This window comes from Phyllobates terribilis, unplaced genomic scaffold (assembly GCF_046119375.1).
Source record: "Phyllobates terribilis strain yellow unplaced genomic scaffold, ASM4611937v1 Scaffold_1__5_contigs__length_1240528914, whole genome shotgun sequence".
Taxonomy (NCBI): Eukaryota; Metazoa; Chordata; class Amphibia; order Anura; family Dendrobatidae; genus Phyllobates; species Phyllobates terribilis.
The window spans coordinates 1,069,084,643-1,069,156,731 of record NW_027362761.1 but is presented as its reverse complement, the minus strand read 5'-3'; the positions used below and the strand labels follow the sequence as shown (position 1 = coordinate 1,069,156,731).

At 40.8% G+C, this 72,089-nt stretch overlaps 1 protein-coding gene across 2 annotated transcripts; it reads right to left on the bottom strand.

Annotated features, from left to right (window-relative positions):
- Positions 1–29,013: 29,013 nt before the first annotated feature.
- KDR (kinase insert domain receptor) lies at positions 29,014–60,608 on the bottom strand. Of its 2 annotated transcripts, XM_073645481.1 has the most exons (30): positions 60,339–60,608; positions 58,847–58,919; positions 57,968–58,155; positions 56,786–56,925; positions 55,288–55,456; positions 54,764–54,903; positions 53,884–54,052; positions 52,403–52,517; positions 52,169–52,320; positions 51,919–52,075; positions 48,781–48,904; positions 48,195–48,303; positions 47,154–47,486; positions 45,881–46,027; positions 45,525–45,656; positions 43,625–43,731; positions 43,120–43,255; positions 42,884–42,988; positions 42,687–42,800; positions 42,314–42,402; positions 39,505–39,658; positions 37,778–37,872; positions 37,553–37,675; positions 37,342–37,453; positions 36,348–36,447; positions 36,141–36,246; positions 35,909–36,054; positions 33,475–33,562; positions 33,314–33,396; positions 29,014–32,447 (listed from the first exon to the last, which is right to left on the bottom strand). In XM_073645481.1, the coding sequence occupies exons 1-30, from the start codon at positions 60,583–60,585 to the stop codon at positions 32,231–32,233; spliced, it is 4,170 nt and encodes a 1,389-aa protein (XP_073501582.1). In that variant the 5' UTR covers positions 60,586–60,608; the 3' UTR covers positions 29,014–32,230. The 2 variants fall into 2 exon arrangements, with proteins under 2 accessions (XP_073501582.1, XP_073501584.1); XM_073645483.1 differs by lacking the exons at positions 29,014–32,447; positions 33,314–33,396; positions 33,475–33,562 and adding an exon at positions 35,076–35,218.
- Between the last annotated feature and the right edge of the window lie 11,481 nt (positions 60,609–72,089).

The following is a 72,089-nucleotide window of genomic DNA, read 5'->3' as shown; positions in this document are numbered from 1 at the left end:
GGGATCTCCGACCTCATCATCATCACCCTGTGCGTTATCACACCCGTCGTCCTCAGAGCCAACCTGTTCCTGCCCTGACAAAAAACTAAAGTTGTCGCTCCAATCAGGTATTTGAGTCTTATCATCGTCTTCCTCATTGTCTCCACCAACAGGAGTTACAGTTTGGGAATGAGGGTCTACATTATGGTCAGAACCTTCTGCGTCTGGTCCTGGATCCGACTCATAAAGATTCTGGGCATCAGTGCAGATCATTTCCTCGTCTGGATTCACAGAAGCGCTGGAGTCGACCTCTGATTCCCAGGCTATAGTATGAGTAAACAGCTCTGCAGACTCAACCATCTGTTCTACCTCATACTCAGACGGGCAGCTGGAGATTTGGGAGCTGTGAGGAAGCAAGTGCGATTTGGGTGACACCTTTGAGGACTGGAGTATTTGTGATGTTGAAGTTGATGTGGAGGAGAGCCCACTTAAAGGAGCACTTGATATCCGTTGAAGCACCTGCTGTTTTTGTGCCTCATCTGGAATTTGTAGCGATTGGCGTGGCCGTAAGAAAGGGATCTTATCACATTGTCCGCTAAAAGAAGTAGACATTTTAGTTTGGCTGGAAGATGGTCTTTCTTCTGCACCTACCCCACGGACACAACCTTTTTTCCCCTTCCCAACACGCCTATTCCCCTTTCCACCAGCAGCAGGCCTTTTTCCACTCATTTTGGTGGTTAACTAATTCACAACTCTGGAGTTGTTTGCACAAAAAAACAATGGATGGTAACCGAGCAGAGCTGAGTGGCCAAACTGTGGTATTAGGCCAAAACTATTGGCTGGGTTAGATGCAGAAAAAAATTATTTTTAATTTGCAACCTGATGGAGGTCAGTATAGATGGACTAATAGACCAAGTCCCACACACCGCTAGAAGCCCAAATATTTTTTCAGAGCTAGATGCAGAAAATTTTTTTATTCAATTTGCAACCTGATGGAGGTCAGTATAGATGGACTAATAGACCAAGTCCCACACACTGCTAGAAGCCCAAATATTTTTTCAGAGCTAGATGCAGAAAAAAATTATTTTTAATTTGCAACCTGATGGAGGTCAGTATAGATGGACTAATAGACCAAGTCCCACACACCGCTAGAAGCCCAAATATTTTTTCAGAGCTAGATGCAGAAAAAAATTATATTCAATTTGCAACCTGCTGGACGTCAGTATAGAAGGACTAATAGAACAAGTCCCACACACTGCTAGAAGCCCAAATATTTTTTCAGAGCTAAATGAAGAAAAAAATTATTTTTAATTTGCAACCTGATGTAGGTCAGTATAGATGGACTAATAGACCAAGTCCCACACACTGCTAGAAGCCCAAATATTTTTTCAGAGCTAGATGCAGAAAAAAATTATTTTTAATTTGCAACCTGATGGAGGTCAGTATAGATGGACTAATAGACCAAGTCCCACACACCGCTAGAAGCCCAAATATTTTTTCAGAGCTAGATGCAGAAAATTTTTTTATTCAATTTGCAACCTGATGGAGGTCAGTATAGATGGACTAATAGACCAAGTCCCACACACTGCTAGAAGCCCAAATATTTTTTCAGAGCTAGATGCAGAAAAAAATTATTTTTAATTTGCAACCTGATGGAGGTCAGTATAGATGGACTAATAGACCAAGTCCCACACACTGCTAGAAGCCCAAATATTTTTTCAGAGCTAGATGCAGAAAAAAATTATTTTTAATTTGCAACCTGATGGAGGTCAGTATAGATGGACTAATAGAACAAGTCCCACACGCTGCTAGAAGCCCAAATATTTTTTCAGAGATAAATGAAGAAAAAAATTATTTTTAATTTGCAACCTGATGGAGGTCAGTATAGATGGACTAATAGACCAAGTCCCACACACTGCTAGAAGCCCAAATATTTTTTCAGAGCTAGATGCAGAAAAAAATTATTTTTAATTTGCAACCTGATGGAGGTTCAGTATAGATGGACTAATAGACCAAGTCCCACACACCGCTAGAAGCCCAAATATTTTTTCAGAGCTAGATGCAGAAAAAAATTATATTCAATTTGCAACCTGCTGGAGGTCAGTATAGAAGGACTAATAGAACAAGTCCCACACACTGCTAGAAGCCCAAATATTTTTTCAGAGCTAAATGAAGAAAAAAATTATTTTTAATTTGCAACCTGATGGAGGTCAGTATAGATGGACTAATAGACCAAGTCCCACACACTGCTAGAAGCCCAAATATTTTTTCAGAGCTAGATGCAGAAAAAAATTATATTCAGTTTGCAACCTGATGGAGGTCAGTATAGATGGACTAATAGAATGATGCTATGCCCAAAAGATTTTACTTCACTAGGTGCAGTAAAAAAATTGGTATTCTATACACAGGTGGTATATCTTGCAACACAGATAGGCTACTCCACTGACTAACACACTCTGCAATAGGCCAAAAAGGATTAGCTTTGCTAGATTCAGCCAAATGCTGTGAAAAAAACTTGCACAGCACTGGCACAGACCTGCCTGGCAAAAACTGATAGGAACTGATGTAACCTAGTCCTGAAAAGGACTCCAATTACAATTAGTCTTTACTCCCACAATCTATCTATTTAAGAGCACAGACCTGCCTGATAAAAGTCGTAGGAAATGCTGTAACCTAGTCCTTAAAAGGACTGCAATCACAACTATTCCCTACTCCCAAGCTATCTGTATATTTGTGCGAAAATTGGCTTGAAATTAACAAGGTATAGCGCACACAGCAACAGCGGTGCCGTCTAACACGCAGCTGCAGCAGTGAGAAAATGGTGGCGACGGGGAAAATGGCTTGGTCTTATAGGGCAAGGACATGTGACATACACTGCCAATCACACATGCCCTTGCTTGTGTGAAAAAAAGCACTTCGCTCCGTGTGTGCGCTGCTGATAGGCTGACAGATTGCACCTCCCCACTGCAAATGCGGGAAAGAGAAAAAAAAATGGAGATCTTCATTGTTCCTGCAGAGATCCATCCCCTGCCCCTCCCCCCGCCCCGCTGTACACTCAAACTGCGTATTAACATTAATTTTCATCATTACTGAGAAAAAATCCAGTTATGATTTTGGTGCACGAACAGTTATCGAACATAACCTCGAACAGCCGAATTTTTCTCAAATTGTTCGTGTTCGCCGACCGGCTCGAACACCGCCCAAAACAGCTCGAATTTGAGATTGGCGAACAGTTCGAGTAGAACAACGCTCATCTCTAGTGGTAGGCTTGTCTAAACAGATGTGTTTTTAAAGCACGTTTGAAGACATGGGGGCTAGATATTAGTCAGATCGTTTGGGGCAGTGCATTCCAGAAAACTGGCGTGCCACGAGAGAAGTCTTGAAGCCGGAGGTGTGAGGTTCGGATTAAGGAGAATTTCAGTCTTAGATCAGTTGCAGAACGGAGGGCACAGGGGGGGCGATAGACAGAAATGAGGGATGAGATGTAGGGCGGTGCAGAACTGTGGAGAGCTTTGTGGGTGAGAGAGATGAGTTTGTATTGTATTCTGTGGTGAATGGGTAACCAGTGCAATGACTGGCACAGGGTAGAGGCGTAGATGAAGCGGCTTGATAGAAATACGACCCTGGCTGCTGCATTCAGAATGGGTTGGAGAGGAGAGCGTTTGTTTAGAGGGAGACCGATCAGAAGAGAGTTTCAGTAGTCCAGACGAGAGTGAATAAGAGCGACAGTAAAAGTTTTAGCCATATCAAAGGTGAGAAAAGGTGGGATTCTGGAGATGTTTTTAAGGTGCAGGTGACATGAGTGAGTGAGTGATTGAATATGGGGAATAAAGGAAAATTGTGTGTCAAATATGACTCCAAGAGAGAGTTTGTTGCTTGGGAGTTATGGTGGCGCCACCCAAGGAAATTGAAAATTTAGGCATTGGTAGGTTAGTAGAGGGAAGAAAAATAAGGAGTTCAGTTTTTGAGAGATTCAGTTTCAGATAGAGGGAGGACATGATGTTAGAGACAGCGGACATACAATCACTGGTATTTTGTATTAGAGTGGGGGTGATGTCAGATGATACTGGAAACCAAATCTGAGAGGAAGAAAAGCTGGCAAAAGATACCGTGAAGGAGCGGTCAGAGAGATAGGAGGAGAACCAGGAGAGAGCTGTGTCCTTGAGGCCTATAGAGTGGAGTGTAGTGAGGAGGAGCTGGTGATCTACAGTGTCAACAGTGGCAGAGAGATCCAGGAGAAACAGCAGGGAGTAGTGACCATTAGATTTAGCTGTTAGTAGACCATTAGAGACTTTAGTGAGGGCAGTTTCAGTAGAGTGTGAGGAGCGGAAACCAGATTGTAAAGGGTCGAGAAGAGAGTTATCTGAGAGATAGCAGATTAGATGGGAGTGGATCAAGCATTCTAGGAGTTTAGAGATGAAGGGAAGATTAGAGACCAGTCTGTAGTTTTCAGTTCTCGTCCAGGGATGGACTTTTAAATAAAGGGGTTATGATGGCATGTTTGAAGAGGGAAAGATGCCCAAAGAAAGAGAGAGCCATAACCCTAACAGGCTAATTAAGGTCTGAAACATTGGTCAAAGTTATCTGAGCACACAACTTTTATATATATATACATGTATATATATATATATATATATATAGTACAGACCAAAAGTTTGGACACACCTTCTCATTTAAAGATTTTTCTGTATTTTCATGACTATGAAAATTGTACATTCACACTGAAGGCATCAAAACTATGAATTAACACATGTGGAATTATATACTTAACAAAAAAGTGTGAAACAACTGAAAATATGTCTTATATTCTAGGTTCTTCAAAGTAGCCACCTTTTGCTTTGATGACTACTTTGCACACTCTTGGCATTCTCTTGATGAGCGTCAAGAGGTAGTCACCGGAAATGGTTTTCACTTCACAGGTGTGCCCTGTCAGGTTTAATAAGTGGGATTTCTTGCCTTATAAATGGGGTTGGGACCATCAGTTGTGTTGTGCAGAAGTCAGATGGATACACAGCTGATAGTCCTACTGAATAGACTGTTAGAATTTGTGTTATGGCAAGAAAAAAGCAGCTAAGTAAAGAAAAACAAGTGGCCATCATTACTTTAAGAAATGAAGGTCAGTCAGTCCGAAAAATTGGGAAAACTTTGAAAGTGTCCCCAAGTGCAGTTGCAAAAACCATCAAGCGCTACAAAGAAACTGGCTCACATGAGGACCGCCCCAGGAAAGGAAGACCAAGAGTCACCTCTGCTTCTGAGGATAAGTTTATCCAAGTCACCAGCCTCAGAAATCGCAGGTTAACAGCAGCTCAGATTAGAGAACACATCAATGCCACACAGAGTTCTAGCAGCAGACACATCTCTTCAACAACTGTTAAGAGGAGACTTTGTGCAGCAGGCCTTCATGGTAAAATAGCTGCTAGGAAACCACTGCTAAGGACAGGCAACAAGCAGAAGAGACTTGTTTGGGCTAAAGAACACAAGGAATGGACATTAGACCAGTGGAAATCTGTGCTTTGGTCGAATGAGTCCAAATTTGAGATCTTTGGTTCCAACCACCGTGTCTTTGTGCGACGCAGAAAAGGTGAACGGATGGACTCTACATGCCTGGTTCCCACCGTGAAGCATGAAGGAGGAGGTGTGATGGTGTGGCGGTGCTTTGCTGGTGACACTGTTGGGGATTTATTCAAAATTGAAGGCATACTGAACCAGCATGGCTACCACATCATCTTGCAGCGGCATGCTATTCCATCAGGTTTGCGTTTAGTTGGACCATCATTCATTTTTCAACAGGACAATGACCCCAAACACACCTCCAGGCTGTGTAAGGGCTATTTGACCAAGAAGGAGAGTGATGGGGTGCTACGCCAGATAACCTGGCTTCCACAGTCACCGGACCTGAACCCAATCGAGATGGTTTGGGTTAGCTGGACCGCAGAGTGAAGGCAAAAGGGCCAACAACTGCTAAGCATCTCTGGGAACTCCTTCAAGATTTTTGGAAGACCATTTACGGTGACTACCTCTTGAAGCTCATCAAGAGAATGCCAAGAGTGTGCAAAGCAGTCATCAAAGCAAAAGATGGCTACTTTGAAGAACCTAGAATATAAGACATATTTTCAGTTGTTTCACACTTTTTTGTTAAGTATATAATTCCACATGTGTTAATTCATAGTTTTGATGCCTTCAGTGTGAATGTACAATTTTCATAGTCATGAAAATACAGAAAAATCTTTAAATGAGAAGGTGTGCCCAAACTTTTGGTCTGTATTGTATATATATATATATATATATATATATATATATATACACATATATATAGTCTAAAATACAAAGGAAATGTGTCTTCCTTAACTTTAGGCTTTTTAGAGATCATTTCATCTGCAACTTGCTTAGCTGTTCACAATAACAGTAATTTTGCCCAAACTTTTGCATGCCACTGTATATCTTTCACATATCTTATTGTTCATACAGACCATTTCTTATAAATTGCCTGTCATTTTTTTACTATCGCTCATCATCCTGACCTCAGCTTCAAATTTTCAAAAAACATTTAAAAAAAAGCCACGCATGTTTAGAGTAAATATAAGCTAAGCATACTCAAAAATAACAAGAACCATGCATGTTCATAAGGAAAAAAAAGCCACATATGCTCACAAGAAAGAAAAACTATGCATGTTCACAGGAAAGAAAAGTCATGTATTCTCACTCGAAAGAAAAGCCATGTAATGCTCAGAGGAAAGATAAGCCATGCTTTCTCACAAATAAGAAAAGTAATTTATGCTCACAAGTAATAAAACCATGTATACTTACAAGAAAGAAAATTCATGTATGCTCACAGGAAAGAAAAGCCATGCATGCTCACAGGAAAGAAAAGCCATGCATGCTCACAGGAAAGTAAAGCTGTGCATACTTACTAGATAGAAAAGCCATGTAGACTAAGCTCACAAAAAAGAAAAGCCATTCATAATTACAAGAAAGAAAACAATGCATGCTCTGAAACAAAGGAATGACTGCTCCATCAAGAAATTGTTCATTCCTGACTGCCAAGACCATAAACTATTTTAATCAAGGAATGATCAAATGAATCTAATACCTTCCATATACATTGGATGCACTGACGGACACAGACAGAAAAGGGCTGCTGTGCAAGAACAATATATGGGCCCTTTGTAGCCCAAGAGCTCCTAAAAAAGCAAAATTGCACCTACTTTGGAGGTAGAAATGGGCCCCCTCCCGCACAGGTTGCACCAAGGATATGTCCGCACTTGATTGGATGTGTATCAGCTGGCTATCGGACAAGTATAGGGATCTCCTGACTAAATTTTAACTGCCTGATCCTCCCGTTCTCAGGGACATAAACCATGGCCAGAGGAGTCTGGCAGTGACTTATTCTCCTAAGCCCCAGTGGCTGATTTTCATTTATTTCTGTCTTTCGTTCATCTAAGGTTTTTTAGGGTCTTATGAAGACAATTTGTCTGGATAGGATCCATTATGGCTGTTATAAAAGTAGAGGGTATCCCTTGAAGGTCTTTCATCCAGAATTCATAGTAGAGAGCAGCAGCTTGTCCTGTCCATATATTCCAAGGATGGCTATTTATGTGAGTAGACAGCATGTCATATACAATAATAGGCAATGGGTTCTGAAACTTTCAGCTGAACCCCATCAATCAGAAAAGTATTGACTTGCTAAGACAAGCACTTTATAGTTTATATTTCCTTTTAATGATCGTTTATACATTTTAAGTTCGAATGATGATTTTTTTGCAATTCTTTACACAAATAAATTTCACATGAAATATTGAGCTTCAATTTAGATTTCTGCTAGGAGTAGAAATGTTTCAATCCGTATAAAAAAAACCTTCATTACCTTCTGCATAAGCTGTATAAAAGATTTTCAAGACATTTAGAAGACAAACAAGGTAAATAATATCTGAAATGTTTCCTTCTTTTAAGAGGTGGTTACTGCGGAGAGGTATTTATTATTACATAAAATTGCTACGTCACCCAAGAGATCACTAAAAGTAGTAGCAAGTGATCCTGGTTAATGAACCAAGTCTATTACTGAGAGGTGTGCAGTGCTAGTAGTAATTGGTGTGGTGGTAGCCTATAAAACACGTTTGAAGATGACCCCAATTAACACGGAAGTTCTTATTCATTTCAGTTGCTGTATAAACTTTCTTCTATGACACCCAATGGGGAAGAACTTTACTACAAACTTCAATAAGTCTTGTGTTTATAAGTCAATAGAACAGTGCCGGAAACCATGACATGTAATGTCCTTTTGGTGTTGTGTTGTTGTTTATTTTAGCATTGGCCACATCTTATAGCCGGTCTTTATCACACATACAACCATGTTACAAACTCGGGAACAAACTCCGGGAAAAAAATAGGAAAACTGAGCTGTCACTGGCAAAGTTAATTCTTGATTCAGGATATACAGTGCCTTGCAAAAGTATTCGCACCCTGTGAACTTTTCCACATTTTTTCATGTTACACCTACAATCATAAATATATTTTATTTTTGTTTTTTGTGACATACCAACACAGAGTAGCGAGTATTTGTGAAGTGTAAAGGAAATGATACATGGTTTTCTAAATATTTTGAAAAATATAAATCTGAAAAATTGTGATGTATATTTGTACTCAGCCCCTCTGAGTCAATACTATGTAAGACCGCCTTTCATTGCAATTACTGCGACAAGTCTTTTGGGGTATGTCTCTATCAGCTTTTCACATCTACAGGCCGAAATTTTTGCCCACATAGAGTGTCTGTGAGGAGTAATGTTCAAGTTTTACCACAGATTCACAATGGGATTTAAATTTAGATTGGGACTTTGACTGGGCCATTCACACGCATGAATATGCTTTGATCTAAACCATTCCATTGTAGGTCTAGTAGTATTATTTGGGTTGTTGTCCTGCTGGAAGGTGAACCTACACCCCAGTCTCAAGTCTTTTATAGCCTTTAACAGGTTTTCCTTCAGGATTACCCTGTATTTAGCTCCATCCATGTTCTCATCAACTCTGACCAGCTTCCCTGTCCTTGCTGAAGAAAAGCATCAGACAGCATGATGCTGCCACCTCCATATTTGACGTTTGGGATGGCATTTTCAGGGTGATGTGCAGTGTTAGCTTTCCGCCACACATAGCATTTTGCATTTAGCCCAAAAAGTTCTACTTTAGTCTCATCTGACCAGAACACCTTCCTCCAAAAATGCTGGCTGTGTCCCCTATATGGCTTTTTGTAAACTACAAACAGGACTTCTTATGGCTTGCTTTCAAAAATGGCTTTCTTCTTGCCACTCCATAAAGACCAGATTTGTGAAGTATTCGACTAATAGTTGTTCTGTGGACAGATTCTCCCACCTGAGCTGTGGATCTCACCATGTCCTCTAGAATGACCATGGGTCTCTTGACTGCTTCTCTTTATAGTGCTCTCCTTGCTTGGGACGTCCATTTAGGTGGACGGCCATATCTTGGTGGGTTTGCAGTTTAGCTATACTCCTTCCATTTTTGGATGATGGATTGAACAGTGTTCCTTGAAATGTTTAGAGCTTGGGCTATTTTTTTTATAACCTAACCCTGCTTTACTCTTCTCCACAACTTTATCCCTGACCTGTCAGGTGTGTTCCTTGGTTTTCATGATGCAGTTTGATCCCTAATGTTCTCAAAAAACCTCTGAGGCCTTCACAGAACAGCTGTAGTTATTCTGAGAATAAATTACACACAGATGGACATAATTTATGTGTATATTATGAAAAAATGTGGAAAAGTTCATGGGGTATGAATACATTTTCAATGCACTCTATGCTAAAATGCTAAGCTGACCCAGCACTAAAATCATCTATACTCCAAATGAGTATGTTCTGTTATAAATGCTGCTGGCGGCAATTAAATAGGTGAGGAAAAACAGGGGTATAAAAGCCACTTAAATGTACATTTTTTTGCAGGAATGAAGACAAATCTCCTAATAAGCTGTTTTGCAAAGTTTCCTAACTTTCCATGCATGGTAACGTTATTAAAACAAATTGGATACTAGTTACTATTTGATTTCAAAGGTAGCATTTTCCAGACAAACTGATGCAACACAAGAAAAATCCTAACGCTCAGAATTATGAGATTTGGATTTATTACTATTTTATATTTTGGACAGCAAATCCATTTTTTAGATCTATTGTCTGAGCCCATAGCCCTTCTGTTTTCATCTACAAAATATTTAAAATGGAAAAATGTCATACTTGGTGGTTGGACTTCAGAAATATATTATCTGAGCATTTTAAATCTATTTTCCTTGTGATTTAAGAGATTTATTTTTATTTGAGCTAAAGAAAACCAAATTTACTAAACTTTTGATCTGATATTGACTCAAAACAATAATCAATCAGTGCATCTAAGATGTGTAATTAATGAGGCATGACTAAATATGTGACCTATATGTGATTTTCTAAGGATTACAATGGAAATCTGAGCCAAAGGGCCAAGGAAGTAACCTCTGCAGTAAGTGACATTAACAATGTTTTATAGGCCCTGGCATTTTGAGGTCATCATTGTAGAAACAGATGCAGTGATGGATGCACTGAATGTCTCACTTGCTGCGGGGACCATCATACTTAGTGAGGGGCTGTGGGATGCTTCATACTTAGCTATGGTTGTGGGGGCATCATACTAAGTGGGGGTCAGTTGGGATCAATCAAACCGAGTGAGGGGCTGTGGACGCTATCATACTAAATGAGGTGAGGGGCTGTGGGGTCATCACACTGAGTAGAGGGCATCGGGGCCTTCATACTAAGTGAGGGACTGTTGGATGTATCAGACTGAATGAGTGGCTGTGGGCGAAGCATATTAAGTGAGCGGCTTTGGGGTCTTAGAACTAAGTGGTAGGCTGTTGGGGCCATCACACTGATTTGGGGGGTGCGCTGTGGGGACATCACAATAAGAGCCATGAGGTCCTTATAGTGATTGGGTGGCTATGGTGGTTATAATACTGAGTGAGGGATTATGGAGGACTGTGGAGGCCATCATACTAAATGGGGATAGGCTGTCCTGGCATCTTACTAAATGAGGGGCTGTGGAGCATAATACTTAGTGAAGGGCTGTGGGGGCTATCATACTCATTGGGGGGGGGCTGTGGAGGCTCTCATACTGTGTGGGGTGCTGTGAAGGCATCATACTGAAGAGACATCATACTGTGTGGGAGCTATGATACTTATGTGGAGGTCTGTGAGGGTAACTGAGTAAGTGGTGACCATCATACTGTCTAGGGGAGCATCATAATGAGAAGAGTGCCATCATACTGACAAGCCATCATACTGTGTTGGTGCCATGATACTGTGTGTGTTGGAACTATGGGAACATCATACTGTAGTGGAGGCAATTTAGGGGCATCATGCTGTGGGGGGGTTATACTGTGTTGGGGGCACTGTAGAGCATCATACTGTACGTGTGGGGACTGTGGGGTAAAATTGTTGGGAGTTCACTATGAGTATATCATACTCTTTGTGTGTGGGTGGGGCCATTTTTGCTATTATCTTAAAAAAAATATAATTTTTATTTCTATAGCTCCAATATATTCCACAGCCCTTTAAAATTCAGCATAATTTTCTATAATGGCCATGAAAGGGGTATCATGGGCTTCAATAGTGGCTGTGTATTACTGCAGTTACTGTGTATGTGCCATGTCCCTCTTCATATTTATAAATGTTGGTAGATAGTAGATATGACATTGACAAATATTTTTTTGGGGGAGGGTGGGGCAAATAAATTTTTTGCTATGGGGCCTGGTGATTTCTATGGAAGCCCCTGGGTGTGGGACATTTTTGAGTTGAGTCTGGCATATGCAGCTCAAAATAAACATTTAAAGAAGTTGTCCACTACTTTTTTAATTGATGCCCTATCCATAGGAAAGGGCATCAATGTATGATCAGCCGGGGTCCCGCACCCAGCACCTCTACCTCATAAAATCACCATCTACTGACCTGGAGCTAAGCTCTACCTATGGAGAGCTGAACCAACTCTTCTGCATCACTATCAGCTCCAGAGGATCTGCACCGCAGCGGCGGCCCCATATAGCCGCATGCCACAGGTGGCGTCACGAACATTATCTCTAAGAACTTTATTCACCTTTTCCTTTAATTGACCACCCTGGGTCACTGCCACCATGACATCCCCCAGCATCGACCGGCCCGGCTACCGTTTACCCCACGGCCCAGGGGGAACGTCATTGTCCTTGGTGGGATTAGAATCCAGGACCCCAGTGCTGCAAGGCTGCAGTGCTAACCAGTGAGCCACCGTGCTGCCTAATAAAGCTTACATTTAAGGGATAAAATGGCTTTTACCTATAGGGGCATACATGTTGTTAGCTCTCATGGCTGGCAATGTGATTGACCCTCACTGGGTTAATTAGTAGTGTTGAGAGAGCATGCTCGACACTGCTCGTTACTCGCCCGAGCAACTCACTACTCGGGATGTTCGGCGAGCACCGAGCATTTCCGGGTTACTCGGGCGGGAGCTTGGGTCTCCGCCCTGCACGTTTGGCACTCTTTACAGAGCCAATGAACATGCAGGGATTGCTAGCCAGTCACTGTAATGCCGCAGCCATGTTGTTTGTGGGCATTACAGTGATTGGCTGGCCGCACAGCGTCACCTCGAGTATTTAAAACCGGGCGCCGCCATCTTGGACACAGTCGCTCCGGATCAGCCAGTGTAGGGTCAGTGCTATACTCCGAAATAGTTAGTGTAGGGTCTCTAAAGCCTGTCAAATCAAACAAACAGTCCTTCTCAGGACTAATATCCATCCCAGATATCAGGCAGGCAGGCTGTATAGGAGACGCAGTGGTTATACCAGCAAACGCTGCATTACAGTCCTGTGTGCTCCTGTTGGTCAAATTGCTAGACTTATCCCCCGGTCTCAGGGGCCAGGAAAAATCCTTTTTTATTCATCTAAATCCTTCTTTTTCCCTAAGTCAGACTGTACAAATATGCGTCTTATTAACCTTTTGGTATTTCCCCCCCCCCCCAAAAAAAATTGAGTGTGTCTGTGACTGTTCAGACACCAATATATCTGTTTAAAAGAGTCTGGTGTAGGCCAGAAAAATAGAACTGTGGTGTTGCAGTTCCACGGGTCAAATCTCTGTATTAACCTGCTTTTGGCATTTTTTGCCATAAAAAAAACTGTAATAGTGTCTCCCTGACTGGTCAGACACCAATATATCTGTTTAAAAGAGTCTGGTGTAGGCCAGAGAAATAGAACTGTGGTTTTGCAGTTCCACGGGTCAAATCTCTGTATTATCCTGCTTTTGGCATTTTTTACCGTAAAAAAAACTGCAATAGTGTCTCCCTGACTGGTCAGACACCAATATATCTCTTTAAAAGATTCTGGTGTACGCCACATAACTATAACTGTGGTTTTTCAGTTCCACAGGTCAAATCTCTGTATTATCCTGCTTTTGGCATTTTTTGCCGTAAAAAAAACAGTAATAGTGTCTCCCTGACTGGTCAGACACCAATATATCTGTTTAAAAGAGTCTGGTGTAGGCCAGAGAAATAGAACTGTGGTTTTGCAGTTCCACGGGTCAAATCTCTGTATTATCCTGCTTTTGGCATTTTTTGCCGTAAAAAAAAACTGTAGTAGTGTCTCCCTGACTGGTCAGACACCAATATATCTGTTTAAAAGAGTCTGGTGTAGGCCAGAAAATATAACTGTGGTTTTGCAGTTCCATGGGTCAAATCTCTGCATTATCCTGCTTTTGGCACTTTTTGCCGTAAAAAAAACTGTAATAGTGTCTCCCTGACTGGTCAGACACCAATATATCTGTTTAAAAGAGTCTGGTGTAGGCCAGAGAAATAGAACTGTGGTTTTGCAGTTCCACGGGTCAAATCTCTGTATTATCCTGCTTTTGGCATTTTTTGCTGTAAAAAAACTGTAATAGTGTCTCCCTGACTGGTCAGACACCAATATATCTGTTTACAAGAGTCTGGTGTAGGCCAGAGAAATAGAACAGTGATTTTGCAGTTCCATGGGTCAAATCTCTGTATTATCCTGCTTTTGGCCTGTTTTACATAAAAAAAAACAGTAATAGTGTCTCCCTGTCTGTTCAGTCACAAATATATCTGTTTAAAAGATAGAACTGTAGTTTTCCTCTTCCACGGTTCTAATCTTGTTTTTATTACCCTTTTTCCATTGATAGTACGAGTGTAAGCTATTTTACTTCATTTACAATGGGCAAGGCGCGTGGCAAGGGACCTGGAACTGGACGTTCTGGTGATGGTGCGTGTAGAGGACGGGGCCGTGGCCAAGGTGAAAATGTGCCACAACCAACAGCCACATCTTCTCACTCCCACTTCTTAACCGAATTACTAGGGAAGCACACTACAACACCAGTATTGCGAACTGATCAGTGTGAACAGGTTATTAATTGGATAGCAGATAATACTTCCAGTTACCTGGGCACCACCACCTCCGGTCTGTCTTCCACGCGGTCAAGTTTTAGTAGCTGTGAGTCTCGACCGCATAATCCTCCTCACCCTGATGCTCCTTCCTCCCACCATGCCAAGTGTCATCAGAGAGCAACTGATCCCACAGTTGGACACTCTGAAGAGCTGTTCACTGGTCCATTTCCAGATTTGTGGCCCTCGCCTGCTCCGCTTGAAGTGGTGGAAGAGGAGATCACATGTAGCGATGCCCAAATATTTGAACAGCCACGGCCACAGGAAGTAGACGCTGGCAATTTGTCACAAGAGGTGGACGATGACGAAACACAATTGCCACGAAGTGAGGAGGAGGATCGTGGTGCGCAAGTGGAAGAGGAGGAGGTGGTGGATGATCTAGTAACTGACCCAACGTGGCAGGAGGACACGCAGAGTTAGGCCAGCAGCACACAGAGGGAGGGAGGCAGAGTACCCCAACAGGCAGGAAGAAGCAGTGTGGTGGCCGCACACAGAAGGCGGGCAACGGTTCCCCGTAACACCAACATGAGGGACTTTGCCAGTACAACCTGTAGGTCTTCCAGAGTCTGGAATTTTTTTAAAGACTCTGCTGATAACTCCAAAAAGGCCATTTGTACCACCTGCCATGCCAGCATCAGCAGGGGTGACAAAACTACCAGCCTGACCACCACCAGCATGATCAGGCACATGGCAGCAAAGCACCCGACTTTGTGGGGCGAACCCCAGAGTCCACGACCAGTGTCAGCGGGTGTCACCACTGCTTCTTCCACTGTTGTGCATGTAATAGAACCCCCTGTTGTGCGTGCAAGCAAATCCCCTGTCCATACTGCATGCAAAGATGCCCCTCCTCTCAGTCTTCACTTGTTATGGCAGTTTCTCAAGAAACAGCATCAACGTCCACGTCCACGTCCCACCGCAGCGTTCAATTGTCCATATCCCAGAGCTTTGAACGAAAGCGCGAATTCGCAGCCAATGCCCCACAGGCCACAGTCCTAAATTCGCACATTTCACGACTGCTTGCGTTGGAAATGCTGCCTTTTAGGCTGGTGGAGACGGAATCCTTCCGCAACTTTATGGCGGTTGCCGTCCCTCGGTACTCGGTCCCCAGCCGACACTATTTTGCCCGGTGTGCCATCCCCGCGCTACACAAGCACGTGTCTCAAAACATCTGCCGTGCCCTCAACAACGCAGTTACTGAGAGAGTCCACCTGACAACGGACACGTGGACAAGTGCTTGTGGCCAGGGACGGTACATCTCCCTGACGGCACACTGGGTAAACATAGTGGAAGCCGGGACCCAGTCGGACCTTGGGACGGAACACATCCTCCCGACACCGAGGATTGCGGGCCCTATGTCAGTCAGAGTTGCCCCCACAATGTACAGCTCCTGCGCATCATCCTCCTCCTCCTTCTCATGTTCAGCCTCCATTTCAGATATCACCACATCAGTTACAAGCTGGAAGCACTGCAGTACTGCCTCAGCCAAGCAGCAACAGGCTGTGCTGAAACTCATAAGCTTAGATGATAAACCTCACACTGCTTGTGAGTTGTGGACAGCTGTGAAAGAGCAGGCAGATCTGTGGCTGAGACCGCTGAACCTACATCCAGGCATGGTCGTGTGTGACAATGGCCGTAATCTGGTGGCGGCTCTGAGGCGAGGCGAGATCACACACGTACCATGCCTGGCTCATGTGCTTAACCTCGTGGTTCAGCGGTTTCTTAAATCTTACCCCGAGTTGCCAGATCTGCTCGTCAAAGTACGCCGCCTGTCAGCTCATTTTCGCAAGTCGGCTACAGCTTCCGCCGCCCTTGCTGTGTTGCAGCAGCGTTTGCAGCTTCCGGCACACCGACTGGTGTGTGATGTCCCCACACGTTGGAACTCTACCCTCCACAGGTTGCAAAGGATTTGTGAGCAGAAGAGAGCAGTTGTGGAGTACCAGCTGCAACAAGGCCGTCGATATTCAGGTCAGACTCCACACATAAGACCTCAGGAGTGGACCTGGATGTCTGACATATATACCATCCTGACAAACTTTGAGGAGTCCACCAAGATGGTGAGTGGCGATGATGCCATCATTAGCGTCAGCATCCCACTTGTCTGTCTTCTGCAATGCTCTCTGCAGAGAATTAAAGAGGACTCATTGCAGCTAGAGTATGATGAGATGGATCAAGAACCCGTAATGGGCGATTACACACAGCCCAGCCTCATCTCATCCCAACGTGCATTGGGGGACAATGAGGGAGAGGAGGAGGAGGAAGAACAGGAGCTGGTATCATGCGCTGTAGACGGTAGTACCTGTACAACTGTCATACAGTCGGTTCAGTGTGGGTGGCCTGAGGACAGGGGGGAGGAGGAGGAGGAGAACATGGTCAGTCGTCATCTTGGTGAGGACACTGTAGTCTTGCCCGTTACCAGTCTGGCAAGCATGGCTGACTTTATGTTACGCTGCCTTAACCGTGACCCTCGCGTTGTCAAAATGTTGGGTGACAGTCATTACTGGCTGGTGACACTTTTAGACCCCCGCTACAAGGATAACTTTCACTCTCTTATTCCTGAGGTTGCGAGGTCTACAAAAATGGGGCAGTCCCAGAAGGCCCTTGCTGCAAAACTGTTAAAAAAATTCCCATCTGAACACGCTAGCGGCAGAGGTCACAGTTCGTTGACCAACCAAGGTGTACAGGCAAGAGAGACGCAACTCCAATCCAGCAGAGGCAGGGGAACACTGTCAACATTCTGGGACAGTTTTCTGAGACCCGCCCAGCTGACAGGCCCTGAGGCGCGGGGTACTCTCACAAGGAGTGGAAAGTTTCAAAAGATGGTGAGGGAGTAACTTGCCGACCGCACCAGCATCCTCCGTGATTCCTCTGTGCCTTTTAATTATTCGGTATCCAAGCTGAACACTTGGAATGAACTCGCTCTGTATGCCTTGGAGGTCCTGGCCTGCCCTGCCACTAGAGTGTTATCGGAGCGTGTTTTTAGTGCCGCTGGGGGAATTATAACTAATAAGCGCACTCGCCTGTCAACTGACAATGCTGATAAGCTGACCCTTATCAAAATGAACAAGGGCTGGATTGGACCAGTCTTCTCATCACCACCAAATGACAGCAGAGTAACATAAAGTCAAATCCACTGTGTTATTTCGGGAGGTGTATTCCCATGCACCGCGTCACACCCACACATGGGTATACGCCTCCTCATTTCGGCTGTATTTTGCTCTTCTCCTTATCCTCAGCCTCCACCACCGCTATACCACCAGGGTGACCGTGGTCCGTGATGCCAGCATTGCAAGTTCCTCCGTCCTAATTTTTGGCAGCTTTTGCTTGGAAGGCATAGGCAAAGACTATGGGAGACCCACTCCACAATAATGGGAATAATGTTTTTAACATGCTGTACTGCATGGCTCTTGTAAGGGGCATGAAAACCATCTTGTTAAGCTACTGCGACCTCCACCACTTTTCCAAGGGGCATTGATATTGTCTTTTTATTCCACTGCGACCTCCACGTCTCTTGGAAAAGGGCATTAAAACCGTCTTGTTAAGCTATTGCGACCTCCACGTCTCTTCCAAGGGGCATTAAAACTGTCTTGTTAAGCTACTGCGACTTCCACCACTTTTCCCAGGGGCATTGATATTGTCTTTTTATTCCACTGCGACCTCCACGTCTCTTCCAAGGGGCATTAAAACCGTCTTGTTAAGCTACAGCGACCTCCACCATTCTTCCAAGGGGCATTAAAACCGTCTTGTTAAGCTACTGCGACCTCCACCACTTTTCCCAGGGGCATTAAAACTGTCTTGTTAAGCTACTGCGACCTCCACCATTCCTCCAAGGGGCATTAAAACCGTCTTGTTAAGCTACTGCGACCTCCACCACTTTTCCCAGGGGCATTGATATTGTCTTTTTATTCCACTGCGACCTCCACGTCTCTTTCAAGGGGCATTAAAACCATCTTGATAAGCTACTGCGACCTCCACCATTCTTCCAAGGCGCATTAAAACCATCATGTTAAGCTACTGCGACCTCCATCACTTTTTCAAGGGGCATTGATATTGTCTTTTTATTCTACTGCGACCTCCACGTCTCTTCCAAGGGGCATTAAAACCGTCTTGTTAAGCTACTGCGACCTCCACGTCTCTTCCAAGCGGCATTAAAACCATCTTGTTAAGCTACAGCGACCTCCACCATTCTTCCAAGGCGCATTAAAACCATCATGTTAAGCTACTGCGACCTCCATCACTTTTTCAAGGGCCATTGATATTGTCTTTTTATTCTACTGCGACCTCCACCATTCTATCAAGGGGCATTAAAACCGTCTTGTTAAGCTACTGCGACCTACATCATTCTTCCAAAGGGCATTAAAACCGTCTTGTTAAGCTACTGCGACCTCCACCACTTTTCCCAGGGGCATTGATATTGTCTTTTTATTCCACTGCGACCCTCGCATCTCTTCCAAGGGGCATTAAAACCGTCTTGTTAAGCTACAGCGACCTCCACCATTCTTCCAAGGGGCATTAAAACCGTCTTGTTAAGCTACTGCGACCTCCACCACTTTTCCCAGGGGCATTAAAACTGTCTTGTTAAGCTACTGCGACCTCCACCATTCCTCCAAGGGGCATTAAAACCATCTTGTTAAGCTACAGCAACCTCCACCATTCTTCCAAGGGGCATAAAAACCGTCTTGTTAAGCAACTGCAACTTCCAACACTTTTTCAAGGGGCATTGATATTGTCTTTTTGTTCCACTGCGACCTCCACCATTCTTCTAAGGGGCATTAAAACCATCTTGTTAAGTTACTGCGACCTCCACCACTTTTCCCAGGGGCATTAAAACCATCTTGTTAAGCTACTGCGACCTCCACCACTTTTCCCACGGGCATTAAAACCGTCTTGTTAAGCTACTGCGACCTCCACCATTCTTCCAAGGGACATTAAAACCGTCTTGTTAAGCTACTGCGACCTCCACCACTTTTCCCAGGGGCATTGATATTGTCTTTTTATTCCACTGCGACCTCCACGTCTCTTTCAAGGGGCATTAAAACCGTCTTGATAAGCTACTGCGACCTCCACCACTTTTCCCAGGGGCATTAAAACTGTCTTGTTAAGCTACTGCGACCTCCACCATTCTTCCAAGGGGCATTGAAACCATCTTGTTAAGCTACTGCAAACTCCACCACTTTTCCTAGGGGCATTGATATTGTCTTTTTATTCCACTGCGACCTCCAGATCTCTTCCAAGGGGCATTAAAACCGTCTTGCTAAGCTACTGCAACCTCCACGTCTCTTCCAAGGGGCATTAAAGCCGCCTTGTTAAGCTACTGCGACCTCCACCACTTTTTCAAGGGGCATTGATATTGTCTTTTTATTCCACTGCGACCTCCACCATTCTTCCAAGGGGCATTAGAACCGTCTTTTTAAGCTACTGCGACCTCCACCACTTTTCCCAAAGGCATTAAAACCGTCTTGTTAAGCTACTGCGACCTCCACCACTTTTCCCAGGGGCAATGATATTGTCTTTTTATTCCACTGCGACCTCCACGTCTCTTCCAAGGGGCATTAAAACCGTCTTGTTAAGCTTCTGTGACCTCCACCACTTTTCCCAGGGGCATTAAAACCATCTTGTTAAGCTACTGCGACCTCCACCATTCTTCCAAGGGGCAGTAAAACCGTCTTGTTAAGCTACTGCGACCTCCACCACTCTTACCAGGGGCATTAAAACCGTCTTGTTAAGATACTGCGACCTCCACCACTTTTCCCAGGGGCATTGATATTGTCTTTTTATTCCATTGTGACCTCCACGTCTCTTCCAAGGGGCATTAAAACGGTCTTGTTAAGCTACTGCGACCTCTACGTCTCTTCCAAGGGGCATTAAAACCGTCTTGTTAAGCTACTGCGACCTCCACCACTTTTTCAAGGGGCATTGATATTGTCTTTTTATTCCACTGCGACCTCCACCATTCTTCCAACGTCCATTGCATTTCCCCCTAATTTTAGTCAGCTTTTGCTTTTCAATGCATAGGCGAACACTAAGGGAGACCCACTCCCCAATAATGGGTAGAAGGTTTTTAGTATGCTGTAATCCACGTCTGTTTCAAGGGCCATTGCAGTTCCTCATAATTTTTGGAAAGCCTTCCATTCACTGCTTAGGACAACAGTGCACAGGAGACCCAGTTGCTATAAATGGAAAAAACGGTTTAGTTAAGGCCCTCTGACCTCCATGTCACTTCCAAGGGGCATTGGAGTGCCTCCAAATTTTTGGTAGGCATTGCACTCACTGCATACCCTATAACTGTGTAGCCTAACCGCTCCTTTTGGTACAGAAACATATCCTACAAGACATGTGTGGTTGACTGGCCTGATATTGATGTGAATGGTCCCTGTTCCTCCTGCTCTTTCTCCTTTGCCACCACCTCATCCATCATTCATCACCTGAAGCTTTGTTTTAACTGGAGTCATAGAACTGGGATATTAGCAGGAAAACATCGAGCAATCCTCGGAGTAGGTAGGATATGCGCCAAAACGCTGACCACCTCAGGCCTAGCCGCTACTACATACATGCGCTTGCATTCCAAGAAAACAAAGCAGACGCTAACTTCAATCATCATCATCATGTTCCTCACCTTGGCACTTTCAACTCCCCTGATGGAGAAGCCAGGGCCCACCGGAGGAGTCTGGTTCTCTGGTGGGCTCGTCCAATGCTGCCCTAAAGCAGGCCGGGCTAAGAAAAGTGTGGGGGGAACTTCCAAGGAGAAATATGGGCGGCTGGGGACCGTTTATGGACACCCGGCCGCCCCCAGGCGGCTGGGGACCGTGTGTGGACACCCGGCCGCGGGGCGGCTGGGGACCGAGTATGGACACCCGGCCGCCCCCTGGCGGCTGGGGACCAAGCGTGGACACCCGGCCACTGGGCGGCTGGGGACTGAGTATGGATACCTCGCCGCCTAAGCAGCCATGAGGTAGTGGCCAGCTTCGGCCTCCTCCAAACTAAAAGGCCCCATTTCCAGTGCAAGCTAGCAGTATGGTATTGCAGCCTGGGTGTGAGTGGGTGGCAGGTTGCACACTTACGCTTGCATTCCAAGAAAACAAAGCAGATGCTAACTTTTATCATCATCATCATGCTCCTCACCTTGGCACTCTCAACTCCCCTGATGGAGAAGCCAGGGCCCACCGGAGGAGTTTGGTTCTCTGGTGGGCTCGTCCAATGCTGCCCTAAAGCAGGCCGGGCTAAGAAAAGTGTGGGGGGAACTTCCAAGGAGAAATAGGGGCGGCTGGGGACCGTTTATGGACACCCGGCCGCCCCCAGGCGGCTGGGGACCGTGTGTGGACACCCGGCCGCGGGGCGGCTGGGGACCGAGTATGGACATCCGGCCGCCTCCTGGCGGCTGGGGACCGAGCGTGGACACCTGGCCACCGGGCATCTGGGGACTGAGTATGGACACCTTGCTGCCGAAGCAGCCATGAGGTAGTGGCCAGCTTCGGCCTCCTCCAAACTAAAAGGCCCCATTTCAAGTGCAAGCTAGCAGTATGGTATTGCAGCCTGGGGGTGGGTGGGTGGCAGGCTGCATACTTGCGCTTGCATTGCAAGGAATGGGAGAGGTACAATTGAACACTGCCCTGGGACAATGACTTGCACGGGGATAGTTGCAAGTCTGCATCTTCTGATGCGGCAAGGATCACTTATGATGTGCACACTTTTAGACAGTGACCTGGGTGTCAGAGATGCTTCCAGGGGTCTTCCCCATGCTGTTCCCATGTCTTTTCAGCACTGTATGCATGTGTCACACAGCACATGGCCAGATAAGATTGTAAAATGTTAAAATGACATTTCCCGGTGAATGCATTTGTCACGGTTGAAAGCAATACAAAAGTGCAAAAACGCATAAAAAATGCTACTTGTGAACATAGCCCAAGGTGTAGAGGAGTATTTTTGTTTTTGGTTATTTATTTTACCTTATACACAAGTCTTTACCCTGGAAAGGAAGTTCCTTAACATATTTCACAGGAAAACCGTTTCAGTTTCATTTTTGAATGTTTTATTGTGAGCCTGTAAAAGTGGCTTAATACCTCTGACCACGTTGTTGACAGCAGTGATCTGGGGGTCAGAAATGCTTCCTGGGGCGATGCCCATGCTGTCCCCATGTCTTTTGAGCACTGTCACTATCGTTTTAGGCACTTTTTAGGCTTTCTACAGACTGCCGGGGGTGCCGCCGCAAAAATGCTCGGGTCTCCCATAGACTAACATTGGGCTCGTTGCTCGGGTCGAGCACCCGAGTATCACAGTGAGCTCGGCCCGAGCTTCGAGCACCCGAGCATTTTAGTGCTCGCTCAATACTAGTAATTAGTACAAGTATAACAGCGCCATTCCAGATAGTGACACTGTCACTTTACATCAGCGCTGCAATTGATATAATTCTCTTTCCTGACACAGTCCATACTTGCCTGATGAAGGTCCGAGTAGAACCGAAACATTAAAATGTAATGTTTTGTTTGATAATAAAATAATAACGTTTTTCATCACATATCCCTTTTAGTGCCGAGCTTTACTCGTACTACTTACTACGGATTGGTACCATACTTAGGCACCTCTCCTATTGTATCCCAGAGTGCCGTTTATTTTCATTTACTCACTGGGGAAATGTGTCTTACATTTAGGCCACGTTCACACAGCAGTATTTTACATCAGTATTTGTAAACCAAAACCAGGAGTGGGTGATAAATCCAGAAGTGGTGACGCGTTTCTATTATACTTTTCCTCTGATTGTTCCACTCAGGGTTTTGGCTTACAAATACTGATGTGATATACTGACCAAATACTGAACGTGTGAACATGGCCTTATAAAGTGATGCAACTAGCATTCCTAGGATATACTTTGTGCCCCAGTGGGCACAGTGGGTAATGTTGGAGAGACATTTTGTGCTGTAATATAATTATTGCATTGCTAGAGGTATTTTAGATTGCACTGAGGTATTTGTTTAGTTCTCCCAGGGGGTATTTTATCTTACATAGTAGTATATATTTAGAGCTTCTGGTGAGGAGTTCTGTGGCACTGTTGTGTTTTTGGCACAGTTGGTTAAGCATTCTGATCTGCACTTTGGTATTTGGCAGCGCTTGGAGGAGTTTTGTGCTGCCCTGGAGTATTTGCTTGGTGAACTGGACTTCAAAATGTCATGATCTATCATAATTAGAGATGAGTGGATCAGGCAATATTCAAATTCACCTATTCGCATGAATTTTCCCACAAAATTTGTTTTGCAGAGAAGTTATTCTGCTGTTATTATTATGTTCTGGGGTCTCTACAAAACCAGAGCAAAATAAATGTAAAATTTTGTAAAAAAAAACAAAAACCTGATACTCAACCTTTGCTCATCTCTCCAGCCCCCTCCCCCCACCGCCCCTCACTGTCACCCGTCTGGGCCTCATCACATCTTTTTATTACCACCGCTCATGCTGAAATCCCCAGGCCTCTCATGCCAGGCTGAGAATTCCAGCTCTGATGAGGCCCTGGAGAGTTCTGCACAAGGGGAGCAAAAGGTCATGATGTCACAACATGCGCCATGAATTTAGGCGCATGCACAGAACTGTCCCGGACCTCTCACACTAGGCCAGGGCTTCTGACTCTGATTGGGCCTGGAACAGTTCTGCACAAGCGAATGTGATAAGAAAATATGATGAGGATCGGATGAGTGACGGTGAGGAGCAGATGGGCCAGAGAGGTGAGCGGTGAGTATAAGAATTTTTTCTATTTTTAACATTGTGTGACCCTTTAAAGTTCAGAAAAATGGAGAACTATGGACGCCATTTTGCTAAATTTGCATCAGAGCAAATTAATAAATGAATAAAAAAAAATCTGCATTTTGGCGATTGCAGATTATTGTAAAATTCTAGTAGAATTCAAGTCCACCCAAATATATTCACTCATCTCTAATCATAATTATTAGGGCATTTTAAGGGTTTTCTGTGATAAGAGTCTTGCTATTTGCTTTTCAGATATGATCTTACATTATAAATACAACATTTAAGATCATGCAAATGTGTAGTATCTATAATTATTATTAATTTTAAGAGTTGTTAAACTAAATAGGAATATTTTTTTTAGAGTATTTTAAATAAATATTGCAGAAAAAAACAACTGTCATCTTTCCCAGTTATTTTAAATCCTTCCATTCCCCATATAATCTTAGGATTCTGCACTGTGCCACTCCTCTGTTATTCCTTTTTATTCCTTGTCAATGGGGCGCGTCCCTACACAGTTTGCCATTGTCTAAAACATACGAACAGTGAAATATTGTAGGTTGATAGTAACACCCAGTTCACAATTTATTTGTATAATTCCCAGGAGAGGAACAGAGGAATGGCACAATATAGAAAGAATATTACAATATTGGTATCTTAGGAGTACAAGTGTTAACTATAACAGACGTATAAGTAGAGGCATTAATGATTTATCATATTAAAATAAACACTGCTATTTTTTGCGCACAGCAAACAATCTCCGCAAAACATTAATTTCTGATATTGTTCTTGAAAAATGAAAGTTGCTCAGGGATTAGCTGCTATGGGCAACAGACAGGTTTTCTTCCAGACGGTCTTCAAAGGTCCGCCACATTGTTTTTTGTGTTGGATCACACTAAATACAGCCACTACCCTTATTTAGCACATTGCAATATCATGTCCAGAGCTGTAAGTGCTCCAGAATAAATCAATAGCGGATTGTGAGACAAATGAAAACCCTAAAACAATAGACAAAAAGGTGCTAAATTCAAAAATAGGTTGGGAGGATCTGATTTTTTATTAGACTTCCGTGTGAACCAAATACCAAGAATCTCTGTGTACATCCCAAGTGACCGATCACTTCCTATTTTGTTGCATGGAGACCAGCGTATCATAGAATGACAGAATAGGAAATATTGAAGATTAATGAGCTGCAGTCATTGTTAGTCCAGAGGCGTCCACCGAGTTCAGCTTTTCTCAGGCTCACCTAACTAAACAGTCTGTGAGATACCTTCCCCGCACTCATCCAGGCCACCAACTAACATCAGATTGTTAGAACTGGGACCATATTTGTGTAGTTGAAAGTGATAATTCTATATGTGTTACACGATATACAAGATATAAAGCAATATGATACAAGATGTATATTGTGAAAGGCGACGATAGACCGTAGAATATCCCGTTTTTACTTTTCTTCCTAAACGCTTCTGAAAAAGTGCTTTAACAAGTTCTGTATTTGGTGCTCATTGCATTTTTTTTGTTGCTATACCACCAATTTGCTGTTTATTGGAGGCCATGGACAGTAAAGAGGACCAGTCTCTTGACCAAAAAAAATTAAGTTAAATACAGTGCAATAATCTCATAACTCCCCTGATTCTGCTACTTTTTTTCTGTTTTGTGCTGCATCACTCCATTGCCCACATAATCACTTTTGCTGCCTTTGAAGCACAATATGTGAAATCTCTGCTCGTAGTTCAACTGATGTTCCTTTAGAGTCTTGTCTGGGGGCATGTGCTATCACTGTTCCCTCCCAGATGCTGCCAATCACAGCTTGGTAGCATCTGAGGGTGGTAGATTGCTAGATCAGCTGGCAAGATGTGATTGGCAGTGTCTGGAAGGGAGGAGTGAAAGCACACTTAATTTTGCTTCAGCAAAATGAATATTACAAATCCGTCAAAGCTCCTGCTCAATTCTGATGGCTCTTTCTGCTGCATCTCTCCCTCTCTCCCTTCTCTAAATCTTACAGTTATAAAGGGGAAAGAGTTATACATAGATCTTTAGTGGAGAGGAGAGAAAGTATCTCAGGGAGGGCACAGGATACAGACATGGAAGAAAGTACATGGGGATGAACATAAGGAAATAAGTAGAGTATTGGAGTTGTGCTGATAAATTAAAGCAAATGAAGTCAACACCACCCTGGATACACACACATTTCACATCCAGCCTATATTACTGTGAGAGACACTCCCACAAGAGAGAAGTCTGAAACTTAGATCTGGCTGCAAACCGCATATTAGAGTTCTGAAAATGAATGAAGGAATGTAGATTGCAGACTGAAACTGAATTTCTGAAACTGAATTAACTGAAGTTATAGGTAACCCCTAATAAATGTAACAATTATTTTCCATATAAAAGGTGTATACTGTATGGCTTTTGAACTGTCTTACATTGTAGTAGTACCTCTTGCCGCCCTGCAGATGTGTCCTTACCTTGTTCCTAATACTGTGAAGTCTGGTTGATTTCATTTGGCAGACAGTTCTCCATTTCCTCTTCCTGTAAGGGCATAGCAGAGCATTCTTCTCCACTTCCTGTACAGCCAACTACTATACATACTTAATTATTTACTCACCTGCATATTTGTGTTTTGTCACAAGTTCTAGTTTCAAGTTCCGGTGAATATTCGGAAATAGGCAAAGAAGCTCAAGGATGTTTGCTATTTATAGCTTGCCGGTAAGATTGCTGCCTGTTATATTATAGGTGAGTGTACAATTACAGTAAGATGACAATCCGTACAGCACAGGGGAAATTATAGGAAAATATCACTATAGCTGTTTTCAGTAAAGATGGGCAGATCAATTCTCAAATGATATATTGAGATTCGATTGGTAGTTCCCCCCATCGTTTTACATTGTCACGTGGGCTTGCATGGTAGTCAGTACCTGGGCCATCAGAGATCACAGGTTCCCTCTAGAGCACACTTTGTACGGCAGAGTCGTTTTCCATCTCCAGAGCCATTGGATAAGTCTTTCTCTTCTATAGAGTGTAAGCTCTTATGATCAAAGTGGTCCTCTCTCTCATCTCTAAAGTGTAAGCCCTTACAGTCTGCAAGGTTCTTTATCCTGTCCTCAATGTGCATTTTACGAGAACTTACAAGTTTTCCAGTATTGAAATCTGCGCAAATTTATACGTATGCAACTTTGAATTTCAAAAGATCCGCTCATCACTAGTTTTCAGACATAAATAAAATGGTAATAAGTAATGAATACTAAATTGACCCATGATATAGTCAACTGACAGCAAATTTTTGGCATAAAACACTTTGAAAAGTCACAAAAAATTTGTATTTTTTTCCTAAATCATCTTTATGTTCATGCAGGTCATAGAAAGTTGAATAAAATGATACCTCGGTATCTTCGATATGTGATACATTATTTCTTAATATCTAAATGAGCGGTTAAAAACTATGGGCCGGACGCAGACCTCATGTAGATCAGGAGAGCAGACTGTCAGTCATTACATGTCTCACACTGGTAATGCCCCCATTTGTTTAAAATAAGCCTTGGAGGAAGATTCTCTGGGAGATCTATGTCCAGCCCACAGATCTTAACATCTCATTTACATATTAAGAACAACATGGATTTCTCTGGAATAAGACATCGGATCACAGATATCAAGGTATCATTTTATTCAGCTTCCTATGACCTACATATAGATGGCTTAGGAGGGACGATCCTACAGACAATTTCTCTTCACTAGAACCAAGGGATCTAATCTAACCCCAGAAAAACAACCTCATGGTATCATCACTCCTCCACTAAACTTTACAGTTGGCAAATGAAGCAGGTAATGTTTTCCTAACATTTGCCAAACCCAAACTCATCCATCAGACTGATAGAGAAGTGTGATTCATGGCTCCACAGAACATGTTTTCATTGCTCCAGAGTCCAGTGGTGGCGTCTTTACACCACACCACCCAACGCTTAGCATTGTTCTTAGTTATGTAAGGCTTGCATGCAGCTACTTGGCCATGGAAACCCGTGCCATGAAGCTACCGGTAAGCAGTTTTTGTGCTGGTGTTAATACCAGAGGAGGTCTGGACTCTGCAGTTATGGAGTCAGCGGATTATTGGTACTTTGCCACTTCATGGCTGAGTTGCTGTGGTAATGAATCCTTCTAGTTTTCAATAATACCACTCTCATTTGAGGCTAGACTATATAGGAAGCAAGAAGTTTCACAAACTGGTTTGTTACACTAGTGATATAGTAGGCTCCTTAGAACGGCTCATTCTTTTGCAAATGTTTGACAAAGCAGACTGCATGGCGGGGGGCTGGATTTTATACACCTGTGGTAATAATGTGTAGATCATCTGAATAGAATACTAATGTTGCATGAACTGATATGATAAAAAAAACATGTAGTGCATGTATAATGACCATTTTTCATTTTTAAAATGTTCTCAAAATTAGTCCGTTTATTCTCATATTTTATTCCTGAATCAGTCTCTAACAAATGCCATGTGTTTATTTATTTTATTTATTTTACTCACTTATAAAGCACCATTAATGCCACAGTGCTTTAAAGACATCATTATCACTGTCCCCATTGGTGCTCACAGTCTGCATTCCCTATCAGTAGGTCTTTGGGGTGTGGGAGGAACCCGGAGAACCCAGAGGAAACCCACACAAACACGGGGAGAACATACAAACTCCTTGCAGATGTAGTAATTGGTTTGATTTGAACCCAGGACCCCAGCGCTGTAAAGCAACTGTGCTAACTACTGAGCACAGTTATGAACTGATTTTAACGTACAGTAAAACAATACAGCACACGTTATTACAAAACTTAACACTTTAATAATGCTAACAAGAATATTTTCCATTTTTCATGGTATATACAAATAAACATTTATAAATATAATATATTACATTTCTTTTATTACATTGCATTATAAATAAGTACAACATTGATATTTATTTGCTTTGACGTGTCGCTGAAATATAAACCCCACACATTTTGTCTCAGGGATAAAATCTTGTACAGACAAAGACACTTCAGGCAGGAATTATGGCATCAAGAATTTACTAAATGAATGAATTGCCAGTCTTGAAAAATTAACCCCTCATTTCTTTTTTGTTTTAATTTTTGGTGGTAACTGAAGAGCTTGCAATTCCTCTTTCCATCTCACATATCTCATATGATCACTATCGGCAATGTAAAGGCCATTTGTACTGATGCCAATCAGTAAAATGTGATTATCAGGAATCAGATAAGAGGCATGCTGTTCAGTAATCTCATTGCAAAGTGCTGTGAATAATATACAGTAGCTGACAATTTTATAGTTAATGCAAATCTGGAAGAAAGCTGCAAAATAACTTTTGATTTTCTTTATAAAGTTCCCCCCTCGTACATAAAGATTAAAGGGAAACTGTTATGATGAAAATGGTATGTGATCTGCAGGCAGAATGTTATATAGCAGGAGGAGCTGATCAGGTTAATATACATTTTTGTGGGAAAGTTTCAGAAGAACTTGCGTTTTATTCATTGAAATCCCTGGTGTTGGTGTAATGAGTCCACTGGGCGGCCCTACTCAGTGATTAACAGTCTTCCCTCTATGACAGTGCATGTAGAGATAGCTTTCAATCATTAGTAAGATCATCCACGGGATTCATATACATACAAATTCCAAGGATTTCAATTAATAAAATACAAGGTATGCTGAATCTTTTCCAACAAACCTATATAGTAATCTGCTTTATACTATGCTTTCTACAGATCGGACTGTATGACAACATGACAGGTTCCCTTTAAATATTGTATATTGTTTTCCAGTAATCCAGAACTAGTCATAAATTGAAATAACAATGTTTTTCAGGAATTTAATTAAGGCTGAATCAACTGACATTTAATAATAGTTATGCATTGAAAACTGGGGGCTATTTGGCGGGAGTTGTGAAATGTGTGTATTTTTAGAGTTATTACTTTTATGTTAAGTAAATGTTTGGGGATTTTTTGCACCTGATTATGTGTACTCTCTTTTATTACATCCCTATGAACGTCACTGAGCACTGAAATTGAGAAAATTAGATATTATAGGCATTTTTCTAGCCTGCGTATGACAGGCGCATTGTACCTGAACTCGTTAGTGAAGTCATTGTTCCTGATGGAGGGTTAAATTCAGCAGATTGTCTTGAATTAGGCCAAAATATTGGATTTGCGTCAAATTTATTCAATGTGAATTTAATGTGAATTATTATGCTCTGGGATCTTTCCAAGACCCTAAAGGATAGTAAAAGTATAAAAAATGTAAAGAAAATCGTTTCGTTACTGATACAAATAACGGTGACGGAATATAACAAGTCTACCAGGCTTGATCAGGGCTGCACAGCGGGACAGATAGGAGTAGAGTGAATATATTCTTTTATATAGTCAGCTGCCATATTGCTGGATTCACCCAAGGTTAACCACAAAAAAATTGGATTCCGGCCAATCTTAATTTTTGGTTAAATTTGAGGTGAATTCCATTTACCACAAACCATTTGTCTCATCTCTAGATTTAACATGTACATATATGCTGGGAAATGTCACCAGCCCATATAAATTTAGAGGTAATACCTATGCTAAAACATATATATGTGTAAATACATATTTTAGTCAGAGGCATAAAAGTAGCAGGTGATGAAGTAGCTGTCGCACCCTGGCCCTGATGCTATGGGAGCCCAAAGGCCTCAAACTCTCTCCCACATAAGAAGACACCAAGTCTTATAAATAAGTAAACAGAAAATGGTAGGTGGGAGCCCCTGTCACGTAAAGATTGTATAAGGTGTTGCTTTTAGATCCCTTAGAGTTTTAGAAATTGAGATGACTTACATGATTTAATACATACATGTAAACACACATCTTAAGGCGGACACGTCAACATGGCTGGTTTTATAAAACTTGAACACTTTTACCAACCCATAGACAATAATAAGGCCTGCCACATACATAGATGGTTGTTGGCTGAATGATGCTTTGGCTGATCATTGGGTCAACAGCCATCTCAGCCAACTTTACCATACACAGGAGCACTCGCTTGGTCGAGCGCTCCTGTGTTCCCTACAAGAAAGCCACTGACCAAATGTCAGCTTATATCAAGGAGAACAATGCAATTGAAATCGCACATGCGTGATCGATATTTCTCCTATAAGTCGGCCGGTGCCCCATACATATTAGACTGTCAACTGAACTCGTCAATATCACCGCATTCAGCCAAAATTAGTCTAATGTGTATGAAAGCCTCAAGGTTTTGATGATCTGGTAGCTGGAAGACTAGAATTTCTTAATTTTTACATACATTAAGTTTTGACATGCGATTCCAACTACTTCCCGGGCACATTCAATAAAGTTCACCATTAGATTATTGCTGATTCTCAATGATTAGTAATATAGTGGAATTCACTGTACCATTTCCTCTGCAGACCAGTGTGAATTCTATATTGCTTCACATATAAAAATAACACAGAGAAACATGTACCCAGTGTATGAAATATGACTCCTGTTCTTGGACCTTCAGAGGAAGTCCTATAAGGTAAGCCCATATTACAGTCCCTTTAGAGAAGCAGTTAATACAGCACTACGTCTTTATCTCTAGATGGGAAAATTCATTTATCCAAAGTCAGGTATTTAAAAAAGATAAAAAAATAAAAATAATGCATAATACAAAAAAATATATACATCACCACTATATGTGTGAGATAGCTTACTTAGTCCATAGTGTGGCCAACAGTCCAGGTTTTAAGTCTACTTTAGTCACTTCATTGATGGATTGAAGAAAAGTACAGTGATGGACCTTCCAGTTTTCAGGAAACCCCACTGACAGGCACTTGGTATCCAGACAGGAAATCTTTGCTCCCAAAAGTCCTTACCCTGTTTATTCAACAGCATGTTGAGTGTTGTTAATGTGTATAAGTCTATCTCAAACATGAAATGCAGAAACATATCCAGGAATCTTCCTCTTCAGTAGACCATGACAGTCTCTTGAAGTCATCTTCTCCAGCAGACTAGATCTCCAAAGTTTCTTCTCTATTAATGCATTGTGGCAAGTTAAAAAAAAAGTTCTGAGCTCCTAAACTTCTGTGGTCAACTGGATGACAGCTTGATGTGGAGCTTTTTCCACCACATAGAATATCTCTGATGAACTTTCCCTTTTGAGAAGCTGAGTTTTTTCATTGGTATCATTGGCAGTTTCAGTTTCATCTGAGTGGTAATCAGACTGGTAATCATTGGTTTGGTTGGAAGATCCTGATGTGACTGAATCTTTGCTTTTACTGGATTTTAAACAGCTGAAATTAGAGAAGAATCAACATTGGTAAAATAACTAGAATGAAGGGCAGCAGTATGATGATGATGATGATGATGATGATGAACAATGAGTCAATGGCCTATCAAAAGACATTTCCTGGAATAGATAAATGCAAGTCAACGTGTACATATTCTACTATTATGGCTTTGTTTGGGGGATTGTTGCACAAGTCAGTGGTTAATATATTGTAATCTTCCTACAATATAAGTAATACAGAAACTAAATGTTGGTTCCCTTTAGGTCTCTTCAGTCATCCAATTTTCTCTTACATGCTCTATCCGTGTTTTTCACACAATGAACACGTACCCATTAAGGCCTGTCTGGCTGCACACATATCCTTTTTTTTGCAAACCAATAATCCATAAAAAAAAAAAATGTGGACGAATCCTTTTTTGATCCTACTCATGGATTAAATTCACCCATGAAAGTCTATAGGTCAGTGAAATACTCGGAGAGCACGTTGACACATCCTAGTTGCACCCTACTGCTCTCTGGTTTTCACAGACTATTTCATAGAAGAAGCTTGAGAAAACTCTATCAGTTTTATAAAATACTGATGATAAAACCTGACACAATGACCAAACACTGATGAAACTCTGATCCAAAACACTGATGGAAATTGTTCAATTTTCCATGTATGCAAAAAAACACGGATATGTAAAGTCGGCCTTAATGACACATGTTGGTATTAGCATTTCAGAGACTTAAAGAAAAAAAACACGGATGTGTGAAGTTGCCCTTAAGAACACAAGTTGGTAATAGTATTTTAGCGACTTAAAGAAAGTATATATGATATTTTAATTTTCCAACTAAAGATAGAAATTTAGGAATTGTGAGATGGCCTACCTAAATAACAGAGCTTCTTGTGTATTATCCAGAGTTTTCAGTTCTTCTGATGCAAGAATCATCCCACTATCAGTTTGGTTGTCCTATGGTATGAACAAGAGTTTTAATAATTTGATATTAGTGATGAATAGTGGAAAGAGAGACAAAGACTTTTCTCCTACCTCTATAGGCACTTTCACTGAGACCTCTATAGGTATATCGTCAAATGTCTTGACACTAACAGGCCGGCTATTTCTCTTTTGGACCTGCCTGAAGACAATTAATAGAGAATTAAAGTTAGAGAAATTGAAGGCATTTTACATATCCCATTCAACTTTTCTTTTTTTAGTAAAAGGTCATTTTAAACCATATAGTTTTCCTTTCTACATAAGAAGCACTCAGGTAAAAAGTATTATCTTTGCCTCTATTTGTAAAGTACATCAAGTAGAGCAGGTAATTAATTTACTGGGTACTTTATTACAAATTATCAGGTCAATTCCTGGCTGCCGTTATATGACGTGACCAACACTGACTATCTGAATAGTATAGGGTCTTCTTCATGAACTTGGAGCCAGTCTCTCTATGCATGTCTAAACTGTAAGAAATTGCCTCTTCAGAGAGAAAGAAAACTTGAACTCTAGTGCCAGCTGCTAGCAGTAGCAATCCTAAAAGTCAATATCAGCCCTTTAATGAGCCTTGCCACATAACTTAGGATAAAAGCCAAACCAGATACTTTATTTGCAGACACAAGTTTTGGGTTGTTTGCATTTCATCAGTGCAAAGCAAGAGGTCTGATTTGACTGTATGAGAGGCTTTTGACTTGTGTCTAAGGGGTAATGTCTCTCCACAGGATTGCTACTTCCAGTAGGTTGCACTAGAGTTCAAGTCCTCTTCTTCTACTACTCGTATTTCCTCCCTCCACTAACCTACCTGTGCCCGATATTGCCATTTCCGTTTGTGGCTCAACCATTACTCCCCAGCAACAAGCCCGCTGTCTTGGGGTCATTTTTGATTCAGATCTTTCCTTCACTCCTCACATCAAATCACTCGCTCGTTCATGTCATCTACACCTCAAAAACATCTCAAGAATCAGGACATTTCTCACCTTTGACTCAGCAAAAACTCTTACTGTAGCTCTTATTCATTCTCGTCTCGACTATTGCAACTCTTTACTAATCGGTCTCCCTCTTACTAAACTCTCCCCTCTCCAATCCGTCCTTAACGCAGCAGCAAGGATCATATTCCTCGCCAACCGCCACACCGATGCTTCTTCCCTGTGCCAGTCATTGCATTGGTTACCCATCCAATACAGAGTTCAATTTAAACTTATCACGCTTACCCACAAAGTGCTTCATGTTTCAGTACCCCCCTACAGCTCCTCCCTTGTCTCAGTCTACCACCCTACACGTGCCCTCCGTTCTGCCAATGACTTAAAACTAAAATCCTCCATAATCCGAACTTCCCACTCCCGTCTCCAAGATTTCTCGCGTGCTGCGCCAATTCTTTGGAATGCATTACCCAGGACAGTTCGATTAATTCCCAATACCCACAATTTCAAGCGGACCCTAAAAACCCATTTCTTTAGACTGGCGCATCGCCTCCACACACTATCTGTCCGTCCCAGTTTTCCCCCATATTAAAATCTTCTTCAATTTCAGGTTCATACCATCCATGTACTTAATAGCCTCGGTCAGGACTGTACACATACTGGCTGGCGACCAGTCCATGTATTATTTATCCTATTTAGTATATCAAGGCTGCATTATACAATATATGTATACTTTACCTTTTGTGTCTCCCTCATTTCCTCATAGACTGTAAGCTTGCGAGCAGGGCCCTCACTCCTTTTGATTTGAGAAATGCTTATTCTGTACTGTTTGTATAAGTCCCCCCTAAAATTGTAAAGTGCTGCAGAATATGTTGGCGCTATAAAAATAAAAAATATTATTATTATTATTATTCTTCTAAGAGTCCTTTTTGGGAAACGTTAACCTTATACTCCAGCCAGAGGCTTTCATAGAGCCAAATTAGATCTCTTGCTTTGCACTGAAGAAGGGCAAAATCCCAAAATAAGTGTTTGCAAATACAGTATCTGATTTGGTTTTACCCTAAGTCATGTGGCAAGGCTCATTAAAGGGTTGATATTAACTTTTAGAATTGCCACTTCCAGTAGGTGTACCTAAAATTTAACTTATTTTCCTCTCTGAAGAGGCAATTTGCATATTTAATTTCCCAGAGGAGCATTGCATCTCCTATAAGTCTCCTCACACAAGGAAAGATGTTACCCCTTAAACCCTATAGGAATGCACTAAGAGATTGGTGTCCAGTTCACGTAGAAGATGCTGTAGGATTTGTCAGAAAAGCACCCACTCAAAAAATTACCTGCACTACCTTTTACTTAAGTACTATATAAAAGGAGGCAAAGAGGAAAAAAACTGGAGTGCTTCTTCAATTTCAATCATATGTAAAAAATATATACAATCTATTTGGCAATCCAATAAACCATGCTTAGGTAATCTTTGCATGACAGTTAGCTTTCATGACAAATACCTATTGAAATGCATTGTGTAGTAATACTGTGGTGGTAGAGGATGACGCTTATAAATAGGTCAGTACCGTATTCCAGCAGCGTTATCATAATGGAATTTTGCATCACATATTTCCTCTTCTTCCACACAGGAAACAGGTGAGGTCGGCATAGAAAGTCCAGAATCTTCTTCAACATTCAGAGTCACAGTAACTGGAATGTAATCTTTTCCATCCTTGAAAATGGGGGAAATAAACTTTATTAATGCTCTATTTTCATGAAATCCTCAGATTTATACTATTTTATCTTACTATTACTAACCAATTGGACATTAGCTTGTAAGACATTTCCAAGATGTTCGACCAGCTCAGAAAATGTGGGTCTATGCAAAGGATCTCCTTGCCAGCAGTCAATCATTGTCTGGTATCTAATATGACAAAGCCATGTCAGTAAATAGTGACACACGATGATTAAAACAATTTTTTGCCATATGAATCATACTTTCCAGCCGCTATCCTGGTGACTTACATTTCCACTGTTGCGTAATCCGGAGCTCTCATCCTTGTCCCATCTTTCAATCGCCTGCAAAAGTCTTCATCAATCTGGACCCCAGGATATGGAGATCCTCCTGTAATTAAAAAGTCCAGTTTGCTATTATTATTGTTCATTTGTTTCCTAAAGGCAAAATTAAGCATATTTAATAAAAATTAAAATTTCCAAACAATTTACTTCTGCAGAATGTCTGTAAGTCCTTTATCTAGAGCTTTAGAGACATGTTACAAATCTATCAGAACTGGTCTTAACAGCTCTCTATGCTTCTCCTTTGCTTATCTCAGTGTGAGAGATAGCAGGAGGGAGAAGGTTGTATATAGTTATTCAGAGGGCAGGGCGAAAGTATCTTGGAAGTGTAAGAAAATATTTTACTAGACAAAGAAGAAAGCATACGGAGAGGAAAGTACACTATCGGAGCTGTGTGTATACATGATAGTAAGTGAAGACAGCACCACCCTGGATAATAACAGACCTCATATCCAGCCTATATTACATGGAGAGACACTCCCACAATAGATCTGAACTTGTATCAGGCTTCAAACTGCATATAAGAGGTACAAAAAGCAGAATGTGGTGTCTGAGTTATACAATATATTGTTTCACCAGCCAAGCCTGGTAGTTTAGGCAGCATACAGCTAACTAAATCTTACATACAAATCAGATCACTCACATGCCAAAATGTTGTATAGTGTAACCGAATATGCTAGCACACAGAGGAAAAACCATACGTGATCAATCACACACCATAGTGTTGGTCACAATCACTCCCTTGTGTCTCCTGTATGTCCAGTTTATGACATGACTAAACCACAAGTAGTGAATGTCCGTACTTCCAGATATAGTGTCACATTTTAAAGATCTATCCTGTGGAATGCTACCGTTTAGATGCATGGACTCAGTGTCCCTGGAAATTATTAAAAGTTTTGGAAACTGATTCATATGATAAAGGAAATGTCCAAAACTGACTCACCTAATGAGAATATTTCCCAGAGCAGGACCCCAAAGGACCAAACATCACTTTGTGTTGTATATACTCTATCAAAGATAGTCTCTGGTGCCATCCACTTAAGAGGAAGCCGAGCCTTGGGGACGAAAAGTGATGAATAATAATAATTAAAATTGAAACCTAAAAATTAATAAAACAAAATGAACTGCTGAGTCTTGGACTCTATTTTACTTACATCTCCTTTCCGGACATAATCAGGATCTTTATACACGTCACGTGCCAAACCAAAGTCACAGATCTTAACCACATTGTTGTCACCCAGAAGTATATTACGAGCTGCCAGGTCTCGGTGAATACACTTCAAATAAAAGAACATGGGATTTAATGGTCTGCCATCATGACCTGTCCATTTCTATCATACAGGCTGAATGTCTTTCAGTAACATGTAAATCAAGCATACCCTCCGTGAAGCCATGTATTCCATGCCTCGTGCCACTTGGAAGCTGTATGAGATGAGTTCTTCCATGCAAAGCTGATTCTTGCACATTCCTTCAACTGCACATTGTAAGATTTAATCATGTTAGTTATGTGATAGCCTTTATCTTGCTACAGATTCAACAATGAAGCATAATGATCTGATCACAAAAACTATTAAAGAAGCACTCCCACTAACATTTTTATTGTTTAAATGTGTGTGTATGTGCATGTAATGTAGTGGGAGTCTGTTAATATACTCACCTACCACCGCTCTCTCCGGGATCCAGCTCATGCTCTTCTGCTCTTCTCAGTGACGTCACCGCTCTGCAGACTCTCTTGGTCACACTGCGCTCTGTGTGACCCAGAAGTGACTTTTATAATGTAAGCCTATGGAGCATCAGAATGAGGCACACAACGAGGCTCCATAGGCTTTCATTATAACAGCGACTTCTGGCTCATACAGAGAGTATAGAGTGAGCCGGCAGATCTCATTTGTAGTGACGTAACCGAAGAAGAGCAAAAGAACGGCACTGGACACCAGAGAGAGCAGTGGTAGGTGACTATATTAACACACTCACACTACATTACATGCATGTACACACCCATATAAACAATACAAATGTTAGTGGGAGTGCTTCTTTAATGATTATTATTACAGTTATGGAGCTAGAGCAATTTCTTGAGACAGATGAAGAGATATTTTGCTGGCTGTTGTAAATGGTTTAGAACTTGTTCTTTACCCATTAATTGTTATGATCTTTTGGGCTAGGGTCATTTTAATTGGCAGATGTTCTGCCAAAACAACTTTCTTTATCGGTGATTGTTCTTAAAAAACAAAGCTCAACAAGTGCAATATTTTTCACTGTGCTAACTGTAACATTGTTACTATGATAGTTCACCCTTATTCAGTTTGCTTCATTCTCGGCAGTACATTGTCTATTTACACGAGATGTGCAACAAACAAGCAATATTCTTATGCCCACATTAAAGATGTGATCTTCCAACAATTGATCATTTGCTTGGTGGTCTGCTGATCGCTGGGCATGTTAGCTTGATCAAGATCGAATGTTCCTCTGACCGTCCATTCTGTCGACCATCCATCCATGTAAAAGGCCAGCTTTAGGCAACTTTTTATCGATATACTAGAGATGAGTGGATTGATCCATTAAGGATAACATTGAAGTTGAATTTCCTGAAAGTTGCAGGTCCTCACAAATTCGAACACTTTGCAATTTGATTTGCAGGGATCACAAAAAGAAATGTTGCTATCTTGGTGAATCATAAACGACTGGTAAATGGTAAAAAAAAAAAACATACATCGTGATGTCATAACGTGTGCCGTGACCTAACAAGGTAAAATGACCCCCAAGGCCTGGTCCCAATAGTGAAGAACAGGCAGACAAGGCGGTGATGGCTGAAAGAAGAGTCCCTGGGGACCGGATGGCAAGCAGTGGGGTAGCCAGGGAGGAGAGTAATGAGTATAACTTTTTTTTTTCACATTTTATGTTTATTATGCTCTGGGGTATCTCCAGACCCAGAACATAATAATTTCTCCAGACCCAGAGACTAATAAGGAACATTCAATTTGCGGCGAATAATTTTGCTGTGAATTCAGTTTCCAGGGAAAATCTGCACAAACTGGTGAATTCGACATTCAAGCAATCAGTTCATCACTACTATCTACCTCAACATAACACATTAAAGTCTTACTTTCTTCTTCTTCAACATCACTAAGAGACTTCTCTTCAGCAAATCCCGAACTTGCTGAACTCTGACTGCTTGCAATGCTGTCTAATCGTTTCTTCAAATCCCTAGGAGTTTCAACATAATGATGCTTGGCTTGCCTGTACCGAACTGATTTGGTCTGCAAGGAAATGATCATACATTATTCTAAGTTTCAGGAGTCACAGCCATATACAGTTGTGCTCAAAAGTTTACATACCCCGGCAGAATTTTTGCTTTCTTGGCCTTGTTTCAGAGAATATGAATGATACCAAAAAAAACCTTTTCTCTACTCATGGCTATTGGTTGGGTGAAGCCATTTATTGTCAAACTACTGTGTTTTCCCTTTTTAAATCTTAATGAAAACCAAAAACATCCAAATGACCCTGATCAAAAGTTCACATTCCCCAGTTCTTAATACCATGTATTGCCCCCTCTAACATCAATGACAGCTTGAAGTCTTTTGTGGTAGTTGTGGATGAGGTTCTTTATTTTCTCAGATGGTAAAGCTGCCCATTCTTCTTGGCAAAAAGCCTCCAGTTCATGTAAATTCCTGGGCTGTCTAGCATGAACTGTGTACTTGAGATCTCACCAGAGAGGCTCAATGATATTGAGGTCAGGAGACTGAGACGGCCACTCCAGAACCTTTACTTTGTTCTGCTGTAGACAATGACAGTTGACTTGGCCTTGTTTTGGATCATTGTCATGTAGGAACGTCCAAGTACGTCCCATGCGGAGCTTCCGGGCTGATGAGTGCAAATTTGCCTCCAGTATTTGCTGATAACGTGCTGCATTCATCTTTCCTTCAACTTTTACCAAGTTTCCAGTGCCTTTCTCATCTCCAAAACATCAGCGATGCACCTCCATGATTTACTGTAGGAATGGTGTTCCTTTCAACATAGGCCTTGTTGACCTCTCTCCAAATGTAATGTTTATGGTTGTGGCCAAAAAGTTCAATTTTGGTCTCATTACTCCAAATGACCTTGTTCCAGAAGTTTTGAGGCTTGTCTCTTTGCCGTATTGTAGGCGAGATGCTTTGTGGCATTTGCGCAGTAATGGCTTTCTTCTGGCGACTCGACCATGCAGCCCATTTTTCTTCAAGTGCCTCCTTATTGTGTATCTTGAAACAGCCACACCGCCAGTTTTCAGAGAGTCCTGAATTTCAGCTGATGTTATTTGTGGGTTTTTCTTTGCATCCCAAACAATTTTCCTGGCAGTTGTGGCCGAAATTTTTGTTGGTCTACCTGACCGTGGTTTGGTTTTTACAGAGCCCCTGATTTTCCATTTGTTGATCATAGTTTGAATGCTGCTGACTGCCATTATCAATTCCTTGGATATTTTTTTGTATCCCTTTCCTGTGTTATACAGTTCAACTACCTTTTCCTGTAGATCCATTGACAATTCTTTTGCTTTCCCCATGACTCACAATCCAGAAACATCAGTGGCTGGATGAAAGATGCAAGAGTCTGTCTGGATCCCTGAAACTCACTCAGCTTTTATGCACAAACACTGATTACAAGCAAACAGGTCACAGGTGAGGATGTTACCTTTAGTAGCTATTCAAATCCATTTGTGTCAAATTCTGTGCATGTTATTAGGCCAAAATCACCAGGGTATGTGAACTTTTGATCAGGGTCATTTGGATGTTTTTGGTTGTAAAAGAGAAAACACAGTAGTTTGACAATAAATGGCTTCACCCAAGCAATAACCATGAGTGGAGAAAACGTTTTTTGTTATCATATTCTTTGAAACAACGCCAAGAAAGGAAAAATTCTGCCGGGGTATGTAAATTTTTGAGCACAACTGTATATAGAGCTTAACAATACAGACTGCTCTGAATCTGTTCCTGTTTGTGGTCAGCTAAGCATATTACCACACTTTCATAAATGCAAGCTAATATACAATAGACTATTTGCATTTTCTGTATGTTTTATAGAAATCCATTTACCAAATTGTCATATTTTGTACAATACTGGAAAACTGACCATAAGACTTTCTTACATACAATATGTGCAAGACGTGTCCTAGCATTGGATCTGCTGTGGTTTTTAACGTCACCATGCTATTTTTGTACAGTTTACAGGAAGGGAGGGTGTGGATGTGAACATTACAATGGAAAAGTGTATGAGGGATGCAAGATTTCAAGGAAGAGCGCAGCCTGAGGAGGTCTTAGTGCAACCCAAGCAACACCAGGCATGGAAAACAACATTACTCCAAGCATGCAGAGAAAATATCTACAAAGGTGCTTCCTTTTTTTCCATGACCTTGGAGGTACAGTCTTCCCCTTAGGTTCATTTGATCAAGGTTTATAAATTATATAATGTCATAAAATAACAAACGCTGACAAGTTAGAAATATATTACTGGATAATATTTAGCTAAACCAAAGAATGAAGGGCTTGGTCACTAGGACATGGTGGGTAGGACTGTGATGTAATAAGACATCCACAGAATGTACAGTGCCGAAAATACCCTGGTGTTAAAGTGAAAAAGTTTCATCATAGATGCCATGAAGTCACTGAGGAGGCAAAAAAGGTATAATATGTCCGTCAGGATGCTAGAAAGAAAGAAATACTGGCTTGCTGACTGTAATCTGTAACCTTGTCTATATACCTTACATGTTGGGTAAATCATTTCCTTTCTTACGTATCAGAAGAGACAGCAGAGACAGGAAGGCTGCACAGAGGCACTTAGATTATAATAAGGCAGGACAATGTGATTAAGGCTCTCAAGAATGTAAACAGGACTTGTAATTAGAAGATCTGATCAGACCATGGTGCAATGGTGGGTACACATACCTTGTACAGAACAAAGTCATTTCTTCTACTTCTTAAATATGTTGATAGATTTCCAAATCGACAGAATTCAACAATCACCATTAAGGGTCCTAAAACAAAGACAATGAAGATTATATCGAGATCAAATTCACAACATTAATTTTTAATTCTCCATGTAAGTTTCTGATTTATGGCTGTGAAGATAACTATAAAAAGATGAAGCTGAAGACAGAATATTACAAAGCAAATAGAAATAAACATTTTCGTAGACTAAAAGTAGAATTCCAAAAATGTGGTGACTGAAACCTGAACGCTAAGATATTTTAGTCAGAAGAATACCTAAGTCCAGAAGTCCTAAAGCCCATTGCTTAGCGTGAGAAAGATGGTTACTCACCTCCTGGCTTGGTGCAGGCTCCAAGCAAGTTCACTACGTTCAAGTGGTGACCAATATGACTAAGGATTTTTAGCTCTGACATCAATGCCCTGTATTCACTGTCAGTTGCCCCCTCTGTGGAAAAAAAATCAAAATAATATTCAATAAAACAAAGTTGTCTATTATTTTGAGTGATCTACAATATTTTATTCTCTTACCTTTTAACATTTTCACTGCCACTTTTTTGCAAGTGGAGGTTGTATCAATTCCAAAAGCATCGGCTTCTACAACTTGTCCAAAAGCTCCTCGCCCAAGAGGTTTCCCTGTGCAATGGAAGACAAACACATATGTGTATTATTTTGATCATCCGTCCATCACAATCAAGAGATGAAAGCTTAGTCTATTATCCGTTAGCTGTTGAATTGATGGAGCATGTTATGAACACAGGAGGTACCTAATTTAAGCCGTTCTCTTGGGAACTCCCATTTCATTGCGTCATAGAGGAGTCTTTCACATTGCTCATCAAGGGGAACCTCACTAGGATCCATAATGATTGACAAGTAGCCAGCCTTGAGTTCCCCTTCATTAGGCTGGAAAAAAAAAGATGACGCTCATGACACTGTTATAACAAAAAAACACTCAAATCTTCTCCAATATAAGAACGGAGGGCCAGCAGTCCCCTAGGGTTCAGATCTCTAGCCCTAAAGCTGTTCACACGGATCATAATTAATTTTCTGCAAAGAATGCCCTGGAATGTTTTCCTTTACGAGCAATTGCAATTAAAATCAAATTAATACATACTTAGTAAACCATGCAAGAGTTTTATGGCATTGAAAGGGAAAATGTGTCTGTTGACATTAGTACAATGGGAAGAGAATGAAACAAAAGGCCCCCCGTCAGTTTTCATTTGTCATGCCAGGCAAATACAAATGGGACAGTAGAGAAACTTGATTCATTACCCTCTTTACGGTCCGAAGGATGATTACGAGAAGCAACCAAAAGAACAGGGCGATCACACCGGTGCCAACCAGAATAATGAGTTCCAGATTTGTTTTCTCTTCTGAGTCTGGAGGGAAACAATTGAACATTTGACAGTTCATGTCAGCTCACAGTTTTAGGATAGCTGTAAAGTCATCAAGCACAGTCCATTAATCTCCAGCAAGTAGGATTACTGAGAGAAATTAGGCCTACTGCTTTGTTGCTTCAATAGAGCAGTTATTCTGTAGGTGAAAAAAGTCTACTGCTGTGTTAAGCCTTACTAAAAAAAGGGTTAATGGGGCCCCAGGGAAGAGAAAAAGTCCCAAGTTCATGGTACAACATCCAAAACTCTCTACATTGAAGCTTTATATACTTCCTATTGTTTGCAGTCATTATCCAGTAATTAAGAGAGGAAAAACCACAAGTGCATTTTTTGTTGTGGAAATATTATGGAGCTTAAAATCTGATACTTGGATACACATTGCATTTTCGGCAGTTTTTTTGGGTGAATACTTCTTAATTAATGACTTATTTATTTGCGACAAATTCATCAAACAATTTGAACCTCTTTTCAAGCTGTCGTTGCTGGTTTAGGTAGTTTTCTGATTTTTACGTCAATGTGTGCTTTCCAAATGTTGACAGATTCATGAAATGCAACTTTTTTAAAATGTTGCAAAATTTGGTGCAACTCTATCCAACTCCCCCACACCCACAGAGTGTTTTTATGTACGCATTTTTATGTAGCATTTTGGGGAACATACAGATATTTCCTGCTGAGAAGTCAAAAAACAGTTAAAGATAATTTTGGGCTTTGTGCATAATTCATGAATCACAGGCGCCATTTTGAAAAATTTGGTACAAAAACATCAGCAAAATGACAATTGACATAGAATAAAATGCAAATGATGAATCATGTCCATAGCGTCTATCAGAAATAAACTGGTGTATGTACCGTAGGGATTTTCCCATCTCAGTAATAGCATATTAGGGCTGATTTAGTGCTGCCATTCCTTGACAGCTTTTCTAGCTCAGCGGTATATAAGACAGCACTGCAACACTTTTATTCGCAATATCGTGGGGACTGTCAGTCTGATTCTCACCAATCAAAATTATGGCATACCCAAGTGATACTGTCACCTCTTTTTGGGGAACATGCATGGAGAAAATGCCCCTATTAACTATCAGGCTGGCTCTATCATTTACTTTACAACCCACCATAGGAAAAGAAAGACTTTTAGGGAACACTTGTTTTTAATTGCAGTTGTTTTTATAAAACTCTTCATTTGGTGCTTATTGGAAAATTTTTGCTTTTTTTGGAGCGCTTCAAGTGATGGGACCTTGAGAGGACAATGGTGAATCATTCATTAATATAATATCAAAAAATATTTTAAAGACCTAGAAGAAAGTGATGATAGGAATCCCAGCGCCACTTCATCTACCTAGACATCTTATTGTCTCTTTTAAATTAAAAAAAATAATACTCGATAGTTAAACATGTTGCCAATTAAGTAGAGAGAATACACTGGTTGAAATATCACGTATCACATATAGATGACATGTCCTAGCAATGATAAAAATAGGTGATCAATATATGAATGTAGAGGGTCTGTCACACAGCTATGACCCACACAAGAACGCAGAACAAGAATAAACTTCACTGGGTGACCAGATAGGATACCACTCCATATATTCAAAAGAATGGGGGTCCTATGTCTTCTGCGGTAGTCATACACGTGTACTACCTCTTGATTCATTGTAAGATTGAGGTTGATAGGCAAAAATAATATTTGAGTTAATAAAAGAGCTCACATATCAAATATACAGTATACGTCAGTAACAGTAATCTTTTTTTGGGGGGGGGGGGGTATTGAGTATAGTTACCATTTACTGTAAAGTACATTCCAGATTCTACACAACCCAACTCATTGCAGGCTCGACAGGAATAGAATCCTTCATCTTGCTTCCTAACGCGTTGTATGGTCAATGTTCTGTTCTGATCTTTTAAAATAATACCTGTGATGAAAAATACAATGATATGTGAGTGAACTGATGAAAAACAGTGGCATGTGATTATTTGCAATGAAAATTCCTTTGATATATAAATATATGGGCTCAAAGGACATGGAATGGAGACACATATATACAGTACTATAGAATAGATTAATGTAACAGAAATAAATGGAGATAAAGGTGGAAAATATATTTTATATTTTAAAGACAATGCAAAAGATCAATACCTGAATCTCCAACCAAAGCATCAGAATTTTTAAACCACAGAATTTGTGGCTCTGGTAATCCAGTGGCGAGACAGCGCACCTCCATAGTCTCACTGACATTGGTGGTCTGGTTCTTCAGGTCATCATGAATAATTGGATGCTTTTGGGCTGTTAAGATAATAAAATATTACTAAAAAGCAAAACTATATAACAGTATATTATTATAACTGCTTCTGAAATGTTGAATGCTGAAAAGTGAAGTGTAACAATGTGCATAGCACCATGTATCAGCATGAAAATGGTTATATGTGTTTGTATCCCACCTTCATTTATTAGCATGTTTCACTGATAAGTTGTGGCATAGGATGTTCTGACTTATGTAGTTAAATCATAATTTCTACTATAAAGTGATTTTTAAATCCTCACCATATATAAAACCTCTGCTTAATGTCAGTAAATGAAAATCGACCTGTTTGTAAACCAGTCCTGACAATGTGCACAGGTTTTCGTCTTTACACTTAGTTGTGCACATACTGTATGTGTGCAGAACATGATTAACATCGGTTTTCAACCTTTGAATGTAAAGAAGAATGCTGCAATTCACTGAAACCAGCAGAGATCTTAAAAGGTGAGAAGCTGAAAATGATTTCTTTTAGTAAGTTGTATTGCCTTGTGTTTTGGAAACCATTTTGCTTTTTGCTTTTCTTTGAACACTGGACACCTCAGTGTTGCTGCAAACTTGTGCGATCCTTCACCCCTCAGGTGCCTATGACTTTTGGAAACATGAGGTCGATGCCCCATTGGGTGCTACCCTGGCTGCTGAAGCCCTTTTAGGGGAGGTGCAGATGACCGTGTATTTTCTGATCCGAGAGAATCGGGTGAATTCCGCAAATGACACTCTGATCAAACTCTGCTCAGAGTGCGATATGATTCTCTCGAATGAGGGGAAGATGGGGAAAAAAATCTCCATTCTGTCAATCTGTGGAAATTGGACCGCACTCAGATGTGATCCCCGCGAATGCAGCAATTTTTTTCTCGGCCCCATAGACTAACATAGGTCCGAGTGCGATTCGATGTCTTGTTGGATCGCACTTGGACCAAAAATACAGCCGTGCGCACGAGGCCTTAATAGAACTAATTGTCTCCATAGTTCAACAACCACCTTCAAACATGCTGTTTTTTGTGCTTTTCTCTTTAGAAAATGTAGCAACAAGCCTAATGCAAAGAGGAAATAACATTTTTGACATTTCTAAACAAAAAAATCTGTGATCTGCTATGATTATGTTTCCCATACCATGAATAGTTAATAGAGTAGTGAAACAGCCCTTCCGAAGGGTTTTCTTCTCCTGAGCTACACAGTCATAGTGACCTTGGTCATCCAGCGAGATATCATGCAGAGTCAGCTCCAAGGTTATGTATTCTCCATTGACATCCAATGTAGATTGATTCATTTTAATGAGGTTGGTGAGATTTCCACAGGTGTGCAGTGACCAGCTCCTTGCTCCTGGAGACTTCCGCTTGCACCACGTTAAGCTTCCATAGGTGAACTTATCAGCGATACATTTTAAAGTCACATTGACATGCTCAGTGAGTCTGCCTCTAGGGTGCATGCTGACATCAAGGCCCCCTAAAATCACAATGAGGTATATTATTATGGTTTTGTCTCTTAATTTGTGCAGTAAAACATGGAATTGCCAACCACTGGTAATCTTCCATGGCCATGTGAGTGTAGAAAGCATCTAGTACCTGAGTAGTCATAAATTGTTCTTTCCAAACTTAAAGGGCTTTTCCAGTAAAAACAAGTTATTACCTATCCACGGGATTTCAATATCCATAGACTATTCATAGCATAGGTTATAACTTCTTAATTACTGGGGGTCTGACTGCTGAGACCCATACTGATCTGCTGAACGGGGGACTTTTTACACAATATAATGGAGTGGCAGTGCGCTTGTGTAACCAGCGCTTTATTCATTTCTATTGTGTTGCTGAGTGCTGCAATCAAATGTAGCAGAGGTCTGGCATTCAACCTTTGGCACCATTTTTTAACAGTGATAAAAGTTCCTTGACGGGAATTAAAGTTCTTGATCAGCCGATTGGTGAGGTTTCATCGATGGGACACTAATCGATCAGCAACAGCAAGTGATTACCAATACTTTGGATAGATGATAAAGTGTTTTTACTGGACAACCCATTTAACCACCAGGATTTTTAAAGCAGCTACTATAACTATAACTAGACTTAGATAAAAAAAAAAATACAAAATGAGCAAATTATTTAAACCCGTATCTAAGTTAAAAAAAGAAACTTCAATGTAAAAGTGTATTAAACTTACGTGTCACATGGAAAGGAATAATGTGTTCATCTCTCCCAGCCTGGTTAGTGGCGGTGCACTTGTAGACAGCAGACACATGAGCTAATGAAATAAGCAGCTTGCTTATAGTCTAAAGTAAAAAAAAACAACAAAAGAATATTTACCATGTGGTACTAAGAGGGCTTAAAGAAGCATTGCCAGAAAAAAATATTCTATTAGTAATATGTAGGTAATGTAATATAGGAAGAAGTTAACACAGCAAGGCATTGCACATTGGCACAAAGCTCCAAATATAGAGCCGTAAATAACCACATAACCTCCGAGCCATGTCTTCATAAGTATGAAGAAACATTGTCACTTTAACAATAGTTTCAAAAATCTCTCTGAGATTACCTTATGAAGAAATAGAAAGCTGTGTGTGATTTCAGTGATGAGCAGAATTTTAATTTTTGAATTTAAGTTTAAATTCAAAAATGTAAAAAATATCTGTGTGCGCCAAAATTCTGAATTTTTTTTTTACTTTTTATTAACCGAATATTGACCACATATAATTCCCTTTTAGTTAATGTTACAGTCGATTTCATGTAGATGAAAAATGTAATCTCACCTTTAGTTTTCCTTCAATGACGTCAGTACGAATATCTGGTGTCTCAATTACATTCCCTTCATACTGGTCAGTAATATCTCTCCACTTGGAACAACTATAGGGATTTTTCCCTGCATGATAAAGTCTAGAAGGAAGGAAACATAACTACATGTTAATAAAATCTATGCCAATCTCCAGAAATAAAATGACCCTTTAAACAATGGGCTGAATTCAAGTTCTATGGAGACTGAGAAGATCAATGATTGGTAAATAAATACAATTGTCCGGGTGAAAAGGTGAATTCTCTAGATCTTTTCCAAAATTAGCTCTAATATTGAGGTGGTAGGAAGCAAGGGAGGGGAATAAGAAGGAAAGAAAACATTGAGGTGGGAGGAAGCGAGGGAGGGACATAAGAAGAAAAAACAAGTTCATTCATAAATTCATAATTTCAAGTTTATGTGGATGTGAGGAAGCAGCATGGTCACAAAACCAAGGCATCGGCTTAGTGTTGTTCTATGGGATAATAGGAAGCACTAGGGCTCCAGAGGAAGAAGTCAAAGGAAGTTATCTGGACAACAACAACAGGAAAGGGGAATACTCCAGTCTCTCGTGCAGGAAGCTAAAAGCTGTGCAGAGGTCTGATAAGGGAAACCATGTGGTCCCAGCACAGGATCCCTGGCTATCACCCTGTACATCAATCAGCACATTTCCTCTTGGATGGCCTTTCACATAGATAGTCTTTAAAAAAAACTTGCTGTACACTTAATTTTTCCCAAGAACTACTGTATAGAAGACACGATAAGACATTCGACTACAGAGATCCACAGACTTACAGTGCTGCTCACCATTATTGGCACCCCTTCATTTTTTCATAGACTGTACAATATCTTCAGAAATAAATGGAAATGTACCAAAGTTATATCCTTAAGATTTTTTAATTAGTGGTCCAAAGTAATACAACAATAAAACATTGTTTTTCAACTTCCATGTTGCAATTTCAAAGAAGAAACAGAAAAAACAGCAAGTGCAGCAATAAAGGCACCCCTAATTGATACTTGACTGCACACCCTTTGCCATTGATGACAGCCTCCAAACGTTTCTTGTAGCCATCTATAAGCTTCTTGCACTTCTCAGCTGGAATTTTCTCCCACTCTTCCTTTGCAGTTTGTTCAAGCTATGGAATGTTTGCAGGGTTCTTTTTCTCAATGGCAGATTTCAGCTCACCTCAAAGATTTTCAATGGGATTGAGGTCAGGACTCATTGCTGGCCGTTTTAAAACAGTCCCTTTTTTCTTTTTCAACCATTCCTGTGTACTTTTGGATGTGTGCTTTGGGTCATTGTCTTGCTGGAGGACCCATGATCTTCGACTCAAACCAAGTTTTCTTACACTGGGTAGGACATTTCGCTCTAAAATCTTTTGATAATTCTCTGATTTCATGATTCCTGTGATATGGTCAGGGCCTCCAGTACCAGACGCAGCAAAGCAACCCCACAGTATTATGGATCCTCCACCATGCTTAACTGTTGGTAAGGTGTTCTTTTCCTTATAAGCTTCATTGCACCATCTGTAAACAAACTGTTGCTTTGCATTGCCAAAAAGCTCTATTTTTGTTTCAACTGTCCACAGAACATTTTCCAAGAAGGATTGTGGTTTGTCAAGGTACTCTTTGGCAAAGATCAGTCGTTCCTTTTTATGTCTTTTCTTCAGCAATAATTTCTTTCTTGACCTTCACCCATAAAGCTCTGCTTGGTTTAGTGTGCAGAGTATAGTACTTGTTGAAACCATGACCCTAGACTGTTCCAGGTTGGCCTTCAGGTGTTTCGATGTTTGACCATCAATCAAAAATTTTTTTCACTAATCGCACCAACCTTTGAAGACATCTCTTGTCAATTTTCCTCTTTCCCCTACGTTCAGGGAGGTTCTTGACCAAACATTGCACAATGTTGAAACTGGGATACCAAGGTTTTTGGAGATGGCCTTATACCCTTTGGAAGTCTTGTGTTTGCTAATAATAGCAGTTCTGATGTCCTCAAACAGCTCTTTTGTCTTCACTATTGTGAAAAAGGAACATGCCTTACCATGTGGTTTTTAAAACAGTGAAGTCATCATTCATTGGCTAATTCATGTCTCATGGGCACCGACAATTAATCACAGGTGAATCTATTTTGTGATTTACCACAGGCGAGTCAATATGTGTTTCCATACTAAATTAATATAAAATGTGCCAATACCAGTTACATAGCAAGATTTAGGTTTCTCTATTTTTTCATCCCACTGTTTTTGGTTTTAAATTATTATTTATCATTTGCTCTTTTGCATTTAACACGAGTGCTCTATACAAAAACACAGTTTCACTTGATTCATTTTTTTCAGGAGATATTCCACATTATGTACTTAAACTTCATGGCTGGCAATAACGATGAGCAGGACTTTAATTAAGTGCCAATACAAAGTGGTCTGCAGAGTTGGTACTAAGAGTCATCGTAGACTTAGAGAGTCTTAGATAAGAAAGAATGACACAGGAAAAAGACATCTGGTGAACCAATATACTGTGTCATCGTCTGGCCATTACAAATATAATTCCCACTAGGACTTTACTGATAGACAAGAGGCCAAACAGAAATTCACTCATTAGGTATGTTATAACGGTTTCCCAAATTAAACAATTAAGAAGGCCAACGAAAATTTCGATTTGATGAACATGTATTTTCCTTTCATTCATAGGGTGGAAAAGGAAGGCTGCCAGGAGTCTCTAGTATTAACATTCAGAAAAAAAACAAAAAAATGTAATGTACAGAGAAATTCTAACTTTTCACTCCAATTTTAGATGCCATATAAGTGACTGGCAGCTCCATAGACATCACATTATAATTAAGTATCAAATGTATACCACCAACCTTAAAGGCAATAAAATTTAAAGATATGGGTGCTTACTTCTACAAATAGTGTCACAACTGTCCATGGATGCACTGTAATTCAGTTTGATTAAATTGAATGGAGCTGAACTGTAATACCCCTTACAACCTGTGGATAGGTGTGGCACTATTTTTGTGTAAGAGGTGCAGCCTACAGAAAAAAAAAGAACATATCCCATCTAGTATATGGGGTAACAATTATATTCTCTGGAGCACAAGTCTAATTAATGTAAAAGTACTCACTGTGGTAGGTAGGTGCACTCTTCTTCCAGCTGCCATGACCACTGAATGCTCTGAGGGGTTGGTATTCCATATGCGGTACATGTGAGAGAGAAAGCTTTGCCATACTTGTATGATTCCAGGGTGGAGGACACAGCTTTTTCCCCTATTTGGGGAGGAACTGCAGAAAAGAATAGGCACAACTTCATTGTCAACTCCTTGATATGGCTAACAACATATGTACTTCAGACAATGCAAAACAACTGAAACTCACCATATACAAAGACTTGAAAGGTGTGTGTCTCAGAATCCCTTGTTTTTGGGTTAGTGAGAATAACGGTATAATTCGCAATGTCATCTTCATCACAGTGATTGATTGACAGAAAATATTGGTACCTATGACGCATCACATTTCCATTCTTTTTCCTTTAAAAAAAAATCATTCACAGTTACACCCGAAGGTTTATTAAAGAAAACACCATGAGAAACCATTTTACAATGGATTTACCATGTCACTTCAGGATCGGGATACGCCGTAAATTTTACTGGTATGGTGATGTGGTTTCCAGTCTTACAGACAAAGATTTTTTCCATTTCTTCATCCATAATTATAAATGGCTTTTCTGTGAATAGAAATAGGATACCAATTACATTTATGTTCAGATTTTCTTTCAGCATTAATATATTCACAACGCAAAACTGTAATCAGTCACTTATTTATTAATTTCTATCGCTTATGTAGCATCAACCTATTCCACCACCGTACAGGGATTATCATCCTTCTCACAGCAAAATCTCAGATACACATATACTAAAGGTACTTTATTACTAAGCATATTAACCTATATTTAATTTGGAGAATGAGAGAAAAATAGAGAACCCAGTGGAAACCTGGTAATTCGGTGGCTACTGGTGAGGGACCTGACTTAAAGAGAACCTGTCATCAGCATTTTATTCCCCAAACTAAAGACATGTATTTAAAGGGGATTTAATGCTGAGTAAATCCTTACCTTGCTTGTAGAAATCAGTTTTGCTGTTTTAGAAAAATCCATAGCTGAAATTGTATGCTAATGAGTCTCAAGTGCAGTGGGCGGGGACTGCATTTACAGCTCTCCTGCAACTCTTCCTTTTCCCCACCCACTGCCTGCCTCCTGCCTTTGAGTGAAAGGTTACTGAAACATGAGTGACCTGTCAGTCAGAGACAGGTGGCAGGTAGTGGGTGGGGACAGGGTTGGACTGGCCCACCAGAGAACCGGAGAATCCTCTTGTGGGCCCTGGCTTCTCCTTCAGGAGAGTTCATGGTGCAAACCTTGCAGCTGCTATGGGGCTCTTGAGTGGGGGATAAAGGTGGGCCCTCAGAATCAAATCCTCTGGTGGGCCCAATGTTCTTTCAGTCTGACACTGGGTGAGGAATAGGGAAGAGTTGCAGGAGAGCAGTAAGGTCAGTCCCCACCAGCTGCACTTGAGACTCATTAGCATACAATTTCAACTATGGATTTCTTTAACATAGCAAAACTAGTTTCTGCAAGCAAGGTAAGGATTTAATCAGCATTAAAGTGACTTTATATACTGTGCATGCCATTAGATTGGAGAATAAAATCCTGATGACAGATTCCCTATAAAGAGTAACTATCATTTACAAAAAAAAAAAAGTGTTATATTTTATAGAGACTGCTATATGATGCTATGTCGAAGTCTTGAGACCCCCCACGATCAGTCCAAACACTGATCGGAAGTGTGCAGCTCTAGCGTGAGCCGCATAGGCTCAATAGTAAATCTATAGGTCCTTACACCTCTCTCAGCAAAGAGTGGATTTCGAACATATAGACATACTATTAAGTATGGAGCATAATCACTGCTCTGAGCGCTCAGCTCATGCAGGATGAATGGTTTTCTGACCGATCGTGGGGGTATCAGCAGCACATAGGCCATAAAATACATATTTTTTGGGTAAATGAGAGGTACCTTTCAATACAAATCTCTACTTACCATATACAATGACCTTGGTGGTGTTAGTCTTACTCATGCCTCCAGTGTCTGCTGTGCAGCTATAATACCCTTCATCTTCCAAAGTTACCTCTTCTATAATCAGCGATCCCGTGTAGTTCAGAACACTGGTTAACTGATCTCTGGATAATTTTTCAATTGCTCTGTTATCCTAACGTCACAAAAAAAACAAATGTATTATTAGTATAAAATCTGAGTAATCACATTCACATCACATAAAGAACAGATTTCGCTCTTGGTAACTGAAACATTTGTTACCACTTCTTTCACTGTTCATGTAATTGAGATTGTAAAAATTGAAGTACAGCAATAATTATAGTGCTTTTTACTCTAATTAACATTCATATTTAATTTTACAGGGTATCTACATATTGGTAGATTGTTTTTGGATCTATCATGTCGCCAGAGTGTGCTATACACTATTCTTTTCCTGTAAGATACACTTTTATCCCTAAACCTGATCCATGCTCTGTTTATTACAGCTCAGAATCTCTGCACTCACTGCAAAGCTTATGAGGCAAGAAAGTCATCGGATCTTTCACTGAAGGGTCATCTTACACACAGAGAAGCCAGAAGAACATGTAAAGTTCGCCAAGGATCAGAACCCTCTACTAGTTTGCTAGAAGCAAAAACATGAATGTGGGTTGTCGGACAGGGTGTTCCTGAATGTGGGGGCTTCCAATTTGGGAGCCAAAATTGTTAATTAAAGAAACAGAGTATAGAAGGGTAAAACTGTGGAATAATATCTGATACAGATCACATAATTATAAATACTGCTTTTACTCCAGTACACCCAATGGGGTGAAAATTAATCTGAAATAATAGAAACTCTTTAAACATGCAACAAAAAAAGACAAATTACCCTCTTTGAAGGAAAGCCCCATTTAAATTGAACTCTGACATTGAATTGCGTGTGTGCACTGCATGATAGTGCCAGCTTCTCTCCAACAGCCAATAGGACCTGAGGGTGGGGGGTCATTGAAAGACTGAAGATTCTAAATTCTAAAAGAATGGGAAAAAACACAATAAGACACTACTTATCATTTACAAGGAAGAGTAATTCTGTGGGATTTCACCATCTAAGGCCACGTTCACACGTTCAGTATTTGGTCAGTGATTTACATCAGTATTTGTAAGCCAAAATCAGGAGTGGGTGATAAATACAGAAGTGGTGACGTGTTTCTATTATACTTTTCCTCTGATTGTTCCACTCCTGGTTTTGGCTTAGAAATACTGATGTAAAATACTGACCAAATACTCAACATGTGCACGTGGCCTTGCATGACTACACAACGATCATGATTATATACGGCTATTTCGGATCATTCATATTATATCACATTATAATAGATTATTATTACTAGAGAAGTAATATCTGACGCTTACCCACAACGACAATAATGAAGTTGGAGGATTTGTATGTTTGTCCATTCAAAATAGTTTCACAGAAGACCATATCGTAAAACCTCAGCAGTCCACTCGAAATGATGATGCCCTTTTTATAGTTCCAATGTATACTGTGCCCATTTGGAGCAAATGCGTTTTCAGCATACTTCTACAGGAAAATATGTACATTTAAATCAGTTAATTTACAAAAAGTAACTTATTTGAGAGTCGAGCAATAAGATTCGCAAGGTCCTGCAGAGACGTTGGCAGTTTGTGGCTGTTGAACCAGAGCATTGTGAACCTCCTCTTACCTGCCAGCATCTCCAGCGCCTCTTCTGATTAGTAGGAATGGTGCGACGTCATGCGAGCGTCACGCCACAACATAATACTGTCAAGGGTCTAATAATCAGAAGACATGCTGGCTGGAAGAAGTAGGTTCGCAATGCTCTGGTTCGGTAGTCATCAACTAACAATATGGATGCTGCAGCAAGGTACTGTAAATGTTTTTTTTTAACTCTAGTGACTATGTTTTCTTAAAAGAAATCTTAAAGGAAATCTCTCAGAAGGATAAACCCCCCCCTAAGCCATCTATATAAGCATTTAAGTCATAAAAAGTTGAACAAAATGATACCTTGATATCTGCTGACCAATGTCTTATTACAGAAAAATCCACATTTTCCTTAAGATGTAAATGAGCTATTAAGATCTATGGGCTGGACATAGATCTCCCTGAGAATCTGCCCCAGAACTTATTTTACATAGAAGGCATTGCCAGAGTGAGACATGTAATGACTGACAGTCTGTTCTCCTGATCTACATGTCTCACACTGGGAACACCTCCTTTCATTTAAAATAAGCTTTGGTGGTAGATTCCCAAGGAGATCTATGTCCAAACAATAGATCTTAAGAGCTCATTTATATATTAAGAAATATGTAAACTTCTCCCCTATAGACGGCGTAGGGGGGGGGTGATCATATTGAGAGATTCACTTTAAAGAAAAAAATATTAAATTCATGCAAGAATATCATGTGTGTGACCCAATTGATAAGAAGGCCATAAACAAGCAGATTATTCAACGCAATTAATAGTGAGGTGTAGGATTGGCTCTAAGTTTATACTGGCCCTTAAATGACAGATTAACAATGACTGTGTGCTTCACACATATAAATATACAGACATTATGGGTATGTTCACACCCTGCAGATGCCTTGGAAAAATTCCAGCTTGCAGATATCCACATGGAACTGCGAATTTTACAGAATGCCAGTCTTACTTGCAGATTTTATTTTTCCGTTCAGTTGAAATGGGTAAAATCTGAGACAGATGGGGTCTATTATCTGTTTGATATTCAGAGCAAATTCTAAAATCTGCGTGTTATTATAATGTGTCACGGCATCTCACATCATTAATATAATGAAGAGACAGAAAAAGAAAACTGGTACAATATTCAAAATCAAGGGTCCATGGAAAACGTTCTAAAATCGGAGAATTCCTTACTGTGCGCAAGGTTACGTTGAGATCCTCTCTGGAAGCAATGCATGGGATTACCACAGTCTGATTTCCTGCAGAATCGCCACCAGGAATACGCACAACAATAGGGGTGTCACCAGCTGATGACGCAAATGGAGAGCTCTGATCTAAAGATGAAATGAATGTTGGAAATAAAGGCATCACACTCATCAAAAGGCAGCAATATAACCCAGTGATGGTCACAGGGTTCAGTTGTAAATGCTAAATATTTATTATGTAAGCCATTACCATCATGACAGATAATTACTTCACTAAAACTTTATTAAAAGACTTTTTGAAAAGTTAATAGTCAATTTTATTCAGCAAGAACTCAGCTTGGATATATCTACTACAATCACTACTTTCAGGGGCATATATAGAGAGGATGTCATTCTTTTACAATGCCAGTTCAGGATCACCCCACCAACCCCCCCCCACGTCTCCTTTGATCCCAGGACAGGAAGTTGTCATTTTTCTGCCACCACTTTCCAACCTCTGACGGGAAAAAGCGATGTCTAAAGTTGTTTCCACTCCTTTTTTTTTCCCTATAATTGGTTATGGTTATATGATGATTGGGTGAGCATGGTGTATGGTAAAGTGCAATAATAAATCTCACTCAACTGTACATTAAATGGAGACATAGTAAGGAAGACAAACGTTTTTAAGGTTTATTCGTAGGTGGTCATTTCTAGATTGGTGGAGGTCCGACCACTGAGAACCCCGTAGAGCATCCTTGGCAGCCACTCCATTCATTCTCCATGAAACTGCTGTAAAAAGCCCAACACAGCGCTTTGGCATTCCCATGGAGAATGAATGGATTGATGGTCAAGCATGCACATTGCTTCTCCATGCTAGTGGTGATAAAAGTAGGGGTTTCAGCAGTCGGACCTCCACCAATCTAGAAATGATCACCGATCCAGAGCAGTGGAAGAGTATGTCCCTTTGGATAAGTGATAACTTCTTCTAATCTGAATACCCATTTAAAGTCCATCTACTATGACAAAAGAAGAAGTCGCCCTTCGAACTCACAATCCTTTATTCATCAAATGCTATATTTAATCACAAAGTGGAACTGTAGTGCTACTTCTCTTGCCATTTTGTGGTTCTTTGGTTCAAACCATTGGCAGCTGTGCTCTTTTTAAACTATATTAGTAACATGTATGCACTTACCAACAATGGACACGTGAACACTGGAGGCACTATTGCTGCCTTCATAGTAGCACTTGTATGTTCCTGTGTCATTTACAGTGAACTGGGGTACAACAATTGTCTGGCAATAGATACTTTCATTGCACACAAAGAGTAACAGGCGGTTATCAACAGGACCGGGTAATGACCAAACCACTGGTTGCTCCCCACTGAAAAATAAAGAAGTTATAGTTAGATAAAATCTCCTCCTTCAAATTATACAATTCCAGATATCGATAAGGACATGATGTGTAATGCTGAAATATGTAATGTCTAGCACCATGTGTATATATATTGGGGGGGGGGTTATGATGTATAACGGACTGAGTCATTTCCACTTCCACAGGGCATTGTCCAAGTACGCAGGGAAAACTAGTATAACAAATCCAATGCTTTTTGGTAAAATCTTGGATAACTATTTTCAGCAAATCTCAACTTTAAACAATGTCCTCTATTAAGACATGTTCAACTGAAAAATCCCTAGATTGGGACCCCCTAAATTAGGGAATGTTAAGAGCTCAGTACCACTCAAGGAGTCCACTGATGCCCTGTAGTTTCCCCTTCAATAACACCCGAGTGCTGGTGCTGCCAGCAGTAAGATCATCCATAATTAGCAGCTAGGCAAATATATTAGGTAAAAATCTGCTGATTTCAATCATTTCAAACATCCATTGTTCAAAAATTTCTAAAACTCAGCATTGGAATTTTTCAGCTGTAGATTAATTTATCTAAGTCTCACAAAGTAGGAATAAAAATTATCAAGCTGTAACGTCTCAGGACAGAGTGTAAAAACTAGTTTGTGTAGTAACATACAGATAAACACATCTTTTATGTCAGTTTCTTGAACAGACTGTATCATACCTGCAAGTAATATTTAGTGAATGGTTTGAAGCTATGGAGAGATTGGCATTCTTATAACTTAATATGGGGGTATCTGGAAAGAAAAAACAACAACAATGTAATGTAATATAAAATTATATAAGGTAATACACTATAAAATAATAGTACTAGTAATAAAAAAAAAAACTAATTTCATAGATCATTCTGTAGAAAATAATTTATTTGTATCTATCATAACAGGAAGACGGTGCAGATGGCCCAGAGGTAAAACGCTAGCAAATCAATTCATAACCTTGGGTGGAGTTCCTGTTTTTCTGCCAGGCCAATTCCAAGGTCTTTATAAAAGGATTTGTGACATTAAAATGCGGGAGCCCTCATCTGATGATCTCACTCCCTCACCATCAGTCCTAAAATGCTATAATAAATCTTCTGCCCACTGTTTGGAAACTTATGATGCCAAAAAACACTAATTAATCTAGTGTTAATGAGATATCACATTATGTTCTCTGTCTCCATGCATTGTTCCACTATGCACTTCCTCTGTTCCACCATAAAAAGTTACTAGTGAACAACTTGTACATTTGAAGTGCAATATCCCATAAAGTTGCCTAATATTCCGGTAAGAGGTGCGGTAATAACGGCACAATGCATGAGACATCATTAATCATCACCAAAATTACATACACAGGTAGTCCTATATATTCCTATATATTCATATAAATAACAGTGGTCTGCAAGTTGTCAAATTACAGCAATTCTGTAAGCGATAGGTAGAGTTGTAGTTATTGGATGCTGGGTGTTGTAGTTTCACAACTAGTCACATGTTGCAGACCACTGATTAAGAGTATTCTTTTCAGCGACTGTATATTTTCACCATAACTTAATGATGCAGAGTAAGAAAGTCCTATAGACAATTTAAAATTGTAACTGAAAAAATTTTAATAAATAAAATGTAGCCATAAAAGAGAGAAATTATGCAATTTTGCATTTAAAATGTCACATATACCTGCACCAGATGCATAAACACCTCCATATATCTCTTCATGATTTTAGAGGCATATAGAGGTATTACATGTAATATCAAACATGCTGAGAAAACGCTTTTTGGGACCTGTTATTTTGGACATAACATCCATAAAAGTTTTTGCATAATTTTCAAATATACAGAAGTTTTGGAACTTTTCCATACAATGAGGCTTTTTTACACACACACAGCTTCGCACCACTTTTATTAGACTATATTAAATTAAATTGTATTAAACTATAATTGAATAATTTTTGCTGTAACTTAAATAACAGATGCATGCGCCTTATCTCATAGTACACAGTCATACATTTAATTTATTACATGTATTCACATAGTGTAAAATATGACATATCTGTGTAATGAACAGACATTCTCTGACACCTCAGGAATTCCAACACAATAGCAAAAACTGATCTCAGGAGAACAACAAAGTAACAAAGTAAAGTAATAATAAACATCCCAGGACTGCAAAGTGGGATCACTTACCTGAAGCTGAAAGAACTGCCACCATGCAGCAGTTTATTAGGACAATCAGCATCACTTTACTCCTCATCTTCTCCTTCTTTGGGTCAATGATATCCCAAGTGAGAAGTTTGGAAGGAATCAGAGATCTGCTGTCAGACACATGGACAGTTCTGTAGTGCAAGATCCCACAATGGCTGGAAGGAGGTGTATAGTCTAATCCTAGGCTGCACTCAGGGCTCAGGATGCTCATATGCAGATCTAGCAGCATGCACAAAGACAGCCTCCACTCCACTGACAGCAGAGCACTGGCAGCTCCTGCGCCTCTACTCCTAAACCACGCCCCCTACTCAACCACGCCCTCTTTCATTCATAAGATTGGCAGGCTGACAAATTAGTTCTTCCCATTAGCACAGATGTGTTTTCTGCTGTTTTAACTTTTACAACAATTCCAGTAATATTCACACACAGATATATACATATGGAGAGACCGATAGACAAAGAAACAGAAAAATATTTCCATTCAGGATCCCAGGACAGCTGGGTACCAGTTCTACGGAAGAGGACAACGCAAGGATTTTATGTATTGATCAAATATTATATAATATATGTTATCATTCATATCAATTTAATTTAAATAAAATCCCTTCCTTTTTGCAATATATATTGCAAAACACAAGATCATTTTTCTTGGGTTGGTTTTTAAGTGGAATAGAGCCCATTTAGGCTAGGGTCACACCAGCGCATTTTCTCCCATCCGAGAGAATCTTGCCATGTTTGCTAATCACACTCTGATAAGAGTTTGATCATAGTGTGATCTGGTTTTCTCGCATGTGGAGAAGACGGGAAAAACAATTTTCCATCTTCTCCATTCTATCAGTCCGTGAAAATCGAACCGCACTCAGATCTTTTTGATGGACCCATTGACTTGCATGGCCGAGTGCGATCCGATTTATGGATGCAAATCGAGCATGCTGCGATTTTTTTCCTCGGACAGACTCGGACCAAGGAGAAAATCGGACATGTGCACAGCTCCATAGAATAACACTGTTCTGAGTGCGATCCCATGTTTTGTAGGATTGCACTAGTACCGAAAATACGGTCGTCTCCACGAGCCCTTGTATGAATATATGAGGGTATTTCTGTGACTGAACATTTGCTCCATACATGCGACTGGGTTTGTTTCTAAATAAACAAGTTCCAAGTAATTGCTGAGATTTCTACAACTAAATTGCCTTGTATGAACCCAAAGGGTTTGTGTGTTCTTTAGATGCCAGTGTACCTGTGTAGTTTTTGAAGCAGAAGACACTTCACAATAACGACATCAGTGTTTTCCTTGAAGCATCTTCTTTAGCGTCTTTTTCATCGTTTTTTTGGCGGTTTTGTTTCCGACATCTTTTTTTAAAGTTTTACATAACAGATAGTGTTGATTTCAAGTTGAAGCCACTTGAAAAACGGACCCGTCACTTCTTTTAGCTGCTTAATGGCTTTTGAAGACTAAAGCGGTTAAAAGCAGTGACAAAATATGGAACATACACACTGAAGGTCATTTTGATATTGCTGTTCATTTGTTCATTCTTTTTGATGCTTTTTTAGTGCTTCTTCAAGCGGGTTCCTTTGCATATACTCTTAAATTGGTTTTGTTCACATCATTTTTTTGGAAACGTTTTTTAATGCAGTTATTGTCTATGTGCGCACGACATCTTTAATCCTAAGGCGGAGCTGCTGCTGGAGTTTGCCTTACAAAGCTGCTTCAGGAAAAAGCTGGCGTCTTTTTTTCCCTCAAGTTCCACTGGAGGTTTTGCGTTCATTTTCGCGGTGGCAGAGTTGCCAGCAGTTCTTGCCTATATCTTCTTTTATCATACAGAGAAGGCGGCTCCAAACAAAGCTTCAATACATCACTTCAGTACACGACCCAGTGACGTCCAGTCCTGGTATTAAGAAGGAAAAAACTGGAAGAAGACAAAGCGAAAATAGGATCTTCAAAATAAACAAAAATGCACAAAATGTGCTCACCTGATTAGGTTGTGTGCACACAACCACTTATAGTGCTTAAGGCTGCTGCAGACCCACGTGGAGATGAATCATAAAGGAACAGATGGGTTGTTCTGCACTGCCGTGAGAGAATGGACAATCGTGGTTGTCCTGATGAAGAAGCTGTTTGCTTTGAAACGCGTTGAAGAATAAACCACTTACTACTGGATTGGCATCCTCCATTCTTTAACGGCAGTGCAGAACAACCCAACTGCTTCTTCTTTTGATGCAGGTCCTGGTATTAAAGCTCAATCACCTGAATAGGCTGAGTTGCACTTTCATGTATAGCCACATTTGCATTGATGGCTTGTGCTGCTCCAAAGACTAATTGGGGTCCCAGATAGGCTATCAATATAACATTCTGGAAAACCTCTTTAACCCCTTTACCCCCGAGGGTGGTTTACACATTAATGACCGGGCCAATTTTTACAAATCTGATCACTGTCACTTTATGAGGTAATACCTCTGGAACGCTTCAACGGATCCCACTGATTCTGAGATTGTTTTTTTGTGACATATTGTACTTCATGATAGCGGTAACATTTCTTCGTTATCATTTGCGTTTATTTGTGAAAAAATCGGAAATTTGGCGAAAATTTTGCAATTTTCTAAATTTTTATTTTTATGCCCTTAAATCAGAGAGATATGTCACACAAAATAGTTAATAAATAACGTTTCCCACATGTCTACTTTACATCAGCACAATTTTGGAAACAAATTTTTTTTTATTAGGGAGCTATAAGGGTTAAAAGTTGACCAGCGATTTCTCATTTTTACAACAAAATTTGCAAAACCATTTTTTTAGGGACCATCTCACATTTGAAGTGACTTTGAGCGGCCTTTATGACAGAAAATACCCAAAAGTGACACCCACCATTCTAAAAACTGTACCTTTCAAGGTGCTCAAAACAACATTCAAGAAGTTTATTAACCCTTCATGTGCTTCACAGGAATTTTTGGAACGGGGAAGAAAAAAATGGACATTTAACTTTTTTCACAAAAATGTTACTTTAGAACCCAATTTTTTTATTTTTTCAGTTGTAACAGGAAAAAATTGACCCCAAAATTTGTTGTGCAAATTCTCCTGAGCACACAGATACCCCATACATGGGGAAAAAACACTGTTTGGGCGCACGGCAGGGCTCAGAAGGGAAGGAGCGCCATTTGACTTTTTGAAAGTAAAATTTGCTTGAATAATTAGCTGACGCCATGTTGCGTTTAGAGAGCCCCTGATGTGCCTAGACAGTGGAAACCCTCCATAAGTGTCACCATTTTGGAAACTAGACCCCTCAGGGAACTTATCTATATGTGTGGTGAGCACCTTGAACCCCCAGGTGCTTCACAAAAGTTTAGAAAATTAAGCCGTGAAAAAAAAAATTTCACATTTTTCCCACAAAAATGTTTTTCAGCCCCCAGTTTGGCAATTTGATAAGGGTAACAGGAAAAATTGCACCATGCAACTTGTTGTGCAATCTCTCCTGAGTAAGCCGATACCCCATATGTGGGGGAAAATCACTGCTTGGGTGCACGGCAGTGTTCAGAAGGGAAGGAGCGCCATTTGACTTTTTGAATGAAAAATTTGCTTGAATAATTAGCAGATGCCATGTCTCATTTCGGGAGCCCCTGATGTGCCTAAATAGTGGAAACCCCCCACAATTGACTCTATTTTGGAAACTAGACTCCTCAAGGATTTTATCAAGGGGTATAGTGTACATTTTGAACCCAGAGGTATGACAGAATTTGATAACAGTAGGTCATCATATTGAATAAGTTGTCATTAGTCTTGAGCGTAAGTGCTCTCTACTTGAGTTTGCATCGGGTACTCGGGTATGCACCATGTACCATGGGTGATATGCTTGAGTCCCTGCCCCGCATGTTTCATGGTTGTTAGACACCCAAAAAAAAAACATGCGGGGATTGGTCATGCATTGCAGGCGATCCCAGCGATCCTAACCCTAGCCAAACCTTAACCCTAGCCCAACCCTTAACCCTAGCCCAACCCTAACCCTAGCCCAACCCTAACCCCATCCCTAACCCCATCCCTAACCCCAACTCCACCCCTAACCCCAACCCTAGCCCTAACCCTAACCCTAGCCCAACCTTAACCCTAGCCCAACCCCAACCCTAACACAACCCTAACCCTAGCACAACCCTAACCCCAACCCTAATACAACCCTAACCCTAAAGTTTATTTTTTTACACCGTTCTTCGTGTGGTATAAGTGATTAGACGACTTTATTATTCAGGTCGGTGTGATTACAGCGATGCCAGATTCATATTGGGCTTTAATGATTGACATCTGTCACACACTAAAAGACGCTTTTTTTTTGCAAAGACTAGTTTTTGCATCGCCATTTTTTGAGAGCTATAATTTTTCCATATTTTGGCTGATAGAGTCATGTGATGGCTTGTTTTTTGCGAGACAAGTTGCCGTTTTTATTGGTACCATTTTCGGGCATGTGACATTTTTTGATCTCTTTCTATTCCGATTTTTGGAAGGCTGAATAAACAAAAAACAGCAATTCCAGAATTGTTTTTATGTTTTTTTTTATGCCGCTCCGCGTGTGGTAAAATTGATAAGATAGCTTTATTCTTCGGTTAAGTACGTTTACAACGTTACCACATTTATATATTTTTTTCATGTTTTGGGGCTTTTACACAATAAAAGCTATTTTATAGAAAAAAAATATTTTTTTGTATCGCTTTATTCTGAGAGCTATAACTTTTTTATTTTTTGGCTGATGGAGCTGTATGGCAGCTTGTTTTTTGCGGGACAAGATGATGTTTTCAACGGTACCATTTTTATTTACATTCGTCTCTTTGATCGTGTGTTATTCCATTTTTTGTTTGGCGGTATGATGATAAAGCATTGTTTTTTGCTTCGTTTTTTATTAATTTTTTTTACCGTGTTCTCTAAAGGGGTTAACTAGTGAGACAGTTTTATAGGTCAGGTCGTTCCAGACGTGGCGATACCAAATATGTGTACTTTAATTGGTTTCTTTCTTTTTTTTTCATAATCAATAAATATTATGGGTTTAATATATTTTTATTTTGGGGGGATTATTTGTTACAATTTTTTTTTTTTTTTTTCACTTTTCTACTTTTTTTTTACTCCTACACTATGTCCCACTGTGGGACTTTTACTTTTTGCAGCCTAATCGGCTGCATGGCATAGAGACCAGCAGCTCCCTATGCCATGCAGCCTGTCAGCGCTGCACACAGGAGAGACATTACTTTGGTCATGCACTGCGCAAGACCAAAGTAACGTCCTGCCTCCTGGTGACCCGGATGTTGTCATGACGACATCGAGTCGTCATGGCAACATCCGGGAAGCGGCGGCAGAAATCACTGGAGGCCGGCAGGAGAGGTGAGTATCGCGAGCACCACCTCTTGCCCCCCGCAATGCTACGATCGACTTCGATCGCAGCATTGCGGGGGCTAATGTGCCGGGAGTGGTGCGGGACCGCTCCCTGCCCATAGCACCGGGTGTCAGCTGTGACAATCAGCTGACACCCGGCAGCGATCGCCCCGCACCGCTTGTGTGCGGGCGCGATCGGCGCTCGCGTAATAGTATGTAGCTGGTCCATAAGTCCCAGGGCACAGCTACGTATTATTACTGACCTCGTCGGAAAGGGGTTAAAGGTAATTTGTCACAAGGTTTTTGCTACCCGATCTGAGAGCAGCATAATGTAGGGGCAAAGACCCTGAATACAGCGATGTGTCACTTACTGGGCTGTGTTTTACAGTTTTGATAAAATCCCTGTTTTATCATGTGCAGATGTACTGTAGCAGTCCTCTGAATGCTGAGCTCTGTATAACCCTGCCCACATCCCTGATTGGTAGATCTCTATGTACTCTGAGCTCATAAATATGGAGGACTACATGGCAGCGGGTTTACTAGTCCTGTAGTTATAATCTTCTGCTGATGTGACAGTGATTTTATCAAAACTCCAGCCCAGTAAGTGACACATCGTTGGAATCAGGGTCTCTGCCCCTATAATATGCTGCTCTCCTATTAAGTGGCAAAAACTTGGGGGCAGATTCCCTTAAGTCCAAGAATTTTAGTTGTTACTTATATTTCTCATTTCTGACATTTTTCAAATGGTGAGCAAGTGTCACATTTATTAAGGATGTAAAATATTAAACAACCCATACCAAGTCAGACCTGGTGTATCTGAGCAATCAGTTGTAAATGTGAGATTTCCATTGGTGTAATATTTTGGGCTCAGGGTCTCACTCTGATCAGGAAGCAAACACCTGGTGACAGATTCCTTTCAGGTGTTATTCATCTGCAGGGCCCTCACTACTCCTGTAACTGTTGATGCGGATCCCACCAGTTATCACTTTGTCACAGATGACACCAGAGAGATTACAGCCACCAAGTCAGCAGTCTTCCCCATGATTGTGGAGCCTGCTGAAACAGACTAAGGGACCTTTTTAAATGCGTAGGAAGCCTTTGCAGGTGTTTTTTGTTAATTATTGTAATTTACTGAGATAATGACTTTTGTGTTTTCATGGGCTGTAAGCCATAATCATCAACATTAACAGAAATAAACACTTGAAATAGATCACTCTGTAATGACTCTATATAATATATGAGTTTAATTTTTTTGTGTTGAAAAACTGAAATAAATTAACTTTTTGATGATATTCTAATTTAGTGAGATGCACCTGTATAGATCCCCCCGTACGGTCACTGGCAGCTCCACAATAACAAAAGAACTACTATTAGCTGCCACCACCAATCGTTAATACAGGCCGATTAGACGCCCGTTATAGACAGCGTATGGCTTCAGGGGTGTGGTTTGCAGAGCAAAATGGCCAACAAGTGCTAAGCATCTCTGGGAACTCCTTCAAGATTGTTGGAAGACCATTTCCGGTGACTACCTCTTGAAGCTCATCAAGAGAATGTGCAAAGCAGTCATCAAAGCAAAAGGTGGCTATTTTGAAGAACCTAGAATATAAGAGATATTTTCAGTTGTTTCACACTTTTTTGTTAAGTATATAATTCCACATGTGTTAATTCATAGTTTTGATGCCTTCAGTGTGAATGTACAATTTTCAAAGTCATGAAAATACAGAAAAACTTTAAATGAGAAGGTGTGTCCAAACTTTTGGTCTGTACTGTATGTCCCATGATTATCAGATCGATGTAAACCCCAATATTCCTATCTGGACCTCGGAGATGGGCTGTCTAGATGCAATTGTTCAGTTTGTCTTTGAAGAGAACAAGAGTAACCTCTGAAGTTGTTAGATTTTCCACTTCTCTGCCCCTTGAATATACAAATCTTAAACTCTATGTATTTTTCGCATAATAGACCTCTGTGTTAATTGCCTGGTCAATGCAGGAGGTCTCTGCTTCAAAGGAGATTAGAGTGTCAGCTCTTCTATAGTTATAATTAGCTTCCTATTTTCCCCATATGTTCAATTTGAGGGAGGGCATGTCCCCTCCCTGCAGATGTCTTGTAGATTTTAATTGTAAAGTGCTGCGGAATATGCTGGCACTATATAAATAAAATTATTATTATTATTCACACATCAGTATTTTTTAAGTATTTTACATCGGTGTCTGTATGCCAAAGCCGGGAGTGGAACATGCCGAGAAAAACTATATAGAAACGAAAGATTGACACTTGTTCTGTGTTTTGGAGGTGCTTCTGTTTTTTGCATACAAATACTGATTAAAAATACTGACGTGTGAATGAGGCCTTAAAGAGATTATCCTGAATGTTATATTCACCACTGGGACCCCAATTAATCTTTGGAACAGCACAACCCTTCACCGCAAATGTGGCTATGCATGAAATTGCAACTTAGCCTATTTGGTTAAATGAAACCAAACGTGGTTGAGAATAATTAAAAAACAAGTTATAAAATCATTTATACCCATCTATTCAACAATTTTGAGAATTCCACTCACTGTAAATATTGTGTCTTCTTCAATGACTTCAAAATGCTGACACCTTGATTTATATAATATACAGTATATGCCCCTTATGTGAATGTTACGTAAAGTATCAATTCAGCATTTTTTTTCACAAACCTTTGACTATGACAAATGTGCGTACAGTGTGTGCATTAAAGTACCGTATTTTTCGGACTATAAGACGCACCGGACCATAAGACGCACCCGGGGTGGAAAAAAATATTTTTATAAGATGGGGGTCCGTCTTATAGTCTGAATAGGTATCTTACCTTGGGGGGCGGTGGAGCGGGAGTCACAGGAGGCAGGATCATTCAAGAAGCCGGCAGAAGTGGAGGAATGCTGCGGACCATGGATGCGTGAAGCCGGTGCTCCAGCAGCAGGGAGTTGCAGTGGTGGTAAAACAGGATCACAGGGCCCTCTGTTCCCTCCCTCAGGAACCCGACTGCTACAGCAGAAGAGGTGAGATGCTGCGGGGCCGGTGCCTGGGGCTGGGGGCCAGTGCTGGAGGCTGGGGGCCTGGGGTTGGGGGCCTGGTGCTGGGGGCCTGGTGCCTAGTGGCCTGGTGCCTGAAGGCCTGGTGCTGGGGGCCAGGTGGCCTGCTGCCTGGCGCTGGGGGCCTGGTACCTAAGGGCCTGGGGTGCTGAGGGCCTGGTACCGGGGCCGGTGTCTTGCTGTGAGCAGTGTGACAGAGCGAAGTGAGTGGCTTCCAGTGCCTGTGGCCATCTTTCAGAGGCTGTGATCTACAGGAAAATGGCCGCCGGCATGGCAGAATGTATGCGCCAGCCCTGGCAGCCATTTTCCTGTAGATCACAGCTTCAGGAATATGGCCGTGTTCACCGGAAAGCTGCTCACGCAGCTCTGCCTCACAGCCAGAGACCGGCCCTGGAACTCAGTCAGGCCCCAGCCCACAGCCAGATACCTGCACGCCTCATCTCTTCTTCAACTGCCACCGCTGCTGCCTTGCTGATGGAGGGAGGGAATGGAGGGTCCTGCGATCCCTCTCCACCACCACCGGTAAGTTGCGTCCGGACCATAAGACACCCCCAATTTTCCTCCCAAATTTGGGGGAAAAAAGTGCGTCTTATGGTCCGAAAAATACGGTACTTACCGGTATGTCTTCTGCCGTTTGCAGCGCTGCTGCAGTCTACTCCTAGATCATGTGACTGCAGTTATGACTACAGTGAAAGCATCTTCTGTGTGGAACAGAAGTCAGTTTCTCAATGTAATTCTATGTGACTCAGAATGAGGCTGTCATAAACTTACATATATGCTAAGTTCTTGTTACTAAATACCTATACACAGAAATGTGGTATATTTGTGTTCCTGTATATATATCAAATATTAAAACCTATACCAAAATTTACAAGCCAACACAGTACTTTAAAAATATATATTTTATTATCAATATTATAACATGATAAAAAGTAAACAGAGGATTTAAAATAGGGAAGTTCAGATACATAAACATTGGCCATGATACAGAGGGTAAGTATTATAAATATGATATCTAAGCAATGTGAGTAGTATATAGGGGGGCGCAATCAAGAGCTGCACAAAAAATAAGTAGAATATTACATTTCATTCACCTTCTTTCAGGCAATAGGGTTTATACAAATATTTATATTGCTACTCACTTGGGAGCGATCTCATGTATCACAGGAACCGTTTCTATTTAAAGTACGGCTGGTTTACTTCCGTCCTCATAAACCACATCACAGGAAACTCAAATACAGTTATTGCCAGGCATAACATAAAACATAATGCAACAAGTCCATACAATAGTGCTGGTTAGCTTGCCTGGCTTAGAGTCCAGCTTCTTAGTCCTTTAGCAAAGGCACTCAATCCAGGAGATCTGCACACCTCCATACACACAGCCATGTGTTAGACAAAGTGAACCAAACACAGGGGTGAAGATATGGTGAGCAGCCGTCTCTCCGAACTCTTCAGCGTGAGCATGAGATTTCTGAAATCTAATAGCATTTGCTGGTATTGTAAAAAGCAGATTTTAATTTGCATAAAAAAACACAGAAAAAAAACAAAATGCTGCTTGTGAACATAACCTAATGGTCTGTGGTATGAGCCAGCAAGAAAAAGCTGTGGTCATATAGTGCAGGAGATGGATAGAGCAGCGCAAGAAACAGCAGGAGACGGCAACTGGTGAGTATTTAATACACACACTCAACATAGTTTACTATGCTGAAATAAAAAAATATATATCTCTGGAATGGTGTCACGCACAGTGTCGGAAAGACTAAGTGCAATGCAAAGGGATGAGGGGAAGGAAGCCCAGCCACCAGGGAAAGGGGGAGTGGAGACCCCTAGGCTGATCTAATAACACCCTGCCTACCCTACCGTCCCTATATTGGTTCCACACCAATCGCCGAGCAGGAAACCTAAGTCCTGTATATCCCTAGACCTAGGCCCTTGATTGGGAGAGGGGGTGAGCGCTAGTCAGTCCCCACTATAAACTAAAGACAACAAGGGAGAAAAACAAAGGGGGAAAACTTAGCTTGAGCAGACACCAGAGAGATAACACCAAATGTCCTCCAAGGGCCCCAGAGAGGAAGCTAACTGACTTTTATAGCTCCAAGCCTTCACAAGGGAAAATGTGAATATCATCGGCGACTCCCTGACGCAGACTGAGAGTTTATAAACACTCAGACCAGGGTGTGTCAATCAGAGCAGGAGGGAGGTTGCCGCTGGGTTCAAAAGTGAGAAGGCGTCTGCAATGCCAAATGCAGTGACCTTCTGCAGCCAGACGCAAAGCGACTGTGTCTTACATCTGACACACCCCTAACAAATGGGACTTCAAGATTTTACTAAAATGAAGCACCATGCAATTCAAAACTGCATTAAGTGAAAAATCTTGATACTGTGCTTAATTTGCAGTAAGAAAAACCACAGAAAATGAACATATTAACTAGTTTGGATAAATGGGGCCATAATGTACTTCATTCTAAGTTAGCATATACAACTAGTCCACAGGAGACTGCATGCAATATAGTGAACTGTATATGCGTATATTTGTTCTGTATTAATGAGGAGTTTGTTCACTGCACTTATAATGGAGCATTTAGTATTATTATTTTATTTGTATTGCCTCTTATTTTCCACATCATAAAAAACCATCTCCACAATAGAAAAAGTCTTGTGTGGCTTAAAACTGTTCCAGTGAAAACATACTCAGAGTGGGTGTGTGGGGAGACAGAGAGCTGCAGAATATATTAAGGCCCGATTTGTCAATTTTTTTTCAAGTCAAGTTTTGTTTTGTCTTATGGTATTCTTTGCTGGTTTGTGACCCAAATTCTTCAAAACAGATCCTACAGTTCATACTTCTCAGCCCTCTTCCTCCAAAACCAGCTTTTACACCATTACAGAAGATAAACTTTCTTCTCTACTCTCGAGATCACATCTCACTATCTGTACACTTGACCCAATCATGTCCCAACTCATCCCAAACCTCACCACAGTCTTCATCCCAACACTAACTCGTCACTTCAACCTCTCACTAACAACTAGTGTCTTCCCCTCATTCTTTAAACATGCCTCGATCACTCCGATTCTCTGTGTCTAGCTATCGCCCCATATCACCCCCCAAATCAGGCCCTATGCCTCAAAACTACTGGAACAGCATGTCCATCTTGAACTGTCCTCCCATCTCTCTTCCTGTTCCCTCTTTGACCGGTTACAGTCTGGCTTATGACCGCATCATTCAACGGAAACTGCCCTAACTAAAGTCACCAATTACCTACTAACCGCAAAAGCCAAGCAACACTACTCTGTCCTCCTCCTCCTGAACTTGTCCTCTGTCTTCA

Coding starts and splice junctions, on each gene's coding strand:
- KDR (XM_073645481.1), bottom strand. CDS start 60,585: ATGCTGCTAGATCTGCATATGAGCATCCTGAGCCCTGAGTGCAGCCTA. Junction 52,321..52,402: donor CCCGATCCTGAAGTGACATG/GTAAATCCATTG, acceptor TTTTTTTTAAAG/GAAAAAGAATGGAAATGTGA. Junction 46,028..47,153: donor TACTCTATTAACTATTCATG/GTATGGGAAACA, acceptor TTATCTTAACAG/CCCAAAAGCATCCAATTATT.